Genomic DNA, 71,918 nt, shown 5'->3' with positions numbered 1-71,918 from the left:
TTAATTAGTAAGTATTTTATTGTATTTCTTTACACAGGTTACCTCACTGGGAATTCTCTACACTCTGACGTAGAGAATCCCATCTTTTCTTGTCTTTTGCCTGTTTATGAGCAGGAACAGGAACAAGGAACCTCTTTTAAAGTTTGATCCTGAACATGAAAGGACCTTGAGGCGGCGTCTGCAACAAGCAAGACTTTACAAGGCTGCAGAGTCCACCATGGATCATAATCATGCTGCTAATGTCAATGTGGCAAATCCAATTGGGAATGAATAACCCAGAAGAGTGCTTGGCTCATACACTGCTCCCAATGCAGATATTTATGGAAAAAGCATTGTGGTGCCTCCTATAGCTGCAAACAACTTTGAGCTGAAGCCATAGCTAGTCACTCTTGTGTAACAAAATTGTCAGTATCATGGACTCCCTCAAGAAGATCCAAATAAGTTTATTTCTAATTTCTTACATATTTGTGATACTGTGAAGACCAATGGAGTGAATTCTGAGGTTTACAAACTCATGTTCTTCCCATTTGCTTTGAGGGATAGAGCAAAGCTGTCGTTAGATTCTCAACCCAAAGAGAGTCTGGATACTTAGGATAAAGTTGTCATTGGGTTTTTGAATAAATTTTTCCCACCAAAGAAGCTGTCTAAGCTTTGGGTGGAGGTTCAGACCTTCAGGCAGAAGGATAGTAAGACGCTCTATGAAGCCTGGGAGAGATATAAGCTGCTGACCAGGCAATGCCCTCCAAATATGTTTTCTAAATGGTATCAGCTAGATATCTTTTATGAAGGCTTGGTTGAAATGTCCAAGATGTGTTTAGATAATTCTGCAGATGGTTCATTGCACATGAAGAAGACACCGGAGAAAACTATTGAGATTATTGAGTTGGTTGTCAACAACCAATATTTATACTCATCTAACAGGAATTCTGTGAACTCTGAAATCCCTCAGAAGAAAGGCGTGTTGGAAGTATAAGCTTTTGATGCCCTTCTTGCTCAGAACAAAATTTTTACTCAGCAGATGAATCTGATTACTCAACAACTAAGTAGGATGCAGGTTTCAGCTGTTAATACTCAGATTGCACCTCAAAAGGCTCCTTATAACATGACTGGTAGCTTTATGCAAGGTGAGAATTATGGTTATGCTCAATTTTCTTCTGAACAGGTCAACTACATGGAGAATGCTCCTAGAAACCCCAATAATGATCCGTATACTAAGACCTATAATTAGAGGTGGAGAAATCACCCAAATTTGGGGTGGAGAGAGCAACTTTAGAGACCACAGAATTTTAATAATAATTCTTAGGGTGGTTTTCAACGGAATAATTTTAATGACCACCAGTTTCAGTTATCTCAGCAAACAACTTCTCATTCCCAGAAGAACACTGATTTGGAAGCAATATTGGCAAGCTTTATACAGGAAACCAAAGCATCAATAAAAAATTTGGGGGTTCAGATGGGTCAATTAGCTACAAAAGTTAATGAAATTGATCAGAGGACCACTAATAGCCTTCCTGGTAACACAATTCCAAATCCAAGAGAGGAATGCAAGGCTATCACCTTGATAAGTGGACAAGTGGCAAGTACGGAAGCACAAGTTAATGAGGAGCCAGTTGAAAAAGAAGCTCTAGAGGAGAAGAAAGAGGAGGTAGAACACACCCCTCCTAGGTGTGCAGATAATCCATTCCCAGTCTCTCTTGACACTCATCCTACATTGCCTAAGGCGCCTGAGTACACGCCTAAAATGCCATATCCTCAAAGACGTCAAAAGGAGACCAAGGACAAGAAGTTTTTAAAGTTCTTGGAAGTCTTCAGAAAATTGCAAATCAATATTCTTTTTGCTGAGGTTTTGGAGCAAATGCCTCTCTATGTCAAGTTCATGAAGGAGCTATTGTCAAAGAAGAAGCCTTTAAAGGGAGATGAGACAGTGGTCTTGACTAAGGAATGTAGTGCCATAATTCAGAATAACTTGCCAAGGAAGATGCCAGATCGAGGGAGCTTTCAAATTTTATGTACCATTGGGAGCACCACCTTTGAGAAAGCGTTATGTGATTTGGGAACAAGCATCAATTTAATGCCCTTGTCTGTAATGAAAAAGTTACAAATCCAAGAGGTACAACCTACAAGGATAGCATTACAGATGGCAAACAAATCTATAAAGCCTACGTACGGATTAGTGGAGAATGTCTTGGTCAAAGTGGGTAAGTTTTTCCTCCCAGCTGATTTTGTGATTCTTGACACGGGAAGGATGAGAAGGCCTCTATCATCCTAGGAAGACCATTCTTAGCCACTGGAAGAGCTCTAATTGATGTGGAAGAAGGTGAATTAGTGCTTAGAGTGCATAATGAACAACTGGTCTTTCATGTCTTCAAAGATATGCATTCAGTAGGTGAAGAGAATAAGTGCATGCAAACTTAGCTTATTACTCCAAACCTTTAAGAACCCTCTGATAATACACAGCAGAATCTGCAGCTCAAACCTCCTTTGGTGCCAATCAATAAAATTCTTCCTGACATCAAACCTAAGTTTGGTGTTGGGAATGCATCATCCACCAAGGAGGAGGTTCCCAAAAAGAAGAAAGTATCCAGCGGATGGAGAAACAAAAAGATTCCCACTAAAGACTTCTCCCCAATAATGAAGGTGGTATTCACTGCATGCCCAATCCTACCTCATATTGTGAACAGGATCCTGTCTCTTGAGCATATAAAGTTGATCAATAGGAGCACAGGAAAGAAGTTCACAGTGAGGGGTGAAGAACTGAGCCCCTATGATCCTCCTCCTTAGAGGAGCTGACTGTCAAGCTAGTTACGGTAAAAAAGCGCTTGTCGGGAGGCAACCCGATATCTTCGTATCCTTTAGTTTGATTTCTGTTGGTTTAATTTTGTTATTTATTTAATTTTAGTTGAATTTTACTATTTTTCCTTTGTTTTACGTATGTTTGATCATGCAGAATGTTACAAACAGAAATTTGGACACTTAGAAAAAATTTTGAGAGGCCTGGAGATGTGTGTTTCGGACAGGTTGACGCCAAACTTGGGATCTCCAAGTTCAGCACCGAGTGCTACGTGAAAAAAGGAAATTGGCTCTGCAAGGCCCAAGCCAAACTTAAAAAATTTCAAGTTTGGCGTGAAGCCTCATAGCGTGCAATTAGAAAAGCGTTGATGCCAAACTTGAAAATTTTAAATTTGGCGTGGAGAATTACATGAAAAAGAGCATCATGCTCTGCTAGGATGACGCCGAACTTGACTCCCCTAACGTTTGGCACAAGATTCGAAAAAGAAAAAAAGGAGAGTTGGCACCGAACTTGGTCTGCACCAAATTTGGCATGGAAAGGGACTACTCCACACGGACACTGTGACGCCAGATGCCCCATTCTTCAAGTTTGGCGTGGATTCGCTTACTCTCGCCCCAAAACTTCCAACCACAATCCACCGATTCCTTACCAAATCAATTTGATTTGATCCCCACCCCCTAATTAGATTCACTTATATACATACATACATACATACATACATACATACATACATACATACATACATACATATAAATCACTATATATATAAAAAATAAAAATAAAATAAAATAAAATAAAAAATAAAACAATACAAAATAAAATATATATATTTTTTAATTATGTTAATCTCTCTTGTCTTTTTATCACTTTATTCTTCTTTTGCATTAATATTTGTTTTTACTCTTCCGTACGTGATAAACCCCATTTTGAGGGTTTATCTTGTGTTGATTTTAGGGGTTTTATCAATGATTCCACACGCCTTCTATATGAAAATACAAGACTTTGTGTTCCCTTCCTAATTTTGCCTCATGGATGAAAACATGCTTATTTTGCACTAAATTAGATACATTTCTAATCTTCTCTTGGTGCCATTCGATGCCGTGACCTGTGTGTTAAGTGGTTTCAGAATATAGGGCAGGGATGGACCGGAAGAGAGAAAGAGAACGGGCGCAAAGGAAGGGAGCATGAGAATTGAGCTTTGGAAATCTCAGCATGGGCGCGTGCGCGCACTTGACGCGTCCGCGTGGATTGAGCAGTTAGAAGTCGAAGCCAAGAGCCAAGCCACGAGCCAGCTTGCGTAGCGGCTAGGCCATGATCTCCATGGGCGCGCACGCGTACATTACGCCTCTGCGCACATTACAAGATGCCTCAGTGGCGCGCACGCGTACATTGCGCGTGCGGCCGATGTTCGAATGTGATTTTTTAAAGAGTCATGTGACTTGGGCGTGGAGGCAGTTGAGGATCCCATCTTGGGGAAGTGCCTTGGCGGGAAAAGCTTAAGAAGACCGAAGAGACAAGGGTTAAGGGATTTTTAGCTCATTTTTCTAGATTCTAGATATTTTGAGAGATAGTTAGTTACACTCTTGGAGAAGGAGGGAGAGATTCCAAGCTCTCACTAGGGTTCATCTTCATCCAATTTCTGAATTTTCAATCACTCTTTGGTGAGATCCATTGCAATTCTCAATTCACTTTGTTCATGTCATAGATCTTCTTCTCCAATCTCAAGTAGTACTTGTAATTGCTCAATTCTCATAGATCTAGGATTCAACTTTGTAGTTTTGGATTTTATCAATTCCTTGAGAATTTTATTTTCATTGTTGTTCTTTGTTAATTGTTGTTAGTTCCTTGTATTGCAATACTTTTAATTCTACTTTCTTCTCATTTTTACTATGACTTTTATTCTTGCTCATCAAATGTTTGATAAAATGCCAACACTAGTTATGGAGTAGAAGTTTCTTACTTGGCATAGGGTTTGGGCCATTAGAAGGAGTTGAATAGTTGTGTCAATTGTTGATTTGGAATTAGGGATTGCTAATTGACTTGGAGTGCACTAAAGCTAGATTTCCATAAGGTAAAGCTAGAACTTGTGACTCAAGTTAATTACTCTCATTTGACTTTCCTCTATACCTAGGGGTTAACTAATGAAGCAAGGCCTAATTGTTGTCATCATTGAAGAAACTATAGGGATAGAATTTCTAATGCCAACCCTAAGCCAAGTCCTTTAAGGATTGACTGTTTGTCTTCTAATTTGCTAAAACCTTTCAAAGAATCATAACAAGGCTTCCTAATCAATAAGATGCATGCTCTAGCAATTCCAAGGGAGGACGACTCGGGAGACTAGTACTCTCGGTTATAGATTGTAGGATTGTTTGATGCGAAGTTTAAGTGTCGATTAGACTATACTCACGATCGTACTCATCATTGAATTCTAAATCGACATGCTAAATTTCGTTTATCAGTACGTCTTTTTATGTCCCTCCCTATTTTTAGTTTTTCTTTGCTTGGGGACAAGCAAACTTTTAAGTTTGGTGTTGTCGCTTTGCTTGTGAATTTTTTGTTTATTTTAATGGTACCAAAAGGAGGCGAATCATCTTCACGGAAGAGCACAGCCTGAAGAATAAAACGGCCACTAGGATAACTGAGGTGGTTGATTTCTTTTCATTCTATATACCCTCCCGTTCTTACTATGTTATGTTTCAGTTTTCTATTGTTTTGTCTTAGTTATTGCATGATCCTTTATTATTTCAATTTCTAGGTTCTAGTTTAATTTGCTATTTTTATTCTGTTATTTGTTTTTAATTCCGAAAAGTGTCTCATGTATTTCTCATTAATCTTGAATTCAAAAGAAAAAGAAAAAGATGTAGTGCATGAGAAATAGAGTTTATAACAAAGAATAGTCTTATTTACTTAAATGTGGTGGTGTTCTTTGTGATTCTGAATGCATGACATAAACCGTGCATATTTGAATTTGAATCAAAAGATGTTGATGAATAAGGAATATGAATTTAGAGAACTATTATGAATTCTCTAAAGTAAGTGAAAGCTTAATCCTTGAAGAAAAAGAAACAGCAAAAAAAAAAGAAAAAATAAAAGCAAGGTCCAAGGCTCTGAGTATCAATGACTAGGGAGGTCATACATGATTAAAAGCTCAAAGAGTTGTTTCCCTAGTCATATGCTTGTGGTGTGAATGTGTCAAGTAATCCTTGAGATAGAGCACTAAGAGTCGAGATCAAATGCATTTAACAGAGTATACCAAAGTCTTTGAGCACCACTGTCTGGGAGTAATTGAAAGAAAAATCAGAACTGAAAGAGAGTTCCCCAGTTAGGTGCTTGTGGTGTTTTTGTGTCAAGTAACCCTTGAGACAAAGCATTTAAAGTCACGGCTAGGTTCAAGGTGCAAAACACCAAAAAAGAGATTTGTTGTGTTCAAGGATTAAACTGAAGTATAAAAGACTAGATAATTCATAATATTATCCGGATTCTAATTCCGAATGATAGTAACATTCTTCTAATTCAAAGGATAGTGAGATGCCAAACCTATTCAGGATTGCAGCTGTAAACCACACTTCAAGAAGAGACATGAGCTTAAAGCCTCTCTCACTCTCATGCAAATTCACATCCTAGGCCTATATTAGTTTTGGTTGCTTGAGGACAAGTAACAATTCAAGTTTGGTGTTGTGATGCATGAGCATCTTCTCTATCTTTTCCTAGTGAATTTGCATTCAAATTGTTGAGTTTAATCAAGATTTAATTACCTTTAGCCACTATGAATGCTACTTTGAGTTGTTTGCAATTTCTGTTTATTTCAGGTAGTATTCGGATGGATTTGACAGAGTTTTGTAGCAGAAAAAGAAGAAAGCGAATGATGTTGTCAATCCTGAACTTCTTGCACTCAAATAGAAATAACTTGAGCCACAGAAGTTCAATTGACATGATTTCAGCAGCATTGGAAAGATAACTTCTAGAGTTTTCTAACGATATATAATAGTGTACCCTTTTTTTCTATTTCGTATGGACCACTCCACGCCAAACTTGATCATTGTCAAGTTTAGCGCCAGCATCAAGAGTTCCAAGAAAGCACACGCTGCCATCTCCATGCCGAACTTGAGTTTACTCAAGTTCGGCGCCAACTTAAAGAATCCAAGGAAACTTTGTGTGCACCACATCCACGCCAAACTTGGTTTCTTCGAAGTTTGGCGCCATAACCTTTAGTACAAAAGTGGTCCTCATTCACTCATACAAGGTTGCACGCAGAATTAAATTTATTTTGATTAAATTTTATTTTATTTTAAAATAGGAAAAGATATTATTTAGTTTTAGGAAATATAATTTACATTAATTAGGATTAGATATAAAAGGAAAAAGATTCAGCCCTTCGGGTTCTTCTCTTCTCATATCTTCTCTCATACCTCATTCCACAATTTACAGATTTTACGAATTCTAGTTTTCTCTCTAAACCATGAGCAACTAAACATCCACTGTTAAGGTTAGGAGCTTTGTCTATTGTATGGATTGATACTATTACTTTTCTATTTTAATTCATGTATTAATTTATATTTCAGGAATTGTTTTCGTTCTTTATCTTATGAATTTGGGTGGAACGGAAGTATGACCCATGTTCTAATTGAGTTCCTATATAACTTAGAAAAGCTCTTTACCCGAACAACAGCTTGAAAACATATTCTCCTAAATCACTAATTATCTGGACTTAACAGGATACATGACATATAATCCTCTTATATTTGGGTAATTAGGGTTTTTGTGGCATATAAACTAGAATTGAACTTCACCCTCTAATTGGAATTAAATGACCAAGGAATTGGCAGTTGATGAAGGTTAGAGGAGACTAAAAAGGTCTAAGGAATTAGGGTTTAGTCACATATAGTTTGCCATGAATAGAATCTTGCATGATTAAAATAGTTAGTAAGAAAAGTCAATCCGGAAGATAGATATCTGTGAAGGTTTAACTGTTTTTCCATATATTATTTATAACTTGTTTACTGCTTGCTTTCTGATATTCTGAATTTACTGTTAATGCTTTTGAACTCTCTTAACATTATTTTTTGTTTGTCTAACTAAGTAAATCAATTAACCATTGTTGCTTGGTCCATCAATCCTCGTGGGATCGACCCTCATTCACTTGAGGTACTACTTGGTGCGACCCGGTGCACTTGCCGGTTAGTTTGTAGTTATAAATTCCCCACCAGTGACCAAAGCTCGGCAGCACAGCATGGCCGAGATAAAGATCGACCGAACACCAATCCTCCCGACCAACCAAGACGTATCATTAACTGTATTTCTGGAGGTTTTGTAGGTGGAGGCGCCACAAGCTCGGCAAGAAAGTGGTCTTAACGAGCTATGCTTTCAATAGAAGCCAGTCAAAATCATCATCAGACACCTCCACACTTTCCACAAATAACATTCTAAGCCTCCGACTTCAACACCAACGTAACAAATCTAAATGACCCTGTTGTGATCTCCCTCCAGCTCGGAGATCTCCTAGTTAAAATGGTTTTACTGGACCCCGGGAGTAGTGTCGATGTTCTGTTTTACTTAACATTTCAGAAGATGAAGCTAAGCAACAACATCCTCCAACCTTCCACTGGAGACCTGGTTGGTTTCTCAGGTGAGAGGGTCCCGGTTATGGGCTCTGTGTGGTTCCAAACCACACTTGGTGAAGTTCCTTTATAAAAAATTTCAGATATTCAATACTTGGTCGTTGACTGTTTTAGTCTTTACAATTTGATACTTTGCCGACCTTTCTTAAATAGGTTGGTGCTATTGTTTCTATAATTCATCTCTATGTTAAGTTCCCTTTGCAGGATAATACAATTGCAACTATTCACAGTGATGCCCGAGAGGCCAGAGAATACTACAACAACAGTTTTAAAAGACATAACCGAAGTATCCAAGCTCATGTGCACAACATCAATAACCATGATGAACTACCAGTCCTGGCCGACCTTGATCCCAGGGCAGGAAACCTCGAACGACCAACCCCGAGTGAGGACTTGCATAAATTCTATTTTGTAGATAACCCAGAAAAATTCACTTACGTGGGATCCACACTAAACAAGGAGGAGAAGACTTTATTCCAGAAATTCCTCTAATGAAACTCTGACTTATTCGCTTGGACCCCAGCTGACATACAAGGAATTGACCCATCCATCATATCCTATAAACTGTCATTGGATCCATCTGTCCGACCTATAGCACAGAAAAAGCGAAACCTCGGCCATGACCGAAAACAAGCCTCTTTGAAAGAAACACAGAAGCTCATCAATCTGGCTTCATTCAGGAAATCAGGTTCACGACATGATTGGCAAATGTCGTCATGGTGAAAAAGCATAACGGTAAATGGCGCATGTGTGTTGATTTCACCGATCTCAACAAAGCATGCCTAAAAGACTCTTATCCCTTACCATCTATTGATTGCTTAGTTGACAATGCTTCCGATTATGAAAAATTAAGCTTTATGGATGCATACTCTGGCTACAACCAGATCCAAATGCATCTATCTGGTCAAAGTAAGACCGCTTATTTTACTGAATATGGAAACTACTGTTACAAAGTCATGCCATTCAGCCTTAAAAATGCAGGTGCAACATATCAATGCTTAATGGACAAAGTATTTGCCCAACAGATCGGCAGGAACATTGAACTCTATGTTGACGATATGGTTGCCAAAATAAAGACCGGCAACAACCACCTTGATGACCTCGCAGAAATCTTCAGTCAAATCCAAAAATAAAACATGCCGTTAAACCCCGAGAAGTGCGCCTTTGGTGTACAAAGTGGCAAATTCCTCGGCTTCATGCTCACCAGCCGAGGAATTGAATCAAATCCAGAAAAATGCCGAGCTGTTTTGGATATGAGAAGCCCACAAACTATCAAAGAAGTCCAACAGTTAACAGGAAGACTTGCAGCACTCTCTAGATTCTTACCTTGCATAGCTTCTAAATCTTTCTGGTTTTTCCAAACTTTAAAAAAGAAAAAAGCTTTCTATTGGACCGATGAATGTGAACAAGTATTCACAACTATCAAAGAAAATCTTTCAAAACCACCAATTTTATAAACACCCCTTTAAGGGGAACCACTATTTTTATATTTATCGGTAACTAACTGGGCTGTAAGCTCCGTTCTTATTGCAGAAACGCAAAAGCAGCAATTGCCAATCTATTTCACTAGCAAAACACTAGAGAATGCATAACTTCGCTATCCGAGCATTGAGAAGCTAGCTTTAGCTCTTGTTTTCTAGCCACGAAGACTTCAGCCATATTTCCAAAGTCATGTCACTATGTCTGGACAGATCAACCCTTCCGACAAGTCCTTCAAAAACCCAAACTAACTGGCCGACTAGTAAAATGGTCGGTGGAACTTTTCGAGTTTGATATCAGATACCAAGGCCGGTCATCCATCAAATCTCATTTCCTGTCTGATTTCATTGCCGAATTGACAGTCTCAGACACAACCAAAGATTCAACCGAATAGTCTTTATATGTAGACGGCTCTTTTAACCCACACAGACGTGGAGCTGGAATTATCCTAGACGACGAAAATGGTAATATCATCGAACAATTGCTACACTTTTCCTTCAAGGCAAGTAACATCTAGAGTGAGTATGAAGCTCTTATTGTCAGCCTCAGACTCGCTGTCGATCTCAATATTTCCGAGCTTAAGGTATACTGTGATTTCCTGCTCATTGTCCAGCAGGTAAATGAGTTATACCAGGTAAAGGACCCTTCATTATCCAAATACCTTGCCATTGTTCAAACCTTACTTTCAAAATTTCATAAATCTGACATTGAACATATACCTCGGGAAGACAATAGCCGAGCTGACATCCTACTAAGCTTGCCAGCACTCAAACAAATAATTCCTCCCTTCACCAATCTACGCTAATTAAACCCAATATATAATTAACAGAAGTTCTAAGTGTCACACAGGACGCAGATTGGAGAACACCATACATAAACTATCTTCGGACAGGGATCTTGCCAGGCGAAGTCGAAAACATTCGGCACTTTCGCCGACAAGCTTCGTTTTTTACTATATATAACAATTGCCTATATAAACAATGATTCTCCCATCCTTTACTAAAATGTCTTTGCAGATCAGAAGGCGATCTTGCGCTATCCAAGGCGCATGAAGGTATTATGGTACACACCTCGGAGCCCGGAGTCTGTCTTCCAAAATCTTCCGAGCTGTTTCTATTGGCCGACGCTGCAACAAGATTGTGAAACAAAAGTGAAAAACTGTGACAACTGCCAGAAACATAGTGGTGCACGAAATTGCAATAACACTTTTGCAATCCCGCACAACTAACCAGCAAGTGCACTGGGTCGTCCAAGTAATACCTTGCGTGAGCAAGGGTCGATCCCACGGAGATTGTCGGCTTGAAGCAAGCTATGGTTATCTTGTAAATCTTAGTCAGGATATCAGAAATTATCAGGATTGATTGTAAAAAGCAAAAGAACATGAAATGGTTACTTGTATTGCAGTAATGGAGAATAGGTTGAGGTTTGGAGATACTCCATCTTCTGAATCTCTGCTTTCTTACTGTCTTCTTCATCAAACACGCAAGCCTCCTTCCATGGCAAGCTCATGTAGGGTTTCACCGTTGTCAATGGCTACCTCCCATCCTCGCAGTGAAAGCTAATGCACGCACTCTGTCACAGTACTGCCAATCACCGGTTTGGTTCCCTCCCCTACCGGAATAGAATCCCTCTTTTGCGTCTGTCACTAACGCCCAGTAGGTTACAGGTTTGAAGCACATCACAGTCATTCAATCATTGAATCCTACTCAGAATACCACAGACAAGGTTTAGACCTTCCGGATTCTCTTGAATGCTGCCATCAGGTCCTGCCTATACCACGAAGATTCCGATTAAAGAACCCAAGAGATAACTACTCAATCTAAGATAGAACAGAGGTGGTTGTCAGGCACGTGTTCATAGTTGAGAATGATGATGATTGTCACGGATCATCACATTCATCCGGATTAAGAACAAGTGTTATCTTAGAATCGAAGCAAGCATGATTGAATAAGAAACAGTAGTAATTGCATTAATCCATCAAGACACAGCAGAGCTCCTCACCCCCAACCATGGGGTTTAGAGGCTCATACTGTGGAAAGAAACGTTTACAAAATGTTATGGGGTCATAAGGTACGGATACAATGTCAAAAGATCCTATAAGTAGTAAAAGCTAGTATCCTAAGGTTTACAGAATTGAGTAAATGACAGAAAAATCCACTTCCGGGCCCACTTGGTGTGTGCTTGGGCTGAGCAATGAAGGAATTTTGTGTAGAGACCTTTTCTGGAGTTAAACGCCAGCTTTCATGCCAGTTTGGGCGTTTAACTCCAAATTTTATTCCAGTTCCGGCGTTTAACGCTGGAATTTCTGTAGGTGACTTTGAGCGCCGGTTTGGGCCATCAAATCTAAGGCAAAGTATGGACTATTATATATTGCTGGAAAGCCCAGGATGTCTACTTTCCAATGCCGTTGAGAGCGCGCCAATTGGGCTTCTGTAGCTCCAGAAAATCCACTTCGAGTGCAGGGAGGTCAGAATCCAACAGCATCTGCAGTCCTTTTCAGTCTCTGGATCAGATTTTTGCTCAGGACCCTCAATTTCAGCCAGAAAATACCTGAAATCACAGAAAAACACACAAACTCATAGTAAAGTCCAGAAAAGTGAATTTTAATTAAAAACTAATAGAAATATACTAAAAACTAACTAAAAGATACTAAAAACATACTAAAAACAATGCCAAAAAGCATACAAATTATCCGCTTATCACAACACCAAACTTAAATTGTTGCTTGTCCCCAAGCAACTGAAAATCAAAATAGGATAAAAAGAAGAGAATATACTATAGACTCCAAAATATCACAGAAACATAGCTCCAATTAGATGAGCGGGACTAGTAGCTTTTTGCCTCCGAACAGTTTTGGCATCTCACTCTATCCTTTGAAGTTCAGAATGATTAGCATCTATAAGAACTCAGAACTCAGATAGTGTTATTGATTCTCCTAGTTAAGTATATTGATTCTTGAACATAGCCAGTGTATGAGTCTTGGCTGTGGCCCAAAGCACTCTGTCTTCCAGTATTACCACCGGATACATACATGCCACAGACACATAATTGGGTGAACCTTCTTAGATTGTGACTCAGCTTTGCTAAAGTCCCCAATTAGAGGTGTCCAGGGTTCTTAAGCACACTCTTGTTGCCTTGGATCACAACTTTATTTCCTTCTCTTTTTTTTTTCTTTCTTTTTCTTCCTTTTTTTTTCGAAATTTTTTTTTTGAATATTCACTGCTTTTTCTTGCTTCAAGAATCACTTTGATGATTTTTCAGATCCTCAATAACAGTTCTCTTTTTCCATCATTCTTTCAAGAGCCAACAAATTTAACATTCTTAAAACAACAAATTCAAAAGACATATGCACTGTTCAAGCATTCATTCAAAAAACAAAAAGTATTGTCACCACATCAAACTAATTCAACTAGTTTCAGAGATAAATTTCGAAATCCTGTACTTCTTGTTCTTTTGTGATTAAAGCATTTTTCTTTTAAGAGAGGTGATGGATTCATAGGACATTCATAGCTTTAAGGCATAAACTTTATTAATTTTATTAATTATGAACTAAGAACAAGACTCAAATATAGATATAAGATGAAACTAAAAAAAAAATAGAAAATAATAAAGAAAAAACGCAAACATAGGCTCCTAATGATAGAGGTTTTCACAGAGTTAGAACTCAACAACCTTGATTTTGAGAAGTGGATGCTCCCTCAGCTTGAGAGGAGAGCTTTTGGCGTTTCATCTCTTGAATTTCACGCCCCTGCTTCTCTTGTTCCTTCAGCAATTTGCAGAGCATGCAGTTCTGATTCTGCTGTTCTTCCTTTAGTTTCTCCATAGTCTCTTGCAACTTGTTAATGGATGCTTCTAGGTTGGACCAGTAGTCAATTCTTGGAAATTCAGGGAGGAATTCCTGCGCCCTCCTCTTGATGGAGTTGTCTTGCACTTGTCCTTCCATTGACTTCTTGGTGATTGGGTGTTCAATGGGTATGAACTCATCTACTCCCATCTTCACCCCAGCCTCTTTACAGAGCAAGGAAATCAAGCTTGGATAAGCCAATTTGGCTTCAGTGGAATTCTTATTTGCAATTGTGTAGATCTCACAAGCAATCACATGATGCACCTCCACTTCTTTTCCAAGCATGATGCAATGAATCATCACTGCTCTCTTGATGGTGACCTCAGAACGGTTGCTAGTGGGCAATATGGAACGCCCAATGAAGTCTAGCCAACCTCTTGCAATTGGCTTGAGGTCTCCCCTCTTGAGTTGGTTTGGGACACCCTTAGAATTGGTTATCCACTTAGTTCCAGGGAGGCATATGTCCTCTAGAACTTGATCCAACCCCTTATCTACTCTCACCATCCTCCTATTAAAGGAATCAGGATCATCTTGCAGTTGAGGCAACTTGAAGATTTCTCTTATTTTGTCCAGATGGAAGTATATAACTTTCCCTCTGACCATGGTTCTATAGGTATGGTAAGCAGTTCCAGTCATTCTCTGCTTATCTGTTAGCCACAGATTTGAGTAGAATTCCTGAACCATGTTCCTTCCAACCTTTGTTTCAGGATTGGTTAGAACTTCCCATCCTCTGTTTCGAATTTGCTCTTGGATCCCCGGATATTCATCTTCTTTCAGATCAAATTTAACTTCCGGGATCACTGACCTCAGACCCATTATTTTATGATAATGGTCTTCATGTTCTTTGGTTAAGAACTTCTCTTCATTCCAAAGATTCTTTGGATTATTCTCTTTCTTGCCTCTTAAATTGGTTTGTTTTCCCTTAGGAGCCATGATATTGATGAATCTTGGCTTAGTGATCACGGAAAAGCACACCAAACTTAGAGGTTTGCTTGTCCTCAAGCAAAATAAAAGAGAGAAGAGAGGGGGAGGAAGAGGAAATTCGAATGGTGTGGTGGAATGAGGGAGCCAAACGTGAATTTATAAGGTGGGGAGGGGAGTTTTCGAAAAAAGAGAGAGAGATTTGAAAAGATATGGACAGAAATTGAGAAAAGGGTGAGTTTTTGAAGAAGATTTGGGATTAATTTGAAATAGATTTGAAGAATGGTTTTGATTTGTGAAGATTTGAAAGTGAATGATGAAGGGTTGAAGTGCATTTATGTAGAAGAGTATGGTTAAAAAGAGGAAAGTTTGAAAAAAATTGAGTTGAAAACAAAAATGTGGTCCCCCCCACCTTTCTGGCGTTAAACGCCCAGAATGGCACCCATTCTGGCGTTTAACGCCCATTTGCTACCCTTTTTGGGCGTTTAACGCCCAGCCAGGTGCCCTGGCTGGCGTTAAACGCCAGAAATCCTTTGTCACTGGGCGTTTTTACAAAACGCCCAGGATGCTGCACACCTGGCGTTAAACGCCCAGAATGGTGCCCATTCTGGCGTTTAACGCCCAAAATGGCACCATTCCTGGCGTTAAACGCCCAGAATGGTACCCATTCTGGCGTTTAACGCCCAAAATGCCCCTTACTGGCATTTTTTCGCCAGTAAGCTCATTTTCTCTGCTTTTTGAGCTGAATCCTTCTGTAACTCTGTGAATTCCTTCATTTTTGATACTTGCCTCTGTAAGAACTAATCATACAACCTTCTAATGACTGGGTTGCCTCCCAGCAAGCGCTTCTTTACTGTCTTTAGCTGGACTTTCACTGAGAATCACTCAAGTCTCAGTTTTGAGCATTCCTGCTCAAAATTTCCTTCAAGATAGTGCTTGATTCTCTGTCCATTAACAATGAACTTCTTGTCAGAATCAATATCCTGAAGCTCAACATATCCATATGGTGATACTCCTGTAATCACATACGGACCCCTCCACCGGGACTTGAGTTTTCCTGGAAACAGTTTGAGCCTGGAGTTAAAGAGCAGAACTTTTTGTCCTGGCTCAAAGACTCTGGTTGACAATCTCTTGTCATGCCACTTCTTTGCCTTTTCCTTATAAATTTTGCATTTTCAAAGGCATTGAGTCTGAACTCCTCTAGCTCATTTAGCTGGAGCAGTCTTTTCTCACCAGCTAACTGTGCATCCATGTTTAGGAATCTGGTTGCCCAGTAGGCTTTATGTTCCAGTTCCACAGGCAAATGACAGGCCTTCCCATACACCAGTTGGTATGGAGAGGTGCCTATAGGAGTCTTGAATGCTGTTCTGTATGCCCACAGAGCATCATCCAAGCTCTTTGCCCAATCCTTTCTTCGGGCTATCACAGTCCGTTCTAGGATTCTTTTTAGCTCTCTGTTAGAGACTTCAGCTTGCCCATTTGTCTGTGGATGATACGGAGTTGCCACTTTATGGCTGATTCCATATCTAACCATAGCAGAGTATAGCTGTTTATTGCAGAAATGAGTGCCCCCATCACTGATTAGCACTCTGGGGACGCCAAACCTGCTGAAAATGTTTTTCTGGAGGAATTTCAGCACGGTCTTGGTATCATTAGTGGGTGTAGCAATTGCTTCTACCCACTTAGATACATAGTCCACTGCCACCAGAATGTAAGTGTTTGAGTATGATGGTGGGAATGGCCCCATGAAGTCAATTCCCCATACATCAAACAATTCTATCTCTAATATTCCTTGTTGAGGCATGGCATATCCGTGAGGCAGGTTACCAGCTCTTTGGCAACTGTCACAGTTACGCACAAACTCTCGGGAATCCTTATAGAGAGTAGGCCAGTAGAAGCCGCACTGGAGAACTTTAGTGGCTGTTCGCTCACTTCCAAAATGTCCTCCATACTGTGATCCATGGCAGTGCCATAGGATCCTTCGTGCTTCTTCTCTGGGTATACACCTGCGGATCACTCCGTCAGCACATCTCTTAAAGAGATATGGTTCATCCCAAAGGTAGTACTTGGCATCTGAAATTAGTTTCTTTCTCTGCACATAACTGTACTCTTTGGGTATGAACCTCACAGCTTTATAGTTTGCAATATCTGCAAACCATGGAGCTTCCTGAATGGCAAAGAGTTGCTCATCTGGGAAAGTCTCAGAGATCTCAGTAGAAGGGAGGGACGCCCCAGCTACTGGTTCTATCCGGGACAGATGATCCGCCACTTGGTTCTCTGTCCCTTTTCTGTCTTTTATTTCTATATCAAACTCTTGCAGAAGCAACACCCATCTTATAAGTCTGGGTTTTGAATCCTGCTTTGTGAGTAAGTATTTAAGAGCAGCATGGTCAGTGTACACAATCACCTTTGATCCCACTAGGTAGGATCTAAACTTGTCAATGGCATAAACCACTGCAAGCAACTCTTTCTCTGTGGTTGTGTAATTCTTCTGTGCATCATTTAGAACACGACTAGCATAATAAATGACATGCAGAAGTTTGTTATGCCTCTGTCCTAACACTGCACCAATGGCATGATCACTGGCATCACACATTAATTCAAATGGTAATGCCCAATCCGGTGCAGAGATGACTGGTGCTGTGACCAGCTTAGCTTTCAGGGTCTCAAATGCCTGCAAACACTGTGTGTCAAACACAAATGGCGTGTCAGCAGCTAGCAGGTTACTCAAAGGTTTAGCAATTTTCGAAAAATCCTTGATAAACCTTCTATAGAATCCTGCATGCCCAAGAAAGCTTCTGATTGCCTTAACATTGGCAGGTGGTGGTAATTTTTCAATTACCTCTACCTTTGCCTTATCCACCTCTATCCCCCTGCTTGAAATTTTGTGCCCAAGGACAATTCCTTCAGTCACCATAAAGTGACATTTCTCCCAGTTTAAAACCAGGTTAGTCTCTTGGCATCTTTTCAGGACAAGTGATAGGTGGTTAAGACAGGAGCTAAATGAGTCTCCATATACTGAAAAGTCATCCATGAAGACTTCCAGAAATTTCTCTACCATATCTGAGAAGATAGAGAGCATGCACCTTTGAAAGGTTGCAGGTGCATTGCACAGACCAAAAGGCATTCTCCTATAGGCAAACACGCCAGAAGGGCATGTGAATGCTGTTTTCTCTTGGTCTTGAGGATCTACTACAATTTGGTTGTAGCCTGAGTAGCCATCCAAAAAGCAGTAGTAGTCATGACCAGCTAGTCTTTCTAGCATTTGGTCTATGAATGGTAAAGGAAAATGATACTTTCTGGTGGCTGTATTGAGTCTTCTGTAGTCAATACACATGCGCCACCCTGTGACTGTCCTTGTAGGAACCAGTTCATTTTTTTCATTATGAACCACTGTCATGCCTCCCTTTTTGGGAACAACTTGGACAGGGCTCACCCAGGGGCTATCAGAAATAGGATAAATAATCCCAGCCTCCAGTAATTTAGTGACCTCTTTCTGCACCACCTCCTTCATGGCAGGATTTAGCCTCCTCTGTGGTTGGACCACTGGTTTGGCATTATCCTCCAATAGGATCTTGTGCATGCATCTAGCTGGGCTAATGCCCTTAAGATCACTTATGGACCACCCAAGAGCTGTCTTGTGTGTCCTTAGCACTTTAATCAGTGCTTCCTCTTCCTGTGGATTTAAAGCAGAGCTTATAATCACTGGAAAAGTGTTACCCTCTCCTAGAAATGCATATTTCAGGGATGGTGGTAGTGGTTTGAGTTCAGGCTTAGGAGGTTTATCCTCCTTCTGAGGAATTTTCGAAAATTCCTTTGCCTCCTCTGGCTCTTCCTGATCAGTTTGAGTATCCTTGAAGATGTCCTCAAGCTCTGATTCTAGGCTTTTAGCCATATTGATCTCTTCTACCAGAGAGTCAATAATGTCAGCGTCCATGCAGTCCTCTGGTGTGTCTGGATGCTGCATAGCTTTTACAGCATTCAACTTGAACTCATCCTCATTGACTCTCAAGGTTACTTCCCCCTTTTGTACATCAATGAGAGTTCGTCCAGTTGCTAGGAAAGGTCTTCCTAGAATGAGAGTTGCAATTTTGTGCTCCTCCATTTCCAGCACCACAAAGTCAGTTGGAAAGGCAAATGGCCCAACCTTGACAATCATGTCCTCTATTATGCCTGATGGGTGTTTAATAGAGCCATCAGCAAGTTGGAGGCATATCCTGGTTGGTTTGACTTCTCCAATCAACCCAAGCTTTCTGATAGTGGATGCAGGTATTAAATTGATACTTGCTCCAAGATCACATAAGGCTATCTTGGTGTAAGTGCCTTCCAATGTGCATGGTATCAGAAAGCTTCCAGGATCTTGAAGCTTTTCTGGTAAGCTTTTAGAATGACTGCACTGCATTCTTCAGTGAGAAACACTTTTTCAGTTTCTCTCCAGTCCTTCTTATGACTTAAGATCTCTTTCATGAACTTAGCATAAGAAGGTATTTGCTCAAGTGCCTCTGCAAAAGGAATCTTTATTTCAAGAGTCCTTAAATAATCTGCAAAGCGGGCAAATTGCTTATCCTGTTCCGCTTTGCGGAGTTTCTGAGGATAAGGCATCTTGGCTTGATATTCTTCAACCTTAGATGCTGCAGGTTTATTCCGTACAGAAGTGGTTGAAGAAGCCTTGTTAGGGGGATTACTGTCAGCACTCTCAGGTGTCTGATCCTCCCTTGGCGTTTGGACGCCAGAATTGGGTGGAAAATGGGCGTTTAACGCCAACTTTTCCCCCTTTTCTGGCGTTTGAACGCCAGAACTGGGCAAGGAATGGGCGTTTAACGCCAGTTTTCCTTCCCTTTCTGGCGTTTGAACGCCAATATTCCTCTCTGGGCTCTTACTGTCCTCAGAGGGATTTTTAACAGTGGTTTGACTGTCCTCTGTCAATTGTTCCTTGTTTGGCTTTTTGCTCTTTTGAGCAGTGTTATTCAAGGTCTTTCCACTCCTCAATTGAACTGCTTGACACTCCTCAGTTATCTGTTTAGATATTTGCTATTTTGCTTGATTCAACTGTAGTTCTATGCTTTTATTAGCAACTTTAGTTTCATGGAGCATCTCTTTAAATTCTGCTAACTGTTCAGTCATCAGGAGTAGTTGTTGATTAAGCTCCATTATCTGTTCTTGAGGATTAGAGTCAGTGACTATTGTCATGACTTCCTCTTCTGAAGAGAACTCATTGCTAGAGTACAAATATTGGTTTCTGGCAACAGTATCTATAAGCTCTTGAGCTTCTTCAATTGTCTTCCTCATGTGTATAGATCCACCAGCTGAGTGGTCTAAAGACATCTGAGCTTTTTCTGTAAGCCCATAGTAGAAAATGTCTAACTGTACCCACTCTGAAAACATTTCAGAGGGACATTTTCTTAGCATACCTCTATACCTCTCCCAGGCATTATAAAGGGATTCATTATCCTCTTGTTTAAAGCCTTGGATGTCCAGCCTTAGCTGTGTCATCCTTTTTGGAGGGTAAAAATGATTCAGGAATTTGTCTGATAACTGTTTCCATGTCTTTATGCTTGCTGTAGGTTGGTTATTTAACCACCTTTTAGCTTGATCTTTTACAGCAAATGGAAACAGTAATAGTCTGTAGACATCCTGATCTACCTCTTTATCATGTACTGTGTCAGCAATTTGTAAGAATTGTGCCAGAAACTCAGTAGGTTCTTCCTGTGGAAGACCGGAATACTGGCAATTTTGCTGCACTATGATAATGAGTTGAGGATTTAGCTCAAAGCTGCTTGCTTTGATGGGAGGTATACAGATGCTACTCCCATATGCAGCTGTAATGGGGTTAGCATAAGACCCCAGAGTCCTCTTGGACTGATTAATTCCACTTAAGTCCATAATGGACAAAAGGGAAATGAGAATGATTGCAAAGAGATAAATTTTGTTTATTTTTATTTTTATTTTTTTTTATTTTTGAAATAACCGAAAAAAATTAAAATAAAATAAAATAAAACAAAAGGAAAATAAAATAAAATTCGAAAATTAAAAATAAAATAAGATCAAAGCAAATTGAGAACTAAATCAATTAGTAAAGAAAAAGATTTTGAAAACAGCAATTAAGAGGATATGATTGAAAGATTTTTATGAAAAAGATTTGATTTTTATAAAGAGGAAAGAGAAAAACAGCAAAAAGACACCAAACTTAAAATTTTTAGAAATCAACCACTAATGTTTTCGAAAATTTTAAGAGAAAAACACAAAGAGGACACCAAACTTAGAACTTTTGTGAATCAAAAAGGGACTAAGAACAAGAAAAAAAATTCGAAAATTTTAAAAGAAAAACAAAAGCATGCAATTGACACCAAACTTAGAATATAAAACTAGACTCAACTAAAAGACTCTAAACCAACAAAAAGAAAACAGTCCTAATCTAAGCAACAAGATAAGCCGTCAGTTGTCCAAACTCGAACAATCCCCGGCAACGGCGCCAAAAACTTGGTGCACGAAATTGCAATAACACTTTTGCAATCCCGCACAACTAACCAGCAAGTGCACTGGGTCGTCCAAGTAATACCTTGCGTGAGCAAGGGTCGATCCCACGGAGATTGTCGGCTTGAAGCAAGCTATGGTTATCTTGTAAATCTTAGTCAGGATATCAGAAATTATCAGGATTGATTGTAAAAAGCAAAAGAACATGAAATGGTTACTTGTATTGCAGTAATGGAGAATAGGTTGAGGTTTGGAGATGCTCCATCTTCTGAATCTCTGCTTTCTTACTGTCTTCTTCATCAAACACGCAAGCCTCCTTCCATGGCAAGCTCATGTAGGGTTTCACCGTTGTCAATGGCTACCTCCCATCCTCGCAGTGAAAGCTAATGCACGCACTCTGTCACAGTACTGCCAATCACCGGTTTGGTTCCCTCCCCTACCGGAATAGAATCCCTCTTTTGCGTCTGTCACTAACGCCCAGTAGGTTACAGGTTTGAAGCACGTCACAGTCATTCAATCATTGAATCCTACTCAGAATACCACAGACAAGGTTTAGACCTTCCGGATTCTCTTGAATGCTGCCATCAGGTCCTGCCTATACCACGAAGATTCCGATTAAAGAACCCAAGAGATAACTACTCAATCTAAGATAGAACAGAGGTGGTTGTCAGGCACGTGTTCATAGTTGAGAATGATGATGATTGTCACGGATCATCACATTCATCCGGATTAAGAACAAGTGTTATCTTAGAATCGAAGCAAGCATGATTGAATAAGAAACAGTAGTAATTGCATTAATCCATCAAGACACAGCAGAGCTCCTCACCCCCAACCATGGGGTTTAGAGGCTCATACTGTGGAAAGAAACGTTTACAAAATGTTATGGGGTCATAAGGTACGGATACAATGTCAAAAGATCCTATAAGTAGTAAAAGCTAGTATCCTAAGGTTTACAGAATTGAGTAAATGACAGAAAAATCCACTTCCGGGCCCACTTGGTGTGTGCTTGGGCTGAGCAATGAAGGAATTTCGTGTAGAGACCTTTTCTGGAGTTAAACGCCAGCTTTCATGCCAGTTTGGGCGTTTAACTCCAAATTTTATTCCAGTTCCGGCGTTTAACGCTGGAATTTCTGTAGGTGACTTTGAGCGCCAGTTTGGGCCATCAAATCTAAGGCAAAGTATGGACTATTATATATTGCTGGAAAGCCCAGGATGTCTAATTTCCAATGCCATTAAGAGCGCGCCAATTGGGCTTCTGTAGCTCCAGAAAATCCACTTCGAGTGCAGGGAGGTCAGAATCCAACAGCATCTGCAGTCCTTTTCAGTCTCTGGATCAGATTTTTGCTCAGGACCCTCAATTTCAGCCAGAAAATACCTGAAATCACAGAAAAACACACAAACTCATAGTAAAGTCCAGAAAAGTGAATTTTAATTAAAAACTAATAGAAATATACTAAAAACTAACTAAAAGATACTAAAAACATACTAAAAACAATGCCAAAAAGCATACAAATTATCCGCTCATCACATAGTCTGATCACACACCTTCCAGTAGAACTCCTACACAGTTCTGAGGTAAGTTGGTCGTTCAACCAATGGGGGCTCGACATCCTCGGTCCCTTCCCCTTAGCGGCCGGGTAGGTAAAATTTTTAATAGTAGCAATTAATTACTTTTCAAAATGGATAGAGGCACAACCCTTAGCAAAAATCACCTCACAACAAATGGTTTCCTTTGTATAGAAACATATTATCTGTAGATTCAGCATACCTCGAAACATTATCACTGATAATGGCCAACAGTTTGCCGATCAAAAATTCATTTCTTTTTTGCAGAACTTAAAAGTCAAACAACATTTCTCATCAGTAGAACACCCACAAAAAAATGGGTTAGCAGAAGCTGCGAATAAAGTCATCCTACATGCCTTAAGGAAGAAACTCGACGAGGCCAAAGGCCTTTGGGCCGAACTCATTCCAGAGATCATATGGGGATATAATACCACCATCCACTCAGCAACAAAGGAAACACCTTTCCGACTAGTGTATGGCTCTGACGCAATGATACTTGTGGAGATCTCTCAGGCCTCACTCCACACTCAAATGGCCGACCATACTACAACAGATAAAGCTCGGCAATCCGAACTGAACCTCCTTTAAGAACTCCGATCTTCAACAGCAATCACACACCGAGCTATGTAACAACATATAGCTCAGCGATACAATCAGAAACTTCACCCAAGGTCCTTTCAAGTAAACGACCTTGTGCTCAGAAGAACTGAACAGACTAGAAAACCATCAAGCCATGGCAAGCTAGTAGCTAACTGGGAAGTCCCTTTCCGGATCATAGAAGTCCTTGAAAACAGGGCTTACCGACTACGAACCCTATATGGTAACACTTTGCCTAATACTTGGAATGTATCATCTTTAAAGTTATATTACAGTTAAAAATCAGGGATATGCAAGTACTCTTTTCCTACTGCCAAGATTTTTTCCCAAAATAGATTTTGCTTGGAGAGGTTTTAACGAGACTTGCCTACTTGCACCTTTGTACTCAAATGTCTATCAATATACTTTTAATCCATTCTATTTAAACTATAAGCATCTTTACTTTCTTTTCGCAAATTTAGCTATTACCTATATTCCGAATCCGATCTATCGGAAATTGCCTATCAAACAAATAACCTAATTCCAAATCCGATTAATCGAAAGCCGCCGATCAAAGACATACTCAAACTATGTTAAACACCCGATATTATTGGATATTACCGATCAATCAAATAGTCCAACTCTATTCCAAATCCGAACACTCGGACTTCACCGACAAACAACTATTACCGATCACTACAAACAATCACTGATCAAATTGGAAGTTACCGATTAAACAACAATTAAATCAAACAAACCTATCTGTTTATCTATATCTCTTCCAGATATAGCCAACAAATCTTTTATACCTTTCTATTCTCAACAAATCTGAAAGGCAGAGCAACAATCCACTATCTTTCCGCGTCACACTTTGAGAATCATCAATCCATTCTGACAATTCAAAACTTACAATTCCAAAAGGCATCTCATCAGCCATGACTACTCAACAACATTACTACTATCATATGTGGCAAATCAAATTATGCAAATTCAAAATTACCTATTTCCCAAAATAAATAATGCCTTTTCTTTTTATCTAAAAAGGCACATGCAAAAACAGTCAAATACTCACAAAATGAGCAAATCAGTTCACCAACTACTACCAAAAAGTTCAAACAAATTACAAGAAAAACATAAACTACTGTTCAAACATTTTCATCCTCCTCTTCAGCATCACCATCATCATCTACCATAAGCCTATCTTGAATCTTCCCCGGATCCATCTGGAAAAGATCCACTTCAGGGGCTAAAAATTTAGCCTGTTGAGAAGCTTGCTCAAACCCTTCAACAAAGAAATCAAGAATCTCCGCTCCTTTCTGTTTTTCTACCTCCTTCAACTTCACCATCACCTCTATCACCTGAGTACTCATGGTAGAAATGTCGGCTTCTTTCTTCTTCAGATCCTCCACCTCTTTCGCATAATTCTCCTTCATCAACTTTAATTCCTTCTCAACATCTGATAACTTAGCTTCCAGTTTGGATATTCTGGTACTTTTCAGAACTAACTCATCTCTTAAAGTCGGCTCCTCTTTTTGCCCAGCAGTTTCACGATGCCTCTTTTCTCGGCTACGCCCTGAGCTTGCCAGCCGAAGACCAAACACGTTTAAAAACAGATACCATACCCGATAAATACCCAAATAAACTAATAAATACAACCCAAATTACACAAACAAACAACACACATATCTGCAAATTCTTATCAATAGCAATGTCACCAACCTCGTCTGCCAAAGTCATGTCCGCCAAGGTCTGACAAACTTCGTCGGCAACAACCATATAGGAAAAATCTTTTCCCCGCAGAGAAGAGTCATCACTTTAGTCAGCAACCTCATGCAATTTCTTTTGGTTTTCAAAAAATCCCCGAATCTCCTCCATGGGAATCCCATCCCTCGTATCTTCGGATCCCTCAGAAAGATCCACCACATCATGTTTCCTTTTCTTCATAATCACCTTTACTCTTCTAGGCTTTGGCTGGTTCACTTCACCAGTACCAAGAACCTTCTTGGCTTTAGACGTCGACCCTTCCTTATCCAGGTTTTTGATCTTTACCCGAGGTCTAAGGGTCGCTGCAGAAACACCGGGATATTTTCAACCTAACAATAACAAAATCAAACAGTTACTATAATTTTTTAATTTCATCCTAACTACTATGATCAAACAACTCACCTAAGTACTCTACCACTGCCTACCTATTCTCATCCCATTGTAGTAGATCGAAAACGGAAATCAACTCCTTCCGATCAATACTCTCAACTAAATATTCGATTATACATTCATCCCTTCCACTTATGATTTCAGGGCCGAGAATATTTTGAGGCTCCGAGCACTACCAAAGGAAAAACTTCTCCCCCAAATGCTCATCCACATAAAAAGGAAAATCTCCCTCTGCAGTTTTAACCTTCAAAAACATCTTCTTAAAATTTTGAAAGGACAATTTATACAATTTAAAAATAGCAAACCTTGGTGAATTGTTCAAATTCACCCAACCACTTTTCCAAACGCCTTTAGCTTGAAATAGAGAGAAAAACAACTCCACTGTAGCTATCTCTTCCAAGAACTCCATCAAGATTTCAAAACCATGAAGAAATGCCTACCCATTAGGATGAAGTTGAGAAGGTGCACAATTCAACTTAATAAGCACTTGACATTGAAAATCCGTAAAAGGGAGTTTCACCCTCAACTCCTCTAACACACAGCTATACATGTAAAAATACTCGAAACCTTCCCCCCTATGAAACACCCGGTCACTATCAGAACAAGGAAGTAACCCAAGCCGGACCCCAAAACCACCCCTCACAATCTTATTCTTATCTATCTCTTTCACAGCATCTCATCCAAAAACAAAGACGAATGTTTCTTCACATCCTCATTTACTCAATCATATGACCAGTCAACTTTCTCATTTTCTCTTTCTCAAACCCCATTAGCAAAGAAAAAACACAACACACAGAAAGACAAAGAAGAAAAGGTTGCAGAAAGCTACAAAAAAATAGGACAATACCTCTCTTGCTCATTTTCTCTTCGAATGCCTCTGATAAACTCAAAATCCTTGTGCGAAATACCAAAACCTTTTGGTATCCGTAGTTTTAAGTGAAATCCTAAAAATCGTTTCCTAATACCACTAACCCATCACTTCAGTTGCCATAGGTGAAATGATTTGCATTGGAAACACGCACGTCATTAATGAGCAATAAGTTTACCTTCTCTCTCCTACCACTTAATTACTGTTTAATAAAGCAACTTGAACTGGGGGGCTACAGAACCAAACCAAACTCGCCGAATTAACTAACACACTAAATGGCCGACTTATGATTCATTTAAAGCTCAACCTGCTTCATCAAACATACTCCCAAGCTAAGCTTAGGGGCTATGATCCGGACCACTACATAACCGATGTTATAAATCGGCATTACATGTCATAACTCGGCGATCTACGTTATAACTCGGTGATTTACGTTATAACTCGGCGTCGCACGGACCTAACAGACTACATCCTAGAAATCATAACGTTCGATCAAGTATCATCACCTATTAAGACCTAATAATTACTCTTCAATTCAGATGATCAACGGTAATGTAATCGACCTTTATGCTCCACCTATAAAAGTATGATATTTTATCCTTAAAGGACACATTGAATTCTCAATACTAACTGTTCATGCCCTGGGTCGAGCTATGCGACCCGGGATGATCGAAGACAAAACGACCGACCTCCTTAGGTCACGCTCCCTGACCTCTTCACAAAGAGCTCGGCCAAAATCGCCATAAGAGGCCCAAGCGGGCCCAAACAAAGGGACGCAGCCCAAATCTAAAGGCAGCCAAAAGCCTAGAAAGATAAAGACGGTTCCCCTTAAAGATAAGATGACTTCACTCAAAGATAAGATAAGATAACTATCTTATCTCCAGAAAGGTCACTCCACACTACTATAAATACACTGGAGTACCCAGGTATAACTCATACTCTAATTCTACTAAAAATCTGCCTAAAGCACATGCTAACCTAAGCATCAGAATCTCTTGCAGGTACCACCACCCTCCGGTGATTAAGGATCAACAACTCCACCAAGTCCAACAAGTCGGACGCAACAGTTTCGACCACCACCACAGATCTCATCCGAGATCGGCCTAACAGTTTCAGGTAACTCTCGAAACACTAACTTATGCTTTGGAGTGCCTTTACATGTACACTCCTCCATTTTGAATTACTCTCTTTATAGACGCAAGCTCGGACTTCCCAAAGTTCACAGATCAGCGTCAAAAGAAACAACTTGGCGTCCACTTATAGAAGCCGAACTCCCCTCAAAATATCCACACAAGAACAATACTCAAAATAAAAGAGAAAATATTACTCATATTAATTTGAATATTAAAATACTTTTTCTAGGTACCCACAATTTATGTTCATAATGGTTCGAAGTATCTTTCATCTATGAAAATGCTAAGTTCAATCATCTAAGAAAGAATCAAGTAAACTTGAATTGGACGAGTTATATCTAAACGAGTTCAATCATACAAAAACACTAACTATTTAAGTAAAAGAATCTTAAGTTTGTCTTAATTATTGTAAGGTAATTTACCTTCTAGCTAATAGCAGTTCTTTGCAATACTTCACTTATAGTTTATTTGAAAAATTTTAAAAGTAAATTTTTTGAGTTTATAACTTATAAAAAGTAGTAGTATTAATGTCTTGTATAATTTTTAAAATTAAATTGCAGTTTTCTAAGAAATTATTTAAAAATTTATAGAAAAGTTAAAAAAATAACTTCTCTTATAATACTACTATTTTTTAATTATACTTTTATAAAATAAATACTTTTAGAGCTAAAAATCTAAAAATAAAATAATTTATCTATAAATTATTTTTAATTAATTATTTATTGTTAAAGCTATTTTATCAAAAAAAATTTAATTAAACTATTTACTCAAACTAAATCTCAGTAACTTTTCACTTGGAGATGCTTGACTTGATTATGATTAACACCTTTGCTGATTAGATCTGAACTCTGCATTGGTCAAAATTTTTCCACCTGCAATCCTTAGAATACAATTTTTCCTTGGAACGTATGATACCCTAGATCTGGAAAATTAGTTGCATGTGTGCTTTCATATATCCATGCATATTGTATGCTTTCAATTAAGAATATAGTTTTTGTATGTTGGGATACGTAAATGTTTCGTAATAAAAAAAATTAGATAAAAATAGTCATAATTTATTTTATTTATTATTTATTAATTATTATAATAATTCATAAATACTAAATAAGATAAGTTTTAATTTTTTTTTGTCTCTCTAACTATATCAATTGATATAATATGATTTTTACTACTAATATAACTATAACAAAAAGTCTAGAGATCAATATTTTTATTAAAATTTGATCGATATTTAATCAACAAAAAAACAGTAAGTAATTTTATGCTATTAAATAAAATTTTACACTATTAAAATACTAATAATAACTAATTAATAGTTACAAATCACAAAAATTTACTGCTCGTGTCACTCATCTACTCATCTAACTATAAATTAATAAAAGGCTAAGAGCAAATATTTCGCAGTATGACAGTTGTCAATTAGGTAGGGTGCATGCATGGGAGGATTGAAACAGGAATATTATTGTAAGGGGATCAAAGAATTTCTGGTGTACTTATAGATCAGTTTTGTGTTTATTTTTTAGAGAAATTCTCCATATACAAGCATTTTTTTATACAAGTCTTTACAAGTTATTATATTAGCGCTCTTGAACGTTACTGCAGCACGTTCTTCTTCCTCTTCCTCTTCTTCTTCTTTTCTTTCGTTTCTTACTTTCTCTTTCTCCTTCTTCAACCGTTACTGCACAATTTCACTGCACCGTCTTCTTCTTCTTGCTGCACATTCTTCTTCCTCTTCCTCCTCTTCTTCTTCTTCTTTTCTTTCGTTTTTTGCCTTCTCTTTCTCTTTCTTCATTTACGTGCTTTTCTCTTTGTTTTCTTTTTTCGTTATTCTTGATTTCCATTATTTTTTGATATCAAGCTCTGAAATCATTTTTGAAGAAGAAGAAGCAGCAGAATATGAGGAGGAGAAAGAGAAAGAGTTCTGAATTATGCATAAAGTGTCCTTTGGGTGTATTTTCTATAATCGTTTGGGTGTATTTTCTATAATCGTTTGGGTGTATTTCTGAAGTTTCATTATTTTCAAAACGATTTCAAAGCTTGATTTCAGAAACCATGAAAATCGAAAAAAAAGAAGTAAGAATACCAGTAATAAACGAGTAAAACAACTAATGAAAAGGCAAAGAGAATAACGAAGAAATATCGTTTGGGTGTATTTTCTATAATCGTTTGGGTGTATTTCTGAAGTTCTATTATTTTCAAAACGATTTCAAAGTTTGATTTCAGAAACCATGAAAATCGAAAAAAAAGAAGCAAGAATACCAGTAATAAATGCAAGTAAAACAACTAATGAAAAGGCAAAGAGAATAACGAAGAAATATCGTTTGGGTGTATTTTCTATAATCGTTTGGGTGTATTTTCTATAATCGTTTGGGTGTATTTCTGAAGTTCCATTATCTTCAAAACGATTTCAAAGCTTGATTTCAGAAACCATGAAAATCGAAAAAAAACGAAGCAAGAATACCAGTAATAAACGCAAATAAAACAACTAATGAAAAGGCAAAGAGAATAACGAAGAAATACATGGAGGAGGAGGAAGAAGAAGAAGAAGGAGAAGAAGAGGAAGAGGAAGAGGAAGAGGAAGATGAGTTGTTCATAATCCACGGTGAGTGAAGAAGAAGAAGAAGAAGAAGAGGAAGAGGAAGAGGAAGATGAGTTGTTCATAATCCACGGTGAGTGAAGAAGAGGAAGAGGAAGAGGAAGATGAAGAGGAAGATGAGTTTTCATAATTCACGGTGAGTGAAGAAGAAGAAGAAGAAAGAAGAAGAGGAAGAGGAAGAGGAAGAAGAGTCGTTCATAATTCACGGTGAGTGTAGCGCTTTGGAAACTAAATAACGCATTAAAAGACTCTAATGTGTAGCAACTTGTAAAACTTGTAAGTCAAAAAGACTTGTATGTGTAGCAAGCCTCTTAAATCAATCAAAATTGGACACGCAACTTCAAGGTACCAAACCCTCATCATTTAACTGCTCTAATGATTTTTTTAGTGCAATCCTGCTTGCTTTGATAATTGATCCTATCCGTGGTTGCATTTTGGTAGTTAAACGGTCCAGAGTAAGGCAATTTAGAGAAAGGAAACAAAAGAAACTTCGAAATTATCCTAATCTTGATCTAATTTTTAAATCAAGGATACCTATTATATAATGTATTGTATTATATTTTTTAGTAAATTGTTGCACTTTAAAAAAAAAATTAAGAGTCGTGCTATATTTATTGTCTCATTATTTTGATCTTTTTTATCTTGTGCTGAAATTTAATATTGTTTTAGAATCGTTATATTGCCCAAAAATAAGAGATTTTATAAGAGCTTACATAGCTCTTCTTCTACAAAACAATTTTTTTAAATAAAAATTTTATATGCACACAAAAAATTAATTATCAAATTAATTTTTATATATGTATATATATTATTCAACTTATTTTTAATATGTATTTTATATTTTGATATATATTTTATACAAGTGGCTTATTTAGTGATTGATTTTTTGTACATATAGTATTTTAATTTTTTGCTATAAAACACGAACACTTCACTGAGTTTTTATATCCACGTGTCGGACATATTTTAGATATGACACTCGTCCGACACGCGTGTCTTTTGTGTTCAATTGTCTTAATAAAAAATAAAAAAATTTCGGGAGACGTTTGGATACACTTAAATTACATACACTAAATTCTTATAATTTGGAACAAATTACTTTATTTAACAATTCAAATTCAAGGTTGGGTCACTATATATAGTAGCAGGGGAATCGGTTTCCTCCTTATTAATTAGAAGAAGTTAGAAACAATTAAAATGTGTGAGCCATATATTTCATTACCTGCCATGAATGTGATGGCTTGTGAGCAATTTGATTACTCATTCAGCCCTCCCCCCATGAACCAATTAATCCATGAATATATCTTACAAGATGCATTTCCAAGCCAATCAGATCACTTATTATCTTCTCCAAACATCATCTATGATGATGTGTTTGATGAAATGCTTGAGCAAGAGGCCCTGAATGGATTCCTCCATCCAGAAAACTCACAGCAGCCAGACTTTGAATTCATTGGCCATAATGTTACAATGGCTATTGAGTCTGAACTGTGTCAAGAAAACATCCCTATAGCCCAAGAAGAGGAGATGCATGTCTCAAATGAAGGAGATGCATATCTGATGGGAATTCAAGCAGAGCTAATGGGAGAAACTAGTTTGGGAGATCTATTGCTATTAGGAGCTGAAGCTGTTGAAGCACAGAACTTCGTTCTTGCTCTGGACATAATAGAGAGAATTAACAATAATGCATCATCATCATCTTTTTTGGAAAATGGTGATTCTTTATTGAACAGGTTGGCTCTATTCTTTGCTCGGGGTCTGTATTATAAGAGTATAAATGCTCCTCAAGTGCAGTCTGATCCTGTTTCAACACACAACAATGCCTTCGGTGTGTTTCAGATACTCCAGGAACTCTCTCCCTATGTAAAATTCGCTCACTTCACTGCTAATCAAGCCATCTTTGAAGCCACAGAAGGTTCTGAGGATGTTCATGTCATTGATTTTGACATCATGGAGGGGATCCAGTGGCCACCATTGATGATGGACCTTGCAATGCGGAAGAACACTTGTCTTAGAGTAACAGCTGTTGTTGCAGATCAGCAAAGTGTAGCATATGTCCAGCAAACAGGAAGAAGGCTAAAAGAGTTTGCAGATTCTATTGATTTTCCTTTCGCTTTTGATCAGATAGTGATGGTTGGGGAGGAAGATCTTCAAAGAGTTGAACTTGGTCATACAGTTATAGTCAACTGTATGATACACCAATGGATGCCGAACAGAAGCTTCCCATTGATCAAAACATTCCTTGATGGTGTAAGCAAGTTATCACCAAGGCTTGTTGTTTTGGTGGAGGAAGAACTTTTCAACTTTGCTAGGCTAAAATCCATGTCGTTTGTGGAGTTCTTCTGTGAGGCTTTGCACCACTACACTGCACTTAGTGATTCACTTGCTAGTAGTTTGTTGGGTAGGCAGAAGATGGAGCTAACCATGATAGAGAAAGAAGTTATGGGGCAAAGGATTTTGGACAGTGTGAAGCAGTTTCCATGTGAGAGAGAAGAAAGAATGGTGTGGGAAGAAGGGTTTTACTCCTTGAAGAGGTTCAAGCGTGTTGCTATGAGTAGCTGTAATGTTTCACAGGCTAAGTTCTTGGTGAGCTTGTTTGGTGGAGGCTATTGGGTGCAATCTCAGGACTCTAGGTTGGCTCTGTGTTGGAAGTCAAGGCCTTTGACATCTGCTTCAACCTGGGTGCCTGCAACTTATTGAGGGGATGATGTGGATCATGGATGATTTGAGTGACTTTTCTGGCTTTCTTCACTCATCGTGTTTATTAGATGAGTCAAACCATGTAATGCAATGTGATGTAGTGAGAGCCCATAGAGTTGTTATAGTTTGCTTATATGTTACTCTGTCGTTCTTGATGTATGTATATAAACTGAATAGCTGTCTGGGTGGGAAAGCCTGTTCCATGTAATCCGATCAACTTCATGTTCTGCACTAGGAAGAAATATGCATGATTGTGTAAGTGTGAAGAGAATTCTTAGATCAATATCCGATGTTCACTGCAAATTTATTTTGTTATTAAGTGTATGAAATTTTCATATAGTTTGCAGCACAAATGCAGGGTCTAAATTCCAACTTATGAAAGACACAGTTAGCAAATTGAAGCACCACCATACATCCCACTATCCCAGCATTCGGTTTTTGTTGCAGCACACAGTTGACAAATTGAAGTATTGCAATGACCAATTAACTGCTGAATTCAGCAAGCATAGCAACGGAAGTGTGACTAAAGCATTCCTGGCTCTTTGGAACAGAGTACGTTTTTCAATCCCATTTTAGCAGATTCAACTAGTTCGTTTGACACAGAGAAAATTCTTTCTAGGAATCCACGGTAAGGAACCGAATGAGTATATACGTCCATTTTGACAGTAAATGTCCTGAAATAAATGCATCTGGATCCAAATGCGCATGAAAGACTGATTACATTTATTCACACAAACCAAATTGATAGATAATTAGAGATCAGAGGATATGATGCTGAAATACAAGTATCCATAACAAGCAAGCTTGATATCCAAGAGACTATCAATGCCCTAACGTATATTCTCAATTTCTCACCATTACAAAAATGGGAACGTTCAATGCAGTGAACTAAGTTTACATCAGATTATGAATAAAACTTTGATAGATGAGATAAAAGCTGCATAGAAATTACAAGCAATTCATTTACCCCTCCAACAACAGAATTTCAAAGTCCCGCATAACAAAAATCTAATCATTCTATTCTACCTTATCGGCAGAAGCAGCTTTTGCATTCCGAAACCCTTTCTTCAATTCAGTAACTCTTTTCATGCAAGCGGCCTTTGACTTCCCGGGAACCGCAGCAGCCACCTTCTCCCATCTCATCGCAGCCTCCTTCGGGAACGCTTTCAGAGCATTCAGCAGCACAATGTCCTCGCCTGAACTCCACGTGCCGTCACCAACGGCACCAGAACCACCGTTCTTCTCCTCCTCCTCCGCCGCCTCTTCCACCACTCTCTTGTCCACAGGCTTCCTCTTCTTCAGGAACTGCGCGTACGACTCCGAATCATCCACCTTCTTCTCCGCCAACTCCTTCGACTTCTTTATCACGCTCTCCGCTCCGTGTCTCCCGCCAAACGCCGCCGCTATCGCCTCCCACCGCCCTGGCTTCCCGACGGGATGCTTCGTCATCTGCTTCTTCAGAATCTCCACATCCTCTTCACTCCACTCCTTCTCCGACACAACGCCATTTCCGTTTCCGTTTCCGTTGGCTCGGATCTTCTCAGCCTCCCGCTCCGGCGATTTGACGACTGGAGAGACAACGGCGGCGACAAATTGGACTTCGTCGGATCTGCGGGATTTGGATCGGCGCTGATATTTCTTCTTGTTGTCATCGTCTTCGGCGAGGGCTTGTTGGTCGGGGAATTCGAGGATGGAGCCCCGGCCTACACGGATATCTCCGGCGGTGAGGGAAGGAGGGGCGAAAGGTCCAACGAGGAGGGAGAGGGAGAGCCAGAGGAGGAGGGACTTGAATGGCTCAGCTTGGATGTAGAAGATAGAGAGGAAGAGGAGGATGGCGGAGGCAGAGACGGTGACAATGAGTAGTGTCTTGGTTGGTTTGTTGTAGGATTGGTCATCAGCGGATGAAGGCGGTGGCTGTGATCCAGATTGGAATAGGAACCTAGGCCTCGTGTCGTCGTCGTCAAGGAACTCCATTGATTCTCGCTGCAAGCTTCACGGTGATTGTGTTCTGAAGAACTGAAAGAAGAAGGTGAAGAAAGACCCTATAAAAACGTTGTCGTTACGTTCGGACTTTGTTTACCATTTATTTAGTGGGCTGGAAATCTATTAATTTGAGAAAGCCCATAAGAGTATTGTATCGCTGAGCCCAAAAGAAAGAAGCAGAAAGCGAGGAGAAGATCAGAGGCGCAGAGGGATATGTAACTAATGACTGCTGAATTTGATGAGTGATGAGTGATGACGGCCACTGCAGAATAAAATCAGTTGATGGGACAGTACAATTTATCTATTGAGAATGAAGACAAGATTAAACTACTATTGGACACAGATCAGATAAGTATAAAAAGCCAAATAGGCATTTCCAGACTCCAGTCATTGCGAGCTTTCGTGAGATTGGAGAACATAACAAGGGTTTGGCCGTTTGGACTTTCCAATTCCCGATTCCGGTTAGGGTTTCCCTTTCTTTCGCATTCTTCCTCACTCTCACAACAGCTAAAACAAAAACATGTGTCATTAAGCTCCATTTTCGTTTATTCTCTTTCCCTTCACTCGTGCTTAGTGCATTGTTGCTTAAATTCCTCGTTATGCCTTCCGTTGAGTTCTGAATTTGTTTTGGTACTTAGTAAGTAATTAAGTTCGATTGTGTAACGTTCTGTTTGTTCGTGTTTTGATGGTCATGGACCAATTATCGCTTGCTTGCTGTGTTAATTTTGATTTGAAAAGTCTGTTTCAAATTGTAATTTTCCGCTTCCCTTGTTATGCAGAATAAGGATTTTAGCTAGGTATCGATGAGTTTAACGGGTACAGAAAGCTCAGAAGATGGTGCAGGGCATCCAGAACCTCCCGATCCTGATGTTCTTGAAGTTGACCCTACCTGTCGCTATATTAGGGTAATGCAGTTCTGATTTAGTGTTTTTATTCTTTTTATTTTCACTTTTTGCTTTTTCGGAGACAAATAAAGAAGCATATCATCGGTCATCAAGCTAATAATCCTTTTTGCCTTCGTAACAGTATAGAGAAGTCATCGGCAAAGGAGCTTTCAAAACTGTGTATCCATCTTAACATATGTGTTTCTTTTAGTTATTTATTTTGGATTCTGTGGCAGATTAATTTGTTAGCTGGTTCTTTCACCTTTCCTTTGACTGTTTTTTCTATGCCAAAAAATAATGCAACTAAACTACCAAGCTAATTTGGACCATAGTGCAATGCATTTGTGGTTATGTTTTCCTTAATATGCCATTGATCAGTTACAAGGCATTTGACGAAGTCAATGGAATTGAAGTTGCATGGAGCCAGGTTCAGATTGATGATGTGCTACAGTCACCAGGTGACTTAGAGAGGTTGTACTCAGAAGTGCATCTCCTGAGATCACTGGAACACGATAACATAGTAAGATTCTACAATTCATGGATTGATGAGAAGCACAAAACTGTTAACATGATTACCGAGTTGTTTACATCGGGCAGCCTCAAACAGTATGTTTCACTATCCTTTTGATATGCATTTTTATGTCTGTCTTTGTTCGTGAGCTCAGCCTTTTTGTTAGTGGATGTGATGTATGATTTAGGTATCGGAAAAAACACAAGAAGGTTGACATAAAGGCTATTAAAGGATGGGCAAAACAGATATTAACAGGCTTAAGCTACCTCCACAGTCACAACCCACCAATCATACATAGGGACCTGAAGTGTGATAATATATTTATCAATGGTCATCAGGGAGAAGTTAAAATTGGAGATTTGGGGCTGGCAACTTTCTTGGAGCGTACTAATGCCAAGAGTGTTATTGGTACATTCTTCTATTTTGACAAATTTTATGTAGCTCCTATTGATTGTGTATGGTTGAAACATAAACCAAAATTTTGAGGATTTATCTCATCTCATTAGCTATAAGAATGCTGGTAGACACTTATTTCTTAATTCTTTTTGCTCATACTTAGTGACTTTATAATAGTTGTGTTTACACATATCAAATCTTGGTAGGAACCCCGGAGTTTATGGCACCAGAGTTGTATGATGAAAATTACAATGAATTAGCGGACATATATTCATTTGGTATGTGCATGCTTCAGTTGGTGACTTCTGAATATCCTTATAGTGAATGCAGAAACTCAGCTCAGATATACAAGAAGGTTTCATCTGTGAGTTCTACATCACTTGTAATCTTCTTCTCCAAAACAGCTTATTCCTGGGATTATTCAGACATTATAGGCATTTCACTTTTCAGGGTATAAAACCTGTTGCACTTTCTAAAGTCAAAGATCCAGAGGTAAAATCCTTCATTGAAAAATGTCTTGTCCCAGCATCTGAAAGATTGTCTGCAAGGGAGCTTCTGATGCATTCCTTTCTTGACTTGAATGGTTCGACAAGGATTCATCCTTTTCCATTACCAGATATTGTTCTTCCCAAATTTGGAGCCTTTGAAGGCCGATGCTTGATGTCAGAAGGTCCTACTAGTGCACGTCATGGAAATATTTCTATGGATCTTGGTGGCACGAGTGAACTACCTGTGATCACCGTATTTGATAACTCTACAGATGATGCATCATCATCTCATTCTCCATCTGTTGAGATAAGAATGCCGAAGGGAGGTGACATATTCTTTCTCAAAGGCCAGGAAAATGATGAGAATTCTGTATCATTAGTTCTCCGGATAGCCGATCAGAGTGGTAAGTATAACTTATAACTCAGTCAACCGTTCAAATAAAACCCTTGAATTTATTGGTGAAAAATTGTATACTTTGGTATTTAACTGCAGGAAGGGCAAGAAATATCCATTTTATATTCTACCTTGACACTGATACTGCTGTCTCCATTTCAAGTGAAATGGTTGAGCAACTTGAGCTTGCTGAACAGAATGTCCTCTTCATAGCTGAGTTAATAGATTTGTTACTGCTGAAGTTGGTTCCTGAATGGAAACCTTGTGTTTCAATTGACCATTTGGTTTCTCCAAATGGTAAATATCATGTGACCCAACGTAGAGCCTTGGAGTCGGCAAAATACCAAGAAATCCCAAAACTTTCCAGCCAAATTGTGCCTCAAGAGTTTGGTGCCTTAACCTCAGCTGGAAGATCAGCTGCAGACGAGAACCATGATAATATGGATTTTGATGAGGTTGTATCTCAAGAGAGCATTGGTATGCAAAGAGCAACTAAGACAGATGATTTGTGTTCTGAGGTGTCGTATGCTTCAGCAACATCAGAACTCAACGATAATAAGCTTTCTGTGGCTTCATTTATGTCTTCTGCTGAATCAGGACTAGTAGACTTAAACATAACTATACCGAATGGAGGGAGTCAATCCTCATTTGTACCTGAAATTGGGGGATCTCCTGATTACAGGATCAAGTTTTCAGAATTGGGAAGTGCTGATACAACGAGCTTCTCTACTCATCCTTCCTCTGTGCTTGAACGCGAGGATGAATTCAGAACAGAGCTAGAAATGATTGAACAGAAGTATCACGAGGTAATTAAAGATTTTTCCAGAAGAAGATACCAGGCCATCATGGAGATTAGAAGAAGAATGTCAGAAAAGATGCTATCATCATCATCATCATCATCATCGTCATCATAGAATAATCTTTGTTTTTAGCTTTTTTTCTGGAGGGGTACATATTTTACCAGTCTTTTATTAGGTAGATTCTGTGTCCCATCCTTCTTTCATTACCGTGACAACTGTAAATAGCACGGTGTGGATGAAAATGTTCTCTTGCCATGGCACTCAAATTCTATTATTTTATTTTTCTGGACGACAAATCAGAAGAGTTTTATGCGGTCTTAGAATAATAAGAGAAATAACACCAAAAAAAGAGAAATTGCGTGGTAAGTATCTCATAGATCGATTTATCTCTAAGTGTTCTCTTGTTTCAACATTTTTTTGGAGATAACAATCAAAGATCTTTCAGTTTTAATCACAGTCAAAATGGTTTTTTGGTTTATAAACTAATCAAAATAGCCTTCCACTTTTAAATCGGAAATCAATTTAGTCTCTCTGTCAATCACCAAGTAACAAAAATCTTATGTGGGCTGTTAACTTCTACACTAGTATAATATGAGAATGCATTAATCTGATCATCAAAATGAACTATTTTTAGTTTTTCAATTTTAAATCGTAAATCAATTTGGTCGCTCTGTCAGTCACCAAGTAATGAAAATTTTATGTGGACCGTTGACTTTTACTCTAGCATTACAAGAGACATGTTGAGATGGAGTAAAAGGATACAATCAATTTAGTCTCCCATATTTAGGACTAAATTTGATCAAACCCCAACTGTAAACTCATATCATCGTCTTCTTCCTTCCATGATTTGCCACAAATCCAAACTCTCCCTCCTCCCGTATTTGAAAATAGAGTTCTTATTATCATGAATGTGGGTGAAAATAAAGCTCATTCTAATAGTAGTTTCACCACCTAAAGTGTGAGTTGCCGCAAGTCAATGGTTATGTGGTACCAACCATAAGGAAGGCAAGAACACTAGAGAATTGCAGATGACAGTTCTATAGGTGTCGAAATTATGACGTGAACTTCTTTATCCATTAAACTCCTGAATATGTTAATTATTGTTGTATGATTTTGTTGAGATGAGATGTTGCTATTTCTTCCTAGATTGATGAGCTATGGAATTTTTTACGTGGGTTGATCGAGACAATGAAATCCAAATTTGGGGAAATCACAACAAAACATGGGAGGCTAGAACATACATCTACGTGAAGTTCATTTTGGTCATTCTTAGATAAAATTTATAACTGGCCACAAGGATTGACAGCTAAAGTTTGCTCGTCAAATAGAGCTTTTAGAAATTGATATCAAGATTGTTAAACTAATGGTATTTGTATTTGGAATAATGTTGTTGATCTAGTATGGTGGAATAACTTAGAAAGGAAATAGAAAAAGTTGCTATGGAGATGTTGGTTGGTAAAGTGTTTGATATTTGGTGATTGGCTTTGTTGCACATAGGATGGCAATGAGTTTTCATGGGGAGGGGACGCCTCAGTCTGTCTAGTAAAATGCTTCTGTCTCTATTCTATTCTTATTACGAGTTTCCATTTATTTTTCTCAGCGGGGGGAGATCGATACCCATGGATATCCACGATATTATTAAGTTTTGAATTTTTTTTATAAAAAATTAACACAACCATAATAAATCTTATACAATTCAACTAAATATATCAAATCAAACACAATTTAAATACAAATTTAACATAATAACATGCACATACAATTTTTAATATATATGTTAGAAACAAGAGAGTAATTTAAAGAAAGTGTTTTGTGTATCATTTAGTATGTTGAAAGGTACAATGTATAAAGGTATATATAGGTGCTAGAAGAATCAAAACAATAAAAACACAAAATCCTACAATAAATACACAAATATACTATATAAATATAAATAATACTAACCGATCTTAAATGATCATAATTATACTCTAATGTCCCCACTCCCCCTCAAACTCAAGTGGAAGTTAAAGATACCATCTTGAGTTTGGATACTAGAGCTCGAAAATGAGTAGGATGATGAGCCTTCGTGAAGATATCTGCAGTTTGATATAGAGTTCCAACAGCTATGAGACGAACAGCATCAATAAATAGATGTTGCCGAATAAAGTGACAATCAATCTCAATGTGTTTGGTGCGTTCATGAAAACATCATTATGGGCAATCTGAATAGCACTGCGGTTGTCACAAAAAACATCAGTCGGGGACGACTAAGGAGCACCCAAATCTTCGAGAAGCCAACGAATCGATAAAAACCTCAGCAGTCATGTTAGCGAGAGCACGGTATTCACCTTTTGTGCTTGAGCGAGCAGTGAATGTTTGCTTCTTGGCTCGCCAGAAAATGAGAGAGTCACCAAGAAACAAACAATAACCAATAGTAGAATGACGATCAGTGGGATCACCAGCCCAATCAGCATCTGAGTATGCCTAAAGGGATGAACATGAATGGGCAAAAAAATGAAGTCCATGAAATAGAGTGCCTTTGATGTATCGAAGGATGTAAAGAACGGCTGCATAGTGAGTAGTACGAGGAGCTGACAAGAACTGGCTAAGAACATGAACTGGATAGGCGATGTCTGGGCATGTGACAGTCAAGCAGACGAGACCTCCAACTAACTGTCGATGAAGAGTAGGATTATCCAAAACAGTGCCACTCATATGGGTAAATCGAACAATAGGCTCAAGGGGAGTAAACTCAGTGCGATTATCTATAATCCTGGCGCGAGCAAGAAGATCTAAAGTATACATAGCTTGAGAGAGATAGATACCGTCATCTGCGGATATGACCCCGAGACCAAGAAAATAACTGAGAGAACTAAGATCTTTCATCTCAAAAGTATAGTAAAGGGAGGCTTTGAGATCAGAGATACCATCAACATCATCTCCCGTAGCAATCATGTCATCAACATACAAAAGTAGAAGAACAACTCCACAGTCATTTTTACGAATAAAGAAAACATTCTCATGAGGGCTGCAAGTGAAACCGAGATTGCATATAGTGATGCTGAACTTGTCAAACCATTCATGAGGAGCTTGCTTAAGACCATAAAGTGGCTTGCAAAGGAGACAGACTTTACTAGAAGGACAAGGATAACCCGGAGGTGGTTTCATATAGACCTTCTTTTTCAAATTCCCATTAAGAAATGCATTCTTCACATCTATCTGAGTGAGAAACCATTTTTTGACCGCAGCAATGGTAAGGAGAGCTCGAATAAATGTGAGACAAGCAACATGAGCAAAAGTATCTTCATAATCAATACCATACTCTTGTGTACAACCTTTAGCAACCAATCGTGCCTTATAACGGTCAAAAGAACCATCAGAGCGAGTCTTGATCTTGTATACCCATTTACTATCCACAACTTCTTGATCAGAAGGAGGATCAACTAAGTCCTTAGTGTGTACTTTTTCAAGTGCCTGGATTTCTTCCTACATTGCTTGCTGCCAATTTGGATTTGTGGAGGCTTCTCTAAAGGACTTAGGTTCATGTTGTGAAGAATAGTAGAAAAATAATTATAATAAAAAAGATGAGGAGGTAGATGTCTTACCCTAGAAGAACAAGTAGAATGAGGAGGCATGACAACAGGACCAGGAATCATCAGGATATGGAGAAGGTGGAAGAGTAGGAGGTTGTAGAGGTTGACTCGAGATAGAACCTGTAAAATCATCACTTGAAAAAATATCAACATTGGGGTTAGTGAAAACTGGTGATTGAGTATGAGGAATGGACTCAAATAAGGAGAACCTAAAAAATATATGATGCTCCCAGAATACATTATGAGATATACGAATACGTTTAGATAGGATCCCGACAATAATAACCTTTGTGTTCAGTGTCATAACCAAGGAAACAACACATGCGAGTCCGAGGTTCAAGTTTACTATGTTCATGAGGCTAAAGAAGAACAAAACAAATATAACCAAAAACTCGAAGAGAACTGTAATCTAAAGATGTATGATAAAGACGCTCAAAGGGAGTAATATTACCAAAAACAGAAAAAGGAAGTCTATTGATAACATGAACAGCAGTAAGAACAGCTTCACCCCAAGTACGCTCAGGACATGAAGAAGAAATAAGTATTGCACGAATAGAGTCAAGAATGTGACGGTGTTTGCATTCAACTTGTCCATTTTGTTGAGACGTACCGGGGCAAGAAAACTCAGATAAAGTACCATGTTCTATTAGAAAGGTTAAAAGCTTGGAGTCACGGTATTCTATAGCATTATCGCGTCGAAAAATTTTTATGACCTTGAAAAACTGAGTTTTAATCAGAGTGGCAAAGTTAATATAAATCTGAGGTAGCTCATACCGATTAGTCATCAAATTGACGTAAGTAAAGCGTGAATAATTATCAATGAGAATGACAAAGTATCGAGTCCCTCCCATAGAAGCGGTGAGAGTGGAGTCCCAAACATTATAGTGGATAAGATCAAAAAGAGAGCAAGCAAGAGATGGATTATTGTGAAAAGATAAAGCAGGTTGTTTGGCAGTTTGACAAGAAATGCAATCAAAAGACTCATTATTAACTTGACTAAAAATACCCTAAGACACAAGATGATGCAATTTTCCTAAGGAGCTGTGGGCAAGATGGTGATGCCACAACTGAAGGGTATATGGAGAAAAAGCAGCACAGATATTTGACATAGGAAGAATATGAAGATTCTCGAGTTCAAACAACCTTCCGACCTTACATCCAGCCCCGATGATTTGTCTCATCTGACGATCCTGTACACGACAACCAAAAATAGGAAAATTGACATCAAAATCGAGATCAACAAGTTGACCAATAAAAATAAGATTAAAGTTCAATTTTGGAATATAATAAGTATCAGGGAGATTAAGAGTTGACTGGAAAATAGAACCCTTATGTGTCGCGTGCAAGAGAAAACCATTAGCAGTATTGACATAAGGTACATTTGTAGTGGGAGTCAAAGACGAGAAAAGATGACACAAAGAAGACACATAATGAAAGCAATCGGAATCAAAATACCATTTAGAATTACCTGGAGGAGTCGAAAAAGCAGCAGGAGTATTACCAGAAAGGGAGAGAAGATGCTTAAGAAGAGACGCGATATTAGATAGAGAGATAGGAGATGGGTTGAGAGGAGCAGAGTTGGTAGATTTAGTAGTAGTAGCAACAACAGAAGCAGACATATTCTTTGAGAAGTTGGGATAAGAATGATACTTGAGTTGATCAGGACGTGGTGGGTAAGTAGGACAGATAGTAATCAAATGTCCCGTGAGCTTGCAATAATGGCTGAACAGATGTGAGTAATTGTAGCTAATGTGAAATTTTTGTTGGCATTTGCGATATTCAACAGAAGGACAGTCTGAGAAGAGGTGCCCGGAATGGTTACAGTTTCGACAGAATTTATCCTTTCTGTCTGTGGCAGCAAAAACATCTTATGTTTCTATAATAGTAGATATAGAGACCAAAAAGAGGAGAGAAAACTGCAAAATCGGAGCAGAAAATGAAAAAACTGGGGGCAGAATCAGAGAGAGCTCACCAAAAAACCTTAAGGAGGGTCCCACTGTCTGCCACATCAGTAGGAAAGACCACGTGGCACCGCGTGATAGGAGGAGGAGAACGCGTCAATGGTAACGCGGCAAAAAGGTGGCACGTGCGTCGCAAAGCGGGTCGGGTCGGTCATCGTGGGTCAAGGAGTTGATCCGTGGAGTGTCTGGCGTGACGGGAGCCATTGATATTGGACGTTGGAGGCATCTGAAGGGAGGAAAACCTCAAACGAATAGGGGACTTCAGGCAGTGCGTGGTGGCGCGTCCAATGGATTCCGATGGAGATTCTGGAGGCGTTGAAATCGTGACAATGAGATGAAGGCGATAGTAGTGGCAGTGACGAACCAAGGCGTCGGGAAAGGATCAAAAAATAAGGACAAAGAACTGCCGGAGGAGACAAAACACAAGAGCTAGAAACCAATTGTCATTAAAAAAATAACCTATGCTCTTGATACCATGTTAGAAACAAGAGAGTAATCTGAAAAGAGTATTTTGTGTATTATTCAGTATGTTAAAAGGTACAATATACAAGGGTATATATAGGTACTAGAAGAATCAAAATAATAAAAGCACAAAATCCTACAATAAATACACAGATATGCTATATAAATATAAATGATACTAACTAATCTTAAATGATCCTAATTATACTCTAACAATACAAATAAAAATAAAATGAATTAAAATTACTCACGCAACTTATATATATATATATATAAAGGTATTCTAAAGGTGGTAGAATCCTAAAGTCCTTTAAATATACATATATTTTGTCTAATTCCAAAGGTTTCGTATGCCAGCTTAATGTCTCAAATCCGCCCTATTAACCTATCTACAGCTGTGTACAAAGTTATCTCGAAAGTTATGGTGCATAGGCTTCAAGGCTACATGAACAAACTTATAAGTCCGAACCAAAGAGCTTTCTTAAATGGTAGGTTAATATCGGATAACATTTTCATTGCTTATGAATGTATGCATTATTTGAAAGATAAAAAGTGTGGATTGGAGATTGAAATGACTCACAAACTAAATATAAGGAAGGCATACGACAGGGTGGAATGACAACTTTTTATGGTTTATGACGGAGAAATTGGATTTTGATTCTCTTTGGATAAATTGGGTTCGAGAATTAGTCGCTATAGTTTCATATTTTGTCATTGTGGAAGGTCAACCTATTAGCTTTTTCAAACCAAATAGAGGAATCCGTCAAGTAGACTTTCTGTTACCATATCTTTTTCTTTTTTATTCAAAATGACTATCTTTCTTGCTACACAAGATAGAATAAAATTGACTAATTCAAGGGATCCAAGTGACTAGAAGATGCCCAAGGATCAACCATATACTTTTTGCATATGATTACATCCTCTTTTGTAAGGTTTCGAAACGTACTTGTGAAGAGATTCTAGAGCTACTTGACTCCAATAAAGGCTTAACTGGTCAAAATGTGATTTGAATAAATTGGCCCTATTTTTCAGCAACAACACACCCTCTTTTACTAGAAATTAGATTCCTGCCAGATTGAATATTCAGCATATAGGAACCCAAGACAAGTATTTCAGACTACCATTCTTAATGCACAAATAAAAAAGAGATACTTTAGTGAAACTAAGAAAAAAGTTCAAAAAAGGTACAAAGTTGGCAAAGAAATCATATCTCGACTGATGGTAGGCAAATTTTTCTTAGAGCAGTTGGAGAAGCAGTTTTAATTTACAGATGACATGTTTAGTCTTTCGAATAGTTTACTTAATGAAATCCACAACATTTTAAATAATTTTTGGTGGGGTCAATAAAGAACAAAGAGGCACATGATCTAGATTAGTTGGAAAAATATAACAAGGCCAAAGAATGAGGGTGACTCAGGTCTAAAAATCTAAAAGCAAAGAATCTTGCATTACTTGAGAAAAAATATTGGAGGATAATTCAGCAGCCTAATACTATATTAGCAAAAATCCTAAGAGGTAGATATTACAAATATGACAACTTTATGAATGCCGAGATAGAAAATTTACCTTCTTGGAATTTGAGAATCTTGTTAGAAGGGCGTAAAGTAATTGAAAAGGGATTGCACTGAAAAATTAAAAACGGAACTTCTATCAAAATTATTGATGAACTTTGACTACTCCTACTTTATTCATTTAGAGTCCCAACCAATCTATTATCTATAATCAATGAAAATCAATTAATTTGGGCTAAGGATCTAATGGTGGAAAGCAAAGCAAGGAACCACCAAATCTTGGAAAAAAAGAGATACAATATAGAATTCAGATAATTTCTCTAGATAAAAATGAAGACATAATTCAATGGACACTTAATAAATCTCATGCCTATGATATAATTTCTAGGTATAAAATTGCATACCAATTCTTTCATGCACCTACTGAATTTGGTATGAAGCAAAACCAGCAACAAATTAATTAGAAGTTTCTTTGAAAGCTAGCTATTTCCACAAAATTTAGTTGTTCGAGTGGAAAGCATTGCATGAGAGGATCCCGATTAAACTCCTTTTTCATAAGTGGTTCTCATTCACATCATCGGTCTACCCAAGATGCCAATTAGAAGTCTGGAAACGAAGCTCACTGCAATTAATATTTTCTAGAGCTAACTGAGATAATTTTCTATGCTAGTGGAAAGAATCACATCAGAATCTAAGCACAAGCAAGGCTAGAATAAAATTCATAAAAATGGTGGCTCTGATCTGTTGGAGTATATGAAAGGGCAGGAATAGATTGATTTTTTAGCAGAGTCAAACCTCACCGGAAGTGATTATCACTAAGTCAAGGAAGCTATGCTAGGAGTTGAGTGTACTACAACCGAATGGAGTTTTTTGAGTCACTAGATTCATCTTTTATTTTTTTTCTTATATTTGCTATTTATTGTGACCATTTACGTGTTACTGTGTTTAAAGTTAGTTGGTGGGAGACCTCCTATTTTTTATTTTTTTATTGTTCTATACCTTTGGACACTTAGTTTTTAATTAATGAAATGAAATATTTTAACTTAAAAAAATACACAATTTAAACACAAATTTAACATAATAACATACACATAAAATTTTCAATATATAAAATAAAATAAAATTACTTACACAACTTTATATATATACCACTTGTAAAGAATCTTGTAAAGGCTCAGATAAAGGTTCAGGTTGTACTGCTTGTAAAGGCTCAGGTTGTATCATTTGGACATTTACTACTTGTATTCGTGATTGTATCTCTTTAAAGCGATCATCCTTTGTCTACGAAGATAATGCATTCTTCTAACATGATGAATATTTTTATTCTTAAAATTTTTTTAATATTTTTTATTGATTTTTATAATTTTAATATGTTGTAACAACTTTTGGTTCTGATTATTTTCTTGTTTATCTTCTTTATTTCTACTTTTAGTTCTGAAGACTCGGTTATTAATCTTCTTATTTTCATTTCTATTGCCATCACTCTTGTTTTCATTTTTCTCCTAACAAGTTTCAAAGAAGTAAGTCTTTCTTGAAACTCTTTCATGTTATAAGAATAAAAATAATAACTAAGAGAATAAAGAAATTATAAGAAAAGAAAGCATAAGATAGTAAGCTTACGGAGATAAACTTGTACTATTATTGCTTGCAAAGTTGATACAAAATTAAAGATGATTACAAATATTTGGAGGGTTTTATAGAGTAAGAAGATATAGAAGTAAAGAGAGATTTTTAGCTTTCAAGTATTGGATGATTGGGAATGAATGAGGATTTTGGTATTTATAGACCCCAAATGATTACTATTTGGCTACTATTTGCCGACAGTACTGTTTGCTTTTATTGTTTGCCGATATTTACCGTTTTGCCGGCATTTACTGTTTGCCGATATTTACTTTTTTTTACAGAGATCATTTTCTTTATGATTGGGCTTTTTACATTGATTTCATATACAATTCTTTCTACATTTCAAATGGGTTTTGGGAGTCTTAATAGTAATGGGTCGGATTGGACTGGACCTCTTTGTCTTTCCCAAGAGGTACGGCTTGTATTGCTTGTAGAGAGTTTTGAATATCTTCCTCTGAGGTTGCTGTCGCTAGGGCAGACATAATTTGTCGCTTCTGCGCTAAGAATTGGGTCTCTTTTTTATAAGCTATTTGTTCATTGGTGGTACTTGAGACTGTTATTGCTGAACGCTTTCGTGATGTTATTAACCATTGATCAATGCTGCTAGCCTGCTTTTCTTAGCAAACTTATATCATATTTGTTCCACCATTTTATTTTTATTACTCTTACCAAATATTGTATGCTTGGACATTCTTCATATGCTGCTGAATCATATTTCCAAGTCATATTCCAGCTGATTCCCATGGCTACTATAAATGAAATGAATTTGTATTCTTGTAAGAATGATGACTTACTTTTAAAATATTCATATGCCAGGCTGGCTTCTTTTGGGAATAAGGCTTCTATCGGTCCAAAATTCTGGAACCATGATTGGAACCATTTAAGAAATTGTAATGATATCGCCTTTCTGAACCAAATGAACCAAGAATGGAGACTTGGTGAGAGGAATAAGATATGATTCCATGTTTCTTGGCAATCACAATAGGTATAGCTCTGATGTTCAAATTTTAACGAAAAACTTTTAGACTGATATGGGGATAATTCCCACTCTTGTAGAGATAATATTTTCATGATTTTTATTTTTGAATAAATGGGCTGTTTGGTGTTGGAATCTCTATAATGTGTCAATTCAATGGATTCGGTGTCTACTAATATGAATTCATAGAATTTTTGGGTTTTTTGGGGGTTAATAGGAATATAATGGAAAGTATTTGGGAAAATAGTCTTGTATAGGATTTTTCTATCTTTTTTAAACCACTTTTTTTCGATAGTTAATATCCTTATTGGATTGGATTTTTCATTGTAAGGAAACTATTCTTTTAAGGGTTGAGTGTTATAGAGGTCAGAGGGTTGATATAATGTGAATTTATTATTAGTAGTAATTAAAGAGCTCTTAGAAGATGATGATGATGCTTTTACAACCTGTGACATAGTCATAGGTTTTAATGATAATGGTTTTTTGGTACAGGAGTAATAGGTAATTTTCTTTCTTTTATTTGGTCAAAAGGTTAACCATAATCTTCACTGGAGGCTGATTTTTAATCCATTCTTTCCCTGCAAAAATTCTCTAGTAAGAAAGTCAGAAAATGAATTTAATTCTCCTTTTATATGTTCAATAGTAAAATTAAAACATGATAAAATAACTTGTCATCTTGCAAATATTTATTTTGAAACTAGATTTTTGACATCATTTTTTAAAACGCTTGGGGCTGCTTTACAATCAGTTCTTATTATAAATGTTTATTAAATAAATCTTCCTAAAATTTTGAAACACATAATAGTATAATACCATGGAAAGTATTTCTTTTTTAACTGTTGCATAATTCTTTTGAGCCTGGTTCCAAATTTCTGAATGATATTTTACTAATTGCTCTTTTGAGCTATTAGGAGATATTTGTTTAACAATCCCTCCATATCCTAATTCCGATGCATCTGTTTCTACAATTAATTTAGCCAATGAATCTAGTATACTTATACAGGGTATTTTTTATCGTATTTTTTATTTTTATTATTATAGAAGTCATTTTTTTCTGTCCATGGAGGTAGATTTTTTCTTAGTCTCTTATAAAGAGGTTCGCATGTGACTCTTATTCCAGGTAGGAATTCTGTCACATAATTTAAATATCCCAAAAATCTTTGTAATTGTTTTTTGTCAATTATTTCATTTGAAAATTTATCTGCAATTTCAATGGCTCTTTTAATAGGTACTATAGTCCCTTGATAGATTTCATATCCTAAGAATCTTACTTTAGTTATAAAAATTTTCATTTTCTTTTTTGATAAAACTAATCTTTGTTCTTTTATAATATCCATTAATTTTCTACGTGATATATATGCTGATTTATCCCTTTTGAATATACTAATACGTCATCAAGATATATTATAGTAAATTCTATATACGGGTAAAATATATTATTGATTATTTCTTGGAACTCGCTCGGAGCATTTTTTTAATTCTTGGGGCATTACATTTCATTCATAATATCCAAAGGGTACTATAAAATTTATTTTATATCTATCTTCTTCTTTTACTGCAATCTGATAATATCCTGATTTCAAATCAAATTTTGAAAAGATATTTGCTTTATTTAATCTTTTAATTAAATCACTTTTATTTGGTAAGGGATACCTAATCCATTTTAGTACCTTGTTAAGAGATTTATAATTGATGACTAATCTTGGAGCACCTCTTTCTATTTCAGATACTTTCATCACATAGAAGTCTGTACAGCTCCAGGGTGATTTTGAAGGCCTTATTAGTACCTTATCCAAATATTCTTGTATTTCTTTTCTACAATATTTCTTTATAAATGTTATTAGATATCTTCCCCTTGGGCAGGCTTTGATACCACTTGTAAAGAATTTTGTAAAGGCTCAGATAAAAGTTCAGATTGTACTGCTTGTAAAGGCTCAGGTTGTATCATTTAAATGTTTACTACTTGTATTCGTAACTGTATCTCTTATAAAGCGATCATACTTTGTCTATCAAGATAATGCATTCTTCTAACAGGATAAATATGTTTATTCTTAAAATTTTCTTTAACATTTTTTATTGATTTTATAGTTTTAATATGTTATAACAACTTTTTTGTTCTGATTATTTTCTTGTTTATCTTCTTTATTTCTACTTTTAGTTCTGAAGACTCAGTTATTAATCTTCTTATTTTCATTTCTATTGCCATTATTCTTGTTTTTATTTTTCTCCTAACATGCTTCAAAGAAGTAAAATTTTCTTGAAACTATTTCATGTTATAAGAATAAAAATAATAACTAAGAGAATAAAGAAATTATAAGAAAAGAAAGCATAAGATAGTAAGCTTACAGAGATGAACTTGTACTATTATTGCTTGCAAAGTTGATACAAATTTAAAGAAGATTACAAATATTTGGAGAGTTTTATGGAGTAAAAAGATATAGAAGTAGAGAGAGCTTTTGAGCTTTCAAGTATTTGATGATTGGGAATGAATGAGGCCTTTGGTATTTATAGACCCCAAATGATTACTATTTGGCTACTATTTGTCGACAGTACTGTTTGCTTTTACCGTTTGCCGACATTTACTATTTGCTTTTACTGTTTGCCGATATTTACTATTTTTTTTACAGAGATAATTTTCTTTATAATTGGGCCTTTTACATTTTTCATATACAATTCTTTCTACATTTCAAATGAGTCTTGGGAGTCTTGATAGTAATGAGCCGGACTGAACTGGACCTCTTCGTCTTCCCCAAGAGGTACAACTTGTATTGCTTGTAGAGAGTTTCGAATATCTTCCTCTGAGATTGCTGCCGCTAGGGCTGCCATAATTTGTCGCTTCTGCGCTAATAATTGGGTCTCTTTTTTATAAGCTATTTGTTCATTCGTGGTGCTTGAGGCTGTTATTGCTGGACACTTTTGTGATGTTGTTAACCATTGATCAATAGTTGCTTTTCTTAGCAAATTTATATCATATTTATTTTACCATTTTATTTTTATTACTCTTACCAAATATTTTATGCTTGGACATTCTTCATATGCTGCTAAATCATATTCCTAAGTCATAATCCAGCTTATTTTCATGATTGCTATAAAAGAAATGAATTTGTATTCTTGTAAGAATGATGACTTGCTTTTAAAATATTCTTACGCCAGGCTGGCTTCTTTTGGGAAAAAGGCTTCTATCGGTCCAAAATTCTGGAAGCATGATTGAAACCATTTGAAAAATTATAATGATATCCCCTTTCTGAACCAAATGAACCAAGAATGGGGACTTGGTGATAGGAATAAAATATGATTCCATGCTTCTTGGTAATCATAATAGGTATAGCTCTAATGTTCAAATTTTAACGAAAAGCTTTTAGACAAATATGGGGTAATTCCCATTCTTATAGAGATAATATTTTCATGATTTTTATTTTTGAATAAATGGGTTGTTTGGTGTTGGGATCTCTATAATGTGTCAATTCAATGGATCCGGTGTCTACTAATATGAATTCATAGAATTTTTGGATTTTTTGGAGGTTAATAGGAATATAATGGAAAGTATTTGAAAAAATAGTCTTGTATAAGGTTTTTCTATCTTTTTTAAACCACTCTTTTTTGATAGTTAATATCCTGATAGGATTGGGTTTTTCATAATAAGAAAACTGTTCTTTCAAGAGTTGAGGGTTATAGAGGTCAAAGGGTTGTAATAATGTGAATTTATTATTAGTAGTAATTTAAAAGCTCTTAGAAGGTGATGATGATGATAATACTTTTACAACCTGTGACATAGTCATAGGTCTTAATGATAATGATTTTGCTGGTACAGGAATAATAGGTAATTTTCTTTCTTTTATTTGGTCAAAAGATTGATCATAATCTTCACTGGAGGCTGATTTTTGATCCATTCTTTCCCTACAAAAATTCTCTAATAAGAAAGTCAGGGAGTGAATTTAATTCTCCTTTTATATGTTCAATAGTAAAATCAAAACATGATAAAATAGCTTGCCATTTTGCAAATATTTATTTTGAAACCAGATTTTTGACATCATTTTTCAAAACGTTTGAAGCTGCTTTACAATCTGTTCTTATTATAAATATTTTATTAAATAAATCTTCTTGAAATTTTGGAACACATAATACTATGACAACTATTTCTTTTTTAACTATTGCATAATTCTTTTGAGCTTGGTTCCAAATTTCTGAATGATATTTTACTATTTGCTTTTTTGAGCTATTAGGAGGTATTTGTTTAAGAATTTTTCCATATTCTAATTCTGATGCATCTGTTTCTACAATTAATTTAGCCAATGAATCTAGTAGACTTATACAGGGTATTTCTTTTATCACATTTTTTATTATTATTATAGAAGTCATTTCTTCTATCCATGGAGGTGTATTTTTTCTTAGTCTCTTATAAAGCGGTTCGCATGTGACTCTTATTCCAGGTAGGAATTCTGTCACATAATTTAAACACCCAAAAATTTTTGTAATTATTTTTTAACAATTATTTCATTTGAAAATTTATCTGCAAATTTAATGACTCTTTTAATAAGTACTATAGTCCCTTGATAGATTTTATATCCTAAAAATCTTACTTTAGTTATAAAATTTTTTGTTTTTTTTCCTAATAAAACTAATCCTTGTTCTTTTATAATATTCATTAATTTTTCTAGGTGATATATATACTAATTTATCCCTTTTGAATATACTAATACGTCATCAAGATATGCTATAGTAAATTCTATATGCAGGTAAAATATATTATTTATTATTTCTTGAAACTCGTTCGGAGTATTTTTTTTATCTTTAAAACATTACATTCCATTCATAATATTTAAAGGGTATTATAAATATTTTAACAAAAAATAAGATATTTATAAATTTTTTACTATTTAAAAAAACACATAAATTCTTATATATATATATATATGTTAGTCTACAAAAGGATTATCCCCTCTTTTTCATTGGAGAATTAGAAATGTATGTGTTTTTATGAAAAATAATTAACAATTTATTTGTGAAATACTATTTTTTGTTTTGATTCTAGGCTTTTTTTTTTAAATAATAAATGTTGACCATTTTTATTTCTTTAACTAGTATTATTTATTTAATTTTTTATTATGAGGGGTTTAGATAATAATAATTGATATCACAAATAGTATAAGAGTTTGATTTGATAATTAAGAAGAGAAATGTTTCGTTAGATTTTTTATTTTATTAAATAAAATAAATATTTTTATGAGTATTTACGGATTTAAATTCACTTGCCACATTTCGTTTACATTATAAACGAGATGATTTTTCACGTATCTCATTTATGTAAACGAGATATAGCAAGTCAGGTTGACACGTGTTTCACCTCGCAGCCAGCAGATACTGGTAGATGTCTCTATCTGGTGGACACCACTGGAGAAATTTCTGATAGATCCAGGACATCAACAATGGAGTGCAACCAGCAATATTCGTGACGCGCCGTTGAGCCGCCAAAGAAAGGGACTGATACGCCTAGGCCGGCATAGTCGAGTCCCAGAAAAACGCTCTACATTTCGCAAATTCTCGGAGCAACAGTAGCCAACGAAGGTGCACTAGATTGTTCGACTTGTCGGTCATCAGATACCCTCCAATCAGTAACATGATATAACACATGGCATACTGTCAGAGGATTTCAAGATCGTCTGTCTGGGGCATCTGGCGGACACGATCCCGTAGCCACACAAGTTTCAGCGTGAACGACTCCTTCCTCTGCGCCGCGTGTTGTGCTGCCACGGGAGGCTTGGTGCCGAGGAGCTGCTCCACCAACGCCCACGTCTCCATATGGTACCACCTACCAAACTCATGGAAGCACCCCCCGACAGGGTTACTGTGTGCGCGTAGGCTTAGGTGTGTCCTACAGGGTGATAGTGACCTCACCCCACGGGAGATGAAACGTGTGCGTCTCTCAACGCAGTCGCTTCACCAATGCCGAAATCAGGGAATTGTCAAAAGTAAAATCCTTGAGGGGCATGGTATCGCCGAATCCGACCTCAGCCAGATACGGGACGATAGCGTCCAGTGGAGGTAAAGTATGGCTAACTCGTCGGGGCAGTAGGAGGCGAGGCCTCTGAAGAATGACAAACAAAAATATTTTAGCTTTAAGAATATAGTATTTTAACTTTCTAGCCTACACATGTCTCTACATTACATATTCGATAATAGGCAAATCCGAATTATAGCGTTATAACTACTAACAACATAGCACAGGAATAACAGAGTTCCAAACTAATAATATTTATGTCATACCAACCTAGCACAAGCAGATAGAGTTCTAAATTAAGCCTAAAGACCTAACTCCTAACTCATATACCAACGTTCCAGATCTTCATGACTACCCTAACAATGGCAACATCATTAAATTTAACAACCATAACGAAACTAACCTCGAAGTCAGCCGTCCTGACGTCGTCTCATTCAGCCTGTTTATGTCCCCGTCATTCCTCACTTGGCGCGCCATCACCGCTTGAGTCAAAGGTATAGTCAGGAAGGGTTAAAAGAGGGGAGAAAGATGTTGACAAAGTGAAACTGGGGCCTGGAATTAAGCTCTAAACGACTTCTATATGTAAGCGCGTACGGGCCATATCTCGTTTACAGTATAAACGAGATGATACGAGATATGTTAAGGGAATTTAAATCGGTAATTTTTTGTAAAAATATTTATTTTAGTTAATATTATATTTATTTTATTTATTAAAATAAAAAATCTATTTTTTGTTAGAAAATTAATTCTTAAAAGATGCTACCTAATTTATTTTCCTAATTGAAAAAGGACTATGCTTTAAGAATTTTAATTTTATATGAATATAAAAAATGTTTAGTGCATGAATAATGCTATTTTATATTTAATAATCACTGAAAAGGGAAAAAATAATTTAAAAAATAGGAAAAAAAAAGCAATGTGGTGTTTTCTTTTTTTTTTTTGGCGGGACAAATGAAATTGATCTAAAAGCTGGAAGATACGGCGTGGGAGGGAAGGAGGTAGCAATTTGCTTTGCCTTGGGAAATTGCATTTGAAAGAGTGAAAGACGAAGCCATCTTCAATCCAAAGAGAGAAAGAGTTTCAGAAACACCCGACAACCTTTCACCGTGGTTTCGTTATGCCGTGCCAGGACTCGGAGCTGAAGGCGGCGAAGACTGCGTACCGGAGCGCCAGGGTTGAGGGTAACCACCGCGAGGAGGCGCGTTGGGCCAACGTCATTGGCGACATTCACAAGAACAGAGGAGAGTACGTGGAAGCCCTCAAATGGCTCCGAATCGATTACGATGTTTCGCTAAAATACTTGCTGGAAAAGGATTTGCTCCCTACCTGCCAATCCATCGGCGAGATGTACCTCCGCCTCGAGCAGTTCTCTGAAGCTCTAACTTACCAGGTAATACTCTAATTTCTTCTCCGTTTTCTTTCCAATTTGTTCCTCAACGTTGTGAATTTTCCTCTCTCGATTGCAGAAGAAGCACTTGGAGCTTGCAAGAGACGCTGACGATGTGGTTGAGCAGCAAAGAGCGAGCACGCAGCTAGGTCGAACATACCACGAGCTGTTCTCGAGATCCGATCACGACCACAACTCAATTCGCAACGCGAAGAAGTATTTCAACTTCGCAATGGAGCTTGCAGTGGCTCTGAAGAAGAAACCGCCAAACAGCAAGTCTTCGTTCCTGAAGGAGTATATCGATGCGCACAACAACAAAGGGATGCTGGAAATGGAGCTCGATAACTTCCAGGAAGCGAAGGAGATACTAACTCGAGGGTTGGAAATTTGTGATGAGGAGGAGGTTAGTGAATTTGATGATGGGAGGAGCAGGCTCCACCATAACCTTGGGAATGTGTACATGGAACTCAGGAATTGGAATGAAGCTAGGAGGAATATCAAAATGGACATTCAGATTTGTAACAAGATTGGCCACCGTCAAGGGGAAGCGAAAGGGTATATCAATCTTGGGGAATTGCATTCCAGGACTCAGAAGTATGAGGAGGCAATCTGTTTTTATAACAAGGCACTTGGTTTGGCAAGGTCCTTGGAGGATGAGGATGCTTTGGTGAGGCAAATTGAGCAGAATATTAGGACTGTAAAGGAAGCTGTCAAAGTGATGGATGAGATAAAGAAGGAAGAGCAGAACCTCAAGAAGCTTAAAAGAGATATCGCCGCTGCCAGAGGGACACCTAATGAGCGGAAATGCCTGCTCCAGCAGAATGGCTCTCTTGAACGCCTTGTGGAGAAGTCAAGAATGATATCTGCATGGGAGAAGGTATTGGATTCTTCCATTTTGTATTTTAATTCTGTTATCTAAATGTCCTGTCTATCAAGGAATTTGCACCTGATAAACTTGCAGTGTACAAGTGTTAATAATGAGGACGTCATGCACTACAGTCAATTATATTATCATGCAACAGAGTAAATTGTTAACCAGCATGACTACATGACCTATTCCATCATATTGATTTTTGCTTAAACTTTTCAAATTCATTTTGGCATGCCTAGGGATGTCTTTTCAGTCTGTTCTGTTGATGTCAATTTAAGCTTCTTACGTGCTGCCTGTGCATTTACTCATATGGTTACTTTCGGATTAACTAAATGTGACCATGATGTTAATTTTGTTTAAAGCATGGTTGTTTTCCATCTGAAGGGCTCTGCTAATCCATGAATTTACTATTAAGTATTAGCATAAAGAGGTAGATTACTATCATGCACATGTTACTCTCAAAATTGATTATATGATTTTCTTCATCCACAGTTCATAATTTGAGTACCTGTTAGTTAGTGCATTGACATTTTGAAGCTATGATATGTTCTGTGTGTGATTGTCAATGTGTCTTTTCCTATTAAATAATGTTTTGTTTAGCATTGCGAATTTGCAAAGGAGAAAAAGAGAATAGCAAGTGAACTTTGTGACAAGCAAAGGCTTGGTGATTCATATATGGATGTTGGAGAATCATATCAGAAGCTTAGAAAATTCAACAAAGCAATCAAATGGTACAAGAAGAGTTGGGAAATGTACCAAACAATTGGCAGTTTAGAGGTAAATATTTCGTTATTCCATGATATAATTTTAATACTTGTCGTCTTTTATTTCTGGCACCAATTAATGTGTTACCATTCCAAACTTAAAACCCCATCAATGATTATTTTGTTATTCTATGATCATTAATATAACGTGAGTTTATTGCCACTTTATAGTTTATACATGATTAGGATGTTGCTTGTTGATTCTTATGCTTTCTTAGTAATGATTACAGGGTCAAGCATTGGTAAAAATCAATATTGGCAATGTTTTGGATTCTGCTCAAAAGTGGAGACAAGCATTAGATGCATATACTGAAAGCTATAGGTAAATATGATTGATATAGCAATATCCATATACGAAAAGCTACCAGTAAATTATTTTTTTTTCTTTTTCATCAAAATAAGAGGTAAAGTCATGGGGAAAAAGTGGTAGTAATCTCATGCTTTTGACACATCTAATTCTATGTTGCATAAGACACTTGATCACTCTTAAGTTGTTAAGTGTGCTATGTATTGTGGGAGCACTGCAGTTGTTTTGCAATGTGTGAAACAAAATTACCAGAGGAAGGTTCTCATTTAGCTGTTTCCTTGCTGTGTTGATGACTCAACCATATCATGGGGGTTCGGCTATATTTTTATGTTGGTTGCCAAAGACCTAATACAACCCTCCTCCTTTATCCGGGCTTGGGACCGGCTATGTACCGCAAGTGTAACATAGGCGGAGTTTGATGACTCAACCATATGCATGAGTAAAATATATTTCTGTTATATAGTATTTTACTGGGTTCGTTAAATGTCATAAAACTGAAATTGTTAAAGATTAAGTAAAGAATGCAGCACAAATTCTCAAGGCGCTTCAAACAGTTGCAGCTGCAGTGACAATAGCTAAAACCTGATCTCCTACAAATTGCAAGAATCATTTTTGTTTAGAGTTGTTGGCAAAATGCATCCTTGTTGGCTTCCTTTTGATGGTTTCGTATGTACTACTATTGAGTTCCATTTCATTGCATATTGCAGGATTGCTGTTGAAGCTCAACTTCCTGATATACAGCTTTCTGCATTAGAAAATATGCATTATAGTAACATGATAAGATTTGATGATGAATCTGAGACAAAGTAAGTTATGCACAGAAGCCTGTAAACCTTGTAAATAATTTCTTGCTGTTAAATTACTCTTACAGAAGGGTCTCTTGCTGGATCTGTACCTAATATTGTTGATCAATTGTGATCCTTTGTAGGAGGTTGAAAATTTTAATTGATAAGCTGAAGAACTCAATAGAAGATGAGTCAGGTGCTAAAAATATGGCAGAAGATTGTTGCTCTGAGACTGATACCGAGGCAGACAATAATCTGTCAATAGCTGGGTCTGATGATGACCTTTGCTCTCCACATACCAGTTCTAGATCAAAAGCTCTATCTACTGGAGAAGAATTTATAGATGACATGCCACTTCTGTCAATCTATCAGTCCTTAAAAGGCTCATCCAGAAAGACAACAGGTCACATGGAAGATCTTACCAACACCAAGCAAGCTGATAAGTCATCCAAAAGTCTTACAAATTTAACCGGCAATCATCAGGCAGTTGTTGGACGTAAACGTGTCCGTGTAATTCTTTCTGATGATGAAGATGAGATGGAGTGTTCAAGCAAACGGAGTCATGATTGCGTGTTAGAAGACAGGTCTACTTATGATGCAAGTATGTTTTTCATCGTTACTTGCTTTGCTCTGATCCTTACACACTGTTATACAAAAATTATATACTGATGAAAAATTAGTCTGATTGCAGATATGAGTAAAGTGAGTCCTAGTAACATTAAGGTAAATAAAGCTCTAAAATATGTTTGCTTGTGTGTAAGTGTTACATGATTAACTGCTTGTGGATGCTTACAGTTTCTGGGATGGCAGGTTGTCTCAGAGAATGGATCCAAACTTCCAATTAATGTTGAAGAAAGTAGCAGTTCTTTCAAATGCTGGAGTCCACATACACTTGCTAAAACTTGCAGACATTCCAGATCCATGAGCAATGACCTAGTTGCTGAACTTGATCTTCCTAGTGGTTCTAAATGCAACACAGATGCCTCTGGTAAACCAAGTGATGCTGCCCCACCTGCGTCAAATAGTTCTCAATACGATGTGAGTTGTACAGTTAATTCATGGTTCCAATTTGTCCGGTTCAAATTTTCACCTTTATTGCTAACTAATATTTTAATCTCTGACCTCCTTGCTCTCTGGTTGCAGAAATATATTGAGTGCCAGATTGGGAATGATCTAATTCACATAGAAGCAACCTGGTGTACTGCCAGTGATAAGCTGGATATTGAATCTTTGAAAGCTGTAGCTGCATGCTTATACTATCTACAACTTCCTACACAAAAGAGATCAGATGGTAGGCACTTCCTAGTTTAAAATTGTTTTCACCTTGTCAGTTATATTTGCATAGGATATCTTGCCAGTTAAAACTAAGAATCCAAGATTTTATTACTTCATATTTTGTTGTTGCAGTTATCCTTCAGCTTACCTGATTACTAATATGATTTTATGGGTAGGTCTGTTGCCTGTTGTTCAGCACATTTCATGTGCTGGAAGAGATCTAGAATCCCTAGAAACTGTTGAAAACCTTCAGATATGCCTGGGAAATGTCACAGTTGAAGCATCCATTGATGGTATGCAATACTAATGCTTTTACTTTTTTGTTTGTTATTCTATAACATCAATGCCATTTTCTCAACTAGTTTTTCAAATTTTATTTGGCTGTTTGATAATAACTATATCTTTAGAGATATAGAACGTATTTGAAGCATATGCTTATTTTGGAATTCTAGACTAGTGGAGTAATTTTTGTTGTCTCTGGATAAAATTTTATTTAACTAATTGTCATTTTAGAATTTGGATCCTCTAAATTTTGGATTTTCACTTTAGATGGTAAAGTATGATCTCTCATCCTTGAATGTTTTTTTCCTCATATTTTCTCTTGGTCCCACTTATGAAATAAATGATGAGAGATCACACTTTACCCTCTCAAGTGAAATCTAAAATTTAGAGGATCTAAATCCGTCATTTTATATTCAATTATCTTGCAATTTATTTAACCTTAGGAGACAGCAGAATTTGTTTGTCAAATAAGGCAAGCATTGCCTTCTGCTGTATTGGAGCTGTATTACCATAAGTTTTTTAGTCTTCATCTGTTTGTCTCCAAGTGAGAAAGGCATTTGATCTACATTGTTTACAGGATGGATTCATAAGCGCCTCATAAAAATGTATGTAGACTTTTGCAAGCAGCTGTCAGAGAAGCCAAATATGAAGGTACTGAAGAAACTCTACAATCTAGAGGTAAGGATATTCACTGTATGCCAGTATCAATTCTGTTGTTGTCACTTCACAGTTTAGGTATTACAATGTTAGGTCTGATTTTGTCTATTTTTTTCCCCAATAGGTTTCGGATGATGAAATAGTAGTGTCTGAGTGTGACCTGCAAGATTTGTCTATAACCCCATTGATAAATGCACTGCAGTCCCAAAAAGCATTTTCAATGCTTGACCTCTCTCACAATTTGTTAGGTACTGTACATTTCTCTGATTTGTCATCTTTATGTTTATGATTCTGTTACGATACTCTTGTATGCAGATTGTCTAGTTACTCTATTTCTTTTCAGTTCTTTTGTTTCGTCAATGAAGTCATTTGTTTGGTTATAAAGTGTCATCTGTATTATAATGATAAAGTTTGATAATAATTCTTTGGCAGCTGATTAAAAGAATACTAATCCATAAAAAAAAACTTCAATAACTAATAATGCTTGTCCTATTAGGTGGATGTCAGGGACAGAAAGTAAATTAACTAGTGAAATGTATTAAATAGTTTTTAATTGGACATATATTAGGAAATGGGACAATGGAAGCACTTCAGAAGGTCTTCACAGCATCAGACCAACATTATGGTGACTTAACACTCGATTTGCATTGTAATCGATTTGGTCCAACCGCTCTGCTACAGGTATGGTACCATTCGTTTCTGTTTTTCTTACATTTTTCACATTGGTTGTTTGTTACATTTGACAGTCATACTTCATTTATAGAAGGATATTTCCAAAATTTGAACTAGAAATGAGTATAGTGGAGGTATACCTTTATTATTAGTTGTAATGTTCTATGAAAAGACATTGAATTTTCACTCTTCAATCACTAGAACTCGGCTAAATTTGACCATATATTAAACATGCATTTCATTATTTTTCTTTTCAAATCCATCAAGAAATAATATTCTTATCAATATATTAATCTATGATATGGTTGGGCTTCTTCCCAAGTTACTAATATAATAACTTTGTTTTTCCCACATCAGATTTGTGAATGCTCAGTGCTGTTTGATAGACTGGAAGTGCTCAACATTTCTGGAAATCGTCTTACTGATGCATGTGGATCTTATCTTTCAACTATCTTGAAAAAATGTAAAGGTATTAGCTACATGACCAGAGGTTCTGTCAATTTGATATAGTTTCTTTTTATCTTGTGGTATAAATGGTCTGATTTATCAGTGAAAGTTATCTGTTTGAAATTTAGGGTAATAGTTTTGGAGCTATGGTCTCTTGAATGTGCTTGTATGTGGAATCTTGTTGCAGATAGGTCCTTAATTTAATTTTTGGATGTTCTGTTTTGTAGCCCTCTATAGCTTGAATGTAGAGAACTGCTGTATCACATCCAGAACTATTCAAAAGATTGCTGATGCACTGGACTCTACATCCGTACTTGCTTATCTCTGTATAGGTGTAATGAATTTGTCATTTGTTTTCAACTCAGTGATGTAAGTAAATTTCATATTTTAACGAGTATTCTACATTTAAACATTTAACAGGACATAACAGCCCTGTATCTGGAAATACTATAGTTAATCTTTTGTCCAAGCTTTCCACTTTGAAAAGGTATGTATAGTCAATAATACCAATGGCACCATCAAGCTCAATACAGCATTGTTACATAACCTTTTTTAGGTCATTTGCAAATTTAAACTAAATATGCCCACTGTAGGTTTTCGGAGCTGAATCTCAGTGGTCTAAAACTAGGCAAACCAGTAGTTGATGCCCTTTGCCAGCTTGCAGGTACCTTGAGTTTATCAGGACTAATTCTTGGAGGTACCAGTATCGGAACAGTGAGTAAAATCTGTAATTGCCATGCATTCAATTTATTCTTAATACCATTCTTGTTCTATTACCTTGCTCTCCTGACTGGTTTTGTTGTCATTCTGCAGGAAGGGGTAATGCAATTAGCAGAACCATTGCTGAAAGGGGCTGAAGAGTTTGTGAAACTTGATCTATCATATTGTGGGCTCACATCAAACTTTGTTTCAAATATCAATGTTAATTTGTTTTGTTCCATCCTTGAGCTGAACCTGGAAGGAAATCCTATTCTGCCTGAGGTTCGTTTGGCTGCAATCATGGATTTCATTTGCTAATATTCTTTTAAAGCATGTGTTATCCATTTTATTGATTGCTTTGTCATTCAGCACAGACTCTAGCTTCTTAACATTTCTTTACTGTTAACACAAGTTTGCATTTTCTATAGTTTTAGCTACAGGTACTACTGTGCCCATTTTACTAATTTATTTGTGTAACACAACCAGTTAAGTTTTATTGTCATCCATGTTGTTTAAATATCTCTAATGGATACAGGGCGGAAATACTCTATGTTCTCTTCTAGTAAACCCATCATGCTCTCTCAAAGTGTTGGTCCTTAGAAAGTGTCAACTTGGGCTCGCTGGGGTTCTCCACATAATTGAGGCACTCGCAGGTAGGTATCAAATCATAGTTCACTGTTTAAAAACTAGTGCTATTGGTTGGTAAATTTTTTTCCTTTAATCAGAGAACAACAGCCTGGAGGAGCTTAATCTTGCTGATAATACTGTACCAAATGAACTTTATTCTCTAAAATCCGACTTAACAGTAAAAGGTGACACTGAAAAACACGATCAGATACTTGATACGATTAAGTTGGCGGGTAATCAAGAGGTCCATTGCTCTGTAAACTTGGACTACCATCAGCTTGAAGTTGCTGATAGTGAAGATGATACAGTTAAAGCAGCTGCTTCTGGAATAGATGACAGTGCCAGTTCGTGTCAAAGAAATTCTTCATCTGCAGAGTGCCTTTTAACTCAACAACTTGCAGTGGCTATTGGTAAGGCAAAGAAATTGCAATTACTAGACCTTAGCAACAATGCTTTTTCATCGGAAGCTGCAGAAACTTTCTATAATTCCTGGACAAGTGTACGGGTGCCAGGTCAGAAGCACATTAATGAGGGGATTATGCATTTCTCAACAAAAGAAAAGAAGTGCTGCAGAGTGAAACCGTGCTGCAAAAAAGTCCTGCCTTTATAGTAGTTTCCTCACGAAAGAATTAGGCAATATTCCAGCGAATGGTTGTTCTCATTGCTGCTTTATTTATGATTATGCCTCTCCGCTATAACTGTAGCCTCTGCATGTTGCTTGTGAGGAGGTGCATGTGCTTCAGCTTCATTTGTATATATTATCTCACAGGAAAGGAAATGTTGATTTACTAGCCTAACGAGCTTTGCTGCAACTCATGCAATGTATGAGTCATGCGCTGCATGTATTAACTTATCGTTATTTTATTTATTTATTTTTATGGTGCATTGATTGAAATTTTGATCTGGGTAACAATTGGAATAGCTCCCCTGAATTTTTATTTGGATCAAAGATAAATTATTAGTCTATTTAGGGTCAATTATTTTCCTTAGGTATCTCCTTGAAATAATTTAGTTTTAATATCTTATTAAAATAATAAAATTTTACTTTTTTCTGATCAGGAAATTTTTACTTTTTTTATTGGCCACGAATATTAAAATTTTACTCGTTTAAAGAGTTTAGAGTGATGCCCAAAAAGCTGCCAAGGAAAAACAACTATTTCAAAACCAAAACCCAAATGCGGCTACTCTAATACCTTTTTTTTTTTGGTAATCTCTAATATTCTTTTTATTTTATGTTTTTTGTTAGAGTTCTGAATTTAAGTTGATTTTCAGACCCAAGTAGGCTGGTTAATTGGCTATCCCTTTTTCAATAGAATTGATCAAAATCCAAGTTCATTTTTCTCCAAAACGTTAAACTCATTAATCTATGAAAAGATGATAATGTTACTCCTAGTTTGATAATGTCACTTTTTTCTATAAATTTATAAAAAATTCATGTAAAGAGTGATATTATCAATAATAGGAGTAGCATTATTATTATTTCCCCTGGTAATTTCCAAGAAAAATGTAAATTCATAGACACTTATAACTTAACTCCTTGTATGTTAAAAAAAGAACTCATGTTATCTTATCCCTTAACATCTCAGTTTTGTAAGTTTTCCTCAACTAAGGATATTTTAGGAAAGTATCTCAAAGAGGGCCTCTTATTTTAAAATTATATAACATGTAAATGACTAAAATAGAGTATCAATAACTAAAATAATTAAATATCACTTCAAGTATTAATATAACTTCTAATAAAGTAATTCCATTTTGTTATCGGTGAATCAAACATCAAAAAGCAAATGTTAATGTTATGACTGAACTTCCCAATCTACTTTATAGTTCTTTTTCTTTTTCTGGTAACATACTTTATAGTTATTTTCTGAATAATCACTTCATAAAGATAACACCGAAAGATTTGGCCACCATATTACATAGCACTCAAATATTTTAACCAAACAATATCAACATTAAAGAATCAAATATTGTTATTACATTATGTTAGTACTACTAATAATTATTAACATGACACATCTCTGTACCGAAAGAAGCCAAGTCTCAAAAGCAAGTAAATTAATTAGCATACTGTTGATATAGACACACAATTATTTCAGCATATGGAACGAATTATGAGCAGTATAATCGATTGGTGTAATTGAGTTTAATCATCAAGGAAGGTGCTTGAGCCATTCAGTATTTCTTTTTTGGTGTTTACACGGCTGGAATATATTCGGTAATTAGTGGAACGTATTTTCTCCTTTGATACTTTCATGATTTCTTGTAATCTACTATTTTCTTTTCTGATTGTATTTTCGGGAATAATAATGAATATCATTGGTAATTATGTATGGACTGGAGTATCATTAAGTTCGCGTGATCACTCAATATATAACTTAATTATTATTGTATAAGTGCCAAGCATGCACCAGAATAATCGAATTGTATTTCTTTCCAGAAATTATTTTTACGATTTGTTACATACATAAAGTTCTAGTTAATAAAGTCTAGAAAGTAAGCTAAAGCACGCCTTCACTACCATCATAGTGGCTTTTCTTTTTAACGAAATTTATTTTTACATGTGAAAAAAAGGATACAGTAACTTCTGATTTTAGGCGATTTTGGACGCTATAACTAGGTAACTGAAAATTCTTAAAACGAGTATAAAGGGAAGCAGAAATCAAGCAAAAAAGCAAGTTGGATTTTTCTGAAATGTAGCTCACCCTATAACCAAGTTTAAATTTAATTTTGATATATTATCAGTAGTCAGGTGCTATGCTGTACAATAAAGAGGATGACATTATAGCAATTCTCCAGGCTCAGAACAAAGAAATAGTTCGTAAAAGGAAAGTGGCTAAGCAGAAGGAGAAATGAGACGTTGCAGACCTAAACATAAAAAATAGGTGTGTAAAAAAATTTTTAATGATTGTTAGCGCTTGAAATGTTAGGGGGATATGGGGGGACAGGAAGTTGAGAATGGTGAAGGATCTAAAGAAAAAATATAGTTTAAATCTGTTAGGACTGATTGAGACTAAAAACCAGGTTGTGACAAAGTTTGACGTTGCAAAAATATGGGGACAAGATGGTTCAGGTTGGGAATATGTAGGCTCTGATGGCGCATCAGGTGGGCTTATGCTAATATGGAATGAATCTGTGTTTAAAATGAATAATTGCTATAAGGGGGAGAGGTGGTTGTGTGTTGAAGGAGTAATGTTAAAGTCTAGTTTTCATTGCGCTTTTTATCTTGGTCTATGGTGCACATAATAGAGATGAAAAGACTCATGTTTGGGCGGAGCTGAGTTATATAGCTCGGTTATGTCAGGTTCCTTGTTGTTTTCTGTGAGACTTTAATAAGATTGTACATGTTGAGGACAGAAGATGTGCAACTAGCTTACCTCGAACAGCGGAAGAGTTCAAGGATTGGATACAAGATATGCACTTAGTGGATCTGTCGCTCACTGATCGTAAGTACACATGGTTTCGAGGATGATCATGCAGTCGTTTAGATAGAGCGCTGGTTACTGTGGAATGGCTAGAAGAGTTTCTAGAGACTTGGTTACGAGGAGGGCCAAGGGGTCTGCTCGATCATTGCCCCATAATAGTGGAAGACAACAAGTTGAGGGGGGTCCGAGGTCGTTTTGAAGTCTTGATTCATGGTTTACACATGAGAGTTTTCTTAGCATGGTTAAGGAGGAGTGGAGAGCTTTGGGGGAGATGCAGTTCACAGATAAACTGAAGGTGCTGACAATCCCGTTGAGAAGATGGCATAAGAATAATTTTAGTGAGATGGACAAAAAAATTATAAGGTTTGAGGATGAAATCTAGAAGATTGATGATATGGTAAGCAATGGAGTGCATGATGGAACGATGGAGGCTAGAAGAAAGGCGTTGGTCACTTGTTGTGAGAAATGGTATGTAAGGAAAGAAGTACATTGGAAACAGATGTCTCGGTCCTGGCATGCGAAGGAGATGGACAAAAATATAAGATACTTTCACAATATAGTCTCATCAAGAAGGCGAAATAATAGGATTGATACACTCGTAATCAACGGCAGACAGGTCAGGAATCCAGCGAGAATCAAGCTAGCTATCAGAGATTTCTACAAGGATTTATACCATTAGGAAGCTTCTCCTATGATAGGATTTAGAGATGGTTTGCTGGGTAAGATAGATAAGGCAGAAGCTAGGACTTTGGAGGAGCTGCCGTTGGCTGAAGAGATCAGAGCGGCTGTGTGGGACTGCGAGTCTTCTAAAGTGCCAGGTTGTGATGGGTACAACATGAATTTCATCAAGAGGTTCTGGGGCGAGCTTGGGCCTGAGTTCACGGCAGCAGTGATGGGGTTATTCGAAATATCAAGGTTACCGGCAGATACCAATATCACTTGGGTGGCGCTAGCACCCAAGTTCGTTGGTGCGAAGGAGATCAAAGATTTACGACCTATTAGTATGGTGGGGTGCGTTTACAAGTTATCTCGAAGGTGCTAGTCAGGAGGATGAGGGCAGTAATGCCAGGATTAGTAGGGGAGACTCAGAGTGCGTTTGTCAAAGGGAGAAAAATACATGATGGGGCACTTATTGCGTGTGAAATAATAAACTGGCTTAAACTGAGGAAAAAGGAGGCAGCAATAATCAAGCTAGATTTTCAGAAAGCATACGATAGAGTCAAATGGAGTTTTGTGGACATAGTATTACAAAAGATGGGGTTCGGGCATACATGGAAAGCGTGAGTTATAGAGTGTGTGACAACTGCATCTATGTCGGTTCTAATTAAATGATTTTCCGTCTAAGCCATTCAAAATGGAAAGAGGTTTGAGACAAGGTGACACACTTTCTCCTTTCTTATTTGATCTGGTTGTGGATGTGCTGCATCGAATGGTTGGAGAGGCTATCAGGAACGGTCGCATATCTCTGTTGTTGGTAAGGAGAGATAGTATAGAGTTGTCGCACCTGCAGTTTGCTGATGATACTATTCTATTTTGTCCACCTGAAGAGGAGACTATTAAGAACTACCAGCGTCTTCTGCGATGTTTTGAGTTGATGTTAGGACTCAGGATTAATTTTGATAAGTCCAGCTTGATTCCAATTAATTGTGATGGGCAGTGGGTCCAACGTATGTGCAAGTTATTAGGTTGTAAGGGGGACACCCTTTCAGTTAAATACCTTGGAATATCTTTGGGAGAAAATCCGAGGTTGATGAAGATCTGGAATCCTATAATAGACAAAGTGGAGGAAAAACTCAATCTATGGAAAGCTAAGGTGTTGAACAAGGCGGGAAAGTTGGTGCTTGTCAAATCAGTCTTAAATAGTTTGCCAGTGTACTATTTGAGCTTGTTCAAGATGTCGAAAGCTGTTGTTGAGAAACTGATTTCATTGCAGAGAAGATTCCTATGGAGTAAGGAAGATGGTAGAAATGGTATGGCTTTAGTAAGATGGAAAGTGGTGCAGGCTCCTAAGAAATTAGGCGGGTTGGGCATTGGAGATGCTATGATTCGTAACACAGCACTCTTGTTTAAGTGGTGGTGACGGTTTGCAAAAGAAGAGTGTCCATTGTAAAAGAAATTTGTATGTTCATGTAATAATTTAAATCCCAATGAGCTACTGTCAACTCAAATGTTATCTACTAGAGGAGGTCGGTGGAAAGATATTTGCAAGCTACAAATCACAAATCAACGTATAAAGGATAAGATGGTTACAAGTTTGTCTATGGAAATTGGTGATGGGCGAATGACTTGGTTCTAGGAGGATGTATGGTTACTTTGTGGATCTCTGAAGGATTGGTTCCCAAGACTTTTCTCTATTTCAAACCAATGTGGATCTGTTATTGGCGATAGTGAGTTTTGGGATGGGTTAGAGTAGATCTGGAACTTCTAATGGAGGCGTGAGCTTTTTCAATAGGAGTTGGAACTCCTGAGTCAATTACATGAGGCTTTGAGACCTGTGAAATTAGTAAATAACCGAGAGGATAGAGTGGTGTGGAAATACGATAGGCAAGGTATTTTTTCAACTAACTTATTTGTGCAGGTACTGCAGGAGGAAATGCTTCCAGAGGAGGTAATCAACTACAGCTTCACTAGGACCATTTGGAAAGGTTTGGTTTCACCAAGAGTGGAGCTGTTTGCTTGGTTTGTGTTGATAGGCAGGGTGAATACAAAAGAGAGGCTAAGCCGGTTTGGGATTGCCAGTCCAAAAGATACTGTCTGTGTTTTATGCAATAACGATTTGGAATATGTACATCACTTGTTTCTAGGCTGTGCATTTGTTTGGCAGGTGTGGAGTGCTTGGATATCAGGGTTTGACCGTCATTGGTCTTGTCCGGGTTCGATGAAAGAGTATTTTCTGAGCTGGACAGAGGAACCGAGGAGTAAGGAGGGTCGAGAGCAGAGGCTGAGGAGCTTTTGTGCCATTATTTGGAACATTTGGATGGAAAGGAATATGCAGATTTTCAAGAATAAAAGCAAACGTGTTGAAGAGATCATCAACATGACTGTGACTAGCGTTAATGAAAGGACAGGTGTCGATCCCTTTGGTTGTTGATGGCTATACCGAAGATGATTTGGGGACTTTTGCTGTTTTTTGTGATCATTTATTTAAATAGGATTGTGGTGTTGTCTAACTCTGTATGCTCCACTTTATTGTGTTGAGCTTTTACTTTAAAAAAATAAGTTTAAATTTAATTTTGATGTATTATCAGTATAAAATAATTTTACGCGTGTATTTTATCTTGTTAGAACAAAATTTCGATTATTGTAAAAACTTGTCCATAATAAAAGTAAGAATGTCAACTATGAGAAGGGTCAAATTGAGAAGGACCTATGTCAAAATTTGATAATCACACGTAGTTTTATCTGGAAGTACTATATAGAACGTGGATTTGAAGACCAAGTTAAAAACAAAGACATAGAGCATTCACCTTGGATAACAAGATCCTTCATCATCAAAGCCAGGTCATGAGCTGTGAGAGAATGAGAAAAAAGGAGAAGTTAAATCGTGGCAAGAGAGATCATTGTGATCTATAAATAGGAAAAGTTTAGAATAGTTAAAGGATTTTAATTTGAATACTTTTTATCACACAAAATTATGTAAAAATCCAAGTCACATTGACACCAAAGAGAATGATAGAACACAAGTGCACGTGAATATCTGGATCAACTTTTTATTTATTTCTTTTATTTATTTCTGTTATTTATTTTATTTTACTTTTCTTTGAGTATTTTTCTTCTTTTCTTCAAGTATTTTGCTCTCTTTCAATTTTAATTTTACTTTTTTGTCTATTTAAAACTTTTATTTATTTTATACTAGTATTTTTACTCGTAATAAAATTACAAAAATATAAATTTTTTAAATTACGATCCACTTTGTTCTGACAATATAGATTATGCATGACACAAAAGATTTATAAAATCAAACTACTTTTACAACAAAAGTCGTAGGTTGACAAAAGCTACTAGCTAAGAAGACCAATGTATCTGTAGATAAAAAATCAAATAATAAGATTTTAGTTATTATTTTTATATGAAAAAGTCTATTTTTTATTAATAATTAATTTTAATATTCGTTATCTAAAATTTAAAATAATTTAACGTGTATAATTTTACATTTAATTAGGTGTCAAGTCTGTTGCACAAATAAAAATAATTAATTTGTATACTTGCTATTTAAAAATAATATTTTTTCTCTATGTATATAAAAATATAATTAGATATTAACATAAAAAAATGATACTGATAATTATAAAATTAATTCAAAATTAATTTTTTAAAATAATTGAATCTTAATTCTAACTTTTAATTATAATATTAGTATTCTCTCCAAATTATATGTAATAAATATTTGAAAAAAGAGAAATGAAAATATAGATTAGAAAGATAAGCGGTGAAAATTTAAAATTAAATAAAAAACTAGAAAGAACTATATAATAATAATAATAATAATAATAATAATAATAATAATAATAATAATAATAATAATAATAATAATAATAATAATAATAATATTTTTTATTTGAATTATATTATTTTGTTATTTTTATTTTCTGTAGAACAGAAAGATAGAAAAAATAGAGAATGAGAGAAAAAAGAGAGAAAGATAAAGATGAAGAATGAGCGTGAGAGTAAGAATTTGTTAATTTTTGAAAAAAATAAATTTTATTTTAATTGTAAAAAATATCGGATGACATATTTTGATTTGTCAAATTATTAATATAAAATATAAATTATATATAGAGTAAAAATAGTAGAGAGAAATAGAAAAATGGAGAGAGGTAGATGAGAGAATTTAGGAAGGAAGTTTATTAATTTAAAAAGAAAATATTTTCTCTCAATTTTAATAAGAGAGTGTCATGTGACACATTTGATTATTAAATTAGATAGTAATATATGATACATAATATAGGTATATTTCAATTTTAATTTTAATTTTAATACAATTAAAGAATGTCATATTGCATATTTTGATTGTCAAATTAGTAATTAATCATTGATATTGATAATGATATATAAAATAGATAGAGTGATTGAAGAAATGAGGGAGTGACATGTGGTACATTTTGGTTGTAAAATTAGTAAAGAGGAGGGAAGAATTCTTTAATTTTGGAGGAAAAGATTTAATTTCAATTACAATGAGAGAGTGACATATGGCACATTTTGGTTGTAAAATTAGTAAGGAAGAGAGGCGAATTCCTTAATTTTAGAGAAAAAAATTTGATTCTAATTGCAATGAGAAAGTGACATGTGACACATTTTTTTTGTAAAATTAGAAATATATAATAGATTTCTTATTGTAAATTTTTATATTATTTAGTACAGTTTAATATTATTGAACATTCATACATTTTTTTTGACACAAACACTAAGTAAATTCCGGTCGATCCTTTTTTTTTAAAGAA

At 36.7% G+C, this 71,918-nt stretch overlaps 5 protein-coding genes across 6 annotated transcripts; 4 read left to right on the top strand and 1 right to left on the bottom strand.

Annotated features, from left to right (window-relative positions):
- The first annotated feature begins 31,181 nt into the window (after positions 1–31,181).
- Positions 31,182–33,023, top strand: LOC130967579 (protein NODULATION SIGNALING PATHWAY 2-like). The gene has a single exon (XM_057892502.1). It carries the CDS (start codon positions 31,218–31,220, stop codon positions 32,718–32,720), a length of 1,503 nt encoding a protein of 500 aa, XP_057748485.1. The 5' UTR covers positions 31,182–31,217; the 3' UTR covers positions 32,721–33,023.
- Positions 33,024–33,530: 507 nt separating this feature from the next.
- On the bottom strand, positions 33,531–34,914 carry LOC130967580 (transcription factor MAMYB). Its single transcript, XM_057892503.1, has one exon. It carries the CDS (start codon positions 34,692–34,694, stop codon positions 33,738–33,740), a length of 957 nt encoding a protein of 318 aa, XP_057748486.1. The 5' UTR covers positions 34,695–34,914; the 3' UTR covers positions 33,531–33,737.
- LOC130967578 (probable serine/threonine-protein kinase WNK7) lies at positions 34,827–38,533 on the top strand. 2 transcript variants are annotated; one of them, XM_057892501.1, is made up of 8 exons: positions 34,827–35,340; positions 35,483–35,608; positions 35,730–35,767; positions 35,966–36,193; positions 36,286–36,506; positions 36,701–36,858; positions 36,945–37,386; positions 37,476–38,533. In XM_057892501.1, exons 2-8 carry the CDS (start codon positions 35,507–35,509, stop codon positions 38,288–38,290), a joined length of 2,004 nt encoding a protein of 667 aa, XP_057748484.1. In that variant the 5' UTR covers positions 34,827–35,340; positions 35,483–35,506; the 3' UTR covers positions 38,291–38,533. The 2 variants fall into 2 exon arrangements, with proteins under 2 accessions (XP_057748484.1, XP_057748483.1); XM_057892500.1 differs by having other exon boundaries at positions 34,828–35,164.
- A 16,756-nt stretch (positions 38,534–55,289) lies between these two features.
- On the top strand, positions 55,290–63,956 carry LOC130967541 (protein TONSOKU). The gene is made up of 20 exons (XM_057892444.1): positions 55,290–55,672; positions 55,749–56,546; positions 57,141–57,317; positions 57,535–57,626; positions 58,319–58,417; positions 58,540–58,997; positions 59,088–59,119; positions 59,207–59,434; positions 59,540–59,687; positions 59,848–59,964; positions 60,531–60,631; positions 60,735–60,858; positions 61,179–61,291; positions 61,640–61,751; positions 61,957–62,061; positions 62,150–62,216; positions 62,323–62,443; positions 62,543–62,710; positions 62,964–63,081; positions 63,154–63,956. Exons 1-20 carry the CDS (start codon positions 55,400–55,402, stop codon positions 63,663–63,665), a joined length of 3,963 nt encoding a protein of 1,320 aa, XP_057748427.1. The 5' UTR covers positions 55,290–55,399; the 3' UTR covers positions 63,666–63,956.
- A 3,875-nt stretch (positions 63,957–67,831) lies between these two features.
- LOC130966862 (uncharacterized) lies at positions 67,832–69,359 on the top strand. The gene is made up of 3 exons (XM_057891684.1): positions 67,832–68,458; positions 69,056–69,156; positions 69,302–69,359. Exons 1-3 carry the CDS (start codon positions 67,832–67,834, stop codon positions 69,357–69,359), a joined length of 786 nt encoding a protein of 261 aa, XP_057747667.1.
- Positions 69,360–71,918: the final 2,559 nt, after the last annotated feature.

Source organism: Arachis stenosperma, chromosome 3 (assembly GCF_014773155.1).
Source record: "Arachis stenosperma cultivar V10309 chromosome 3, arast.V10309.gnm1.PFL2, whole genome shotgun sequence".
NCBI classification, from domain to species: domain Eukaryota; kingdom Viridiplantae; phylum Streptophyta; class Magnoliopsida; order Fabales; family Fabaceae; genus Arachis; species Arachis stenosperma.
The sequence above is the reverse complement of the archived record's forward strand: the minus strand, read 5'-3'. Positions and strand labels throughout refer to the sequence as shown.

Coding starts and splice junctions, on each gene's coding strand:
- LOC130967579 (XM_057892502.1), top strand. CDS start 31,218: ATGTGTGAGCCATATATTTCATTACCTGCCATGAATGTGATGGCTTGT.
- LOC130967580 (XM_057892503.1), bottom strand. CDS start 34,694: ATGGAGTTCCTTGACGACGACGACACGAGGCCTAGGTTCCTATTCCAA.
- LOC130967578 (XM_057892501.1), top strand. CDS start 35,507: ATGAGTTTAACGGGTACAGAAAGCTCAGAAGATGGTGCAGGGCATCCA. Junction 35,609..35,729: donor CTACCTGTCGCTATATTAGG/GTAATGCAGTTC, acceptor CCTTCGTAACAG/TATAGAGAAGTCATCGGCAA. Junction 37,387..37,475: donor CCGGATAGCCGATCAGAGTG/GTAAGTATAACT, acceptor ATTTAACTGCAG/GAAGGGCAAGAAATATCCAT.
- LOC130967541 (XM_057892444.1), top strand. CDS start 55,400: ATGCCGTGCCAGGACTCGGAGCTGAAGGCGGCGAAGACTGCGTACCGG. Junction 62,062..62,149: donor ACTTGCTTATCTCTGTATAG/GTGTAATGAATT, acceptor AACATTTAACAG/GACATAACAGCCCTGTATCT. Junction 62,217..62,322: donor AAGCTTTCCACTTTGAAAAG/GTATGTATAGTC, acceptor TGCCCACTGTAG/GTTTTCGGAGCTGAATCTCA.
- LOC130966862 (XM_057891684.1), top strand. CDS start 67,832: ATGGAAAGAGGTTTGAGACAAGGTGACACACTTTCTCCTTTCTTATTT. Junction 68,459..69,055: donor GTAGAAATGGTATGGCTTTA/GTAAGATGGAAA, acceptor TTATTTGTGCAG/GTACTGCAGGAGGAAATGCT. Junction 69,157..69,301: donor AGAGTGGAGCTGTTTGCTTG/GTTTGTGTTGAT, acceptor TTTGTTTGGCAG/GTGTGGAGTGCTTGGATATC.